Consider the following 72,089-nt stretch of genomic DNA (forward strand, 5'->3'; position numbering starts at 1 on the left):
AGCGAGCCCTAGCCATCCTCATGCTGGTGGATCTTCCTATAGATTCCTTGGAGTGATGTGTTCCTCACTACTGCAAAAAGAGCAGCAAGTCTACACCTACAAAAGAGATTAAGTCTCCAACCTCTTAAATAGCTCAAGTGTCTAATAATCTTTTTATTGAAAAAGACCCATTTAAGAGTGATATATAAGCCTCATGAGGATTGGCTCCTGCAGTGAATAGTGCATTAAAATTAATGTGACTGTGGCTACCTCAGTCTTAATTTATATCTTTCCTGGTGGATGGGGGTTCTCACAACATTTTGCATGCAAATATAAGGGATTTGAGACTTACAGGTAGCTCAGGATTCACCTTTTCCTCAATACTTTTGTGATTAGGTCTTAGATTTTTCCTGAAGAATAGTAAAATTATATACCTCCTGTTGCAACTTTCTGCTCCACTTACTGAACTCCCACTCAGATCAAAGGGCCATATGTATTGACTCACTAAATTCTTGGAGGACTCCTGTCCTCTCCTAGGTTACCTGATGCTTTTGCCATGTGGTTTCTTTACCACATGCTCCTACCCTCAGTCAGATACTACACTCACTGGTATTTCCTTGTGCACTTTTGATTTACTTCTTTCTCTTGCAAGAGAACCAGACGTCATGGTTATACTCAAATAGATGTTACATTTATTCTAAGTATCATAGCTTGAGTTATTGTGGGTATTCTGCTCACAGTACACAAGGCATGCCAAAAAGCAGAGACAGTGAAGTGAGGTCCCCTTTTCACTTTTGATTTGATCTTCTTTGAGCATTTTTCTCCCTACATAGTTAGTTTTTGATTGATTCATGCTTCAGCTTCATATGCCCAAATAGATTATCTCATTGTCATTCAATGTATTTGTATGAAGCAGGCCTATATAAGGAGCTCTCTGTGCTTTAAACATACTAACCTAGATTTAGTTTCTTGAATAGTATGAGCATGTCATAGGCCTTTGGACACATGGTTACCTTTGCCTGGAACATCCCCAATAAATCCTTTCCCCACTCTGACTCCCATTCCAATCCACCTCAAATCTTTATCAAAGTAACTGATCCTCTATTTTTATATGTAAAAAAAAAAAAAAAGTAAAGAGAGGAAACCAAAATGGTGGCATAGGGTAGACACCTGAATGCAGCCTACCACAACAAATTTGAATTTAGAACTGGAAAACAGGAGAGGTGTTGCCCTGAAGCACCAGACGGCTAGCTGAGAGGAGGCTCTGCCATCTGGGAAGGAGAGAGAAGGCACGCTGAACCTCAAGACCTCTGAAGGTATGGAGAACTGTGTGAGCGAAAAGGTGCTGGCTTACTCCCAGCACTCGGAGAGGGAGGGCCGGACCAAGATTGCTGCTGGCTTACTCCAGGTGCACAGACAGGGTGGAAAGCTAACGCGCTGTTGGCTTTCTTGTTCAAGAGGAAAACAGAATCACCCTATTGCTCTGATAGATGGCCCCAGTCAGGGAGAGGCCAGACTATCAGGCAGTGGGCAGAGATCTCTCGGAGGTGTGTGAAGCCAGCGGCCATTACTGCGGGACTTGGGGAGGAGCCACTTGGGGAGGAGCAGACAGGAAAACAAAGCTTGTCTGCACCAACCCAAGACTCTGCCCCATCCAAGCTGAGCACAGAAGCTCTCCCAGAGGCTGGCTTCCTCTAAGGAGGGACTGGCCAGAATCCAAAGCTTGTCTGCACCTTTACCAAAGAGGTGCGCATACCTGCAAGCAATTTTCCGAAACTCACTGTGCACAGGACTTTTCTAAGATTAGACTGACAGGGAACCAAAGATTGTCTGAGCCATCCCGAGATCCCGCCCCATCCAAGCAGGGTATAGAAGCCCTCCTAGCTGAGACACTGCTGATCCTCACGGCCAATTGGCTTGGAGATCAACGCTTCCCAGTGATATCAACAATAAGCAAGGCTTAACAACAAGACTGCACACACAGCCCACAAAGGGCTACACCAAGACTGTCCACTGCAGGTAATTGGGAAGGCCGTGCTACTGGGCTCTACCAGAACACCTAACACACAAAACTATTCCATCAAATCAGGGAAACAACTAAAATGCAGACAAGAGGCAGGACACAAAGGAAGGAGTTGGAGGAAAAGAAAAGATTGGACATTGAGTTCAAAACTACAGTTATAAGGTTATTCAAGAATATCCTAAAAAAAGGCCGATAAAATAAATGAGACATATGAGGATATGAAAAGGGAGCAACTAGAAATAATAAAGGGTCAACTAGAGATGAAGAAAACATTCTCTAAAATAAAAAATATTACACAGAGTCCTAAAAACAGACTGGAAGATCGCAAAAATCAAGAAAAAGATTTGGAACACAAAGAGCCAGATGACACTCCTCCACAGAAGCAAGAAGATAAGAGAATCCAGAAAGTTGAAGACAGTGTAAGAAACCTCTGGGACAATTTCAAGAGAACCAACATCAGAATTATGGGGATCCCAGAAGAAGAGAGAGAGCAAGATACCGAAAATCTATTGGAAGAAATAGTGACAGAAAATTTCCCCCACCTGGGGAAAGAAATAGACTTACAAGTCCAGGAAGCCCGCAGAACCCCAAACAAAAGAAATCCAAGGAGGACCACACCAAGACACATCATAATTAAAATCCCAAGAGCAAAAGACAAAGAGAGAATATTAAAAGCAACAAGAGAAAAGCAGGTAGTTACCTATAAAGGAGCACCCATACGATTGTCAGCTGATTTCTCAACAGAAACCATGCAGGCCAGATGGAAATGGCAAGAAATATTCAAGGTGATGAATAGCAAGAACCTACAGCCAAAAATACTCTACCCAGCAAAGCTATCACTCAGAATCGAAGGCCAGATAAAAAGCTTTACAAAAAAAAAAAAAAAAAAAAAAAAAAAAAAAAAGCTAAAAGAGTTCATCACCGCCAAACCAGAATTACATGAATTGCTGAAGGGGGTCATTTAGGAAGAGGAAGAAGATAAAGATAAAAATTATGAACAACAAATACATCACTATCAACAAGTGAATCTAAAAACCAAGGGAATTAAAAAATCTGATGAACAATATTAAACTGGTGAATATAATAGAATCAGATGTATGGAAGGGGAGTGGACTGACAATTCTTGGGGAAAAGGGGGGTGGGGTGCAGGGAAGGGACTGAAAAAAAAACTGTGCACCTATGGATGAGGACAATGGGGGATGGGGAAAGGACAGAGGGTGGGGTAGGAACCTGGTGGAAGGGAGCAATTGAGAGGTGGGGGGAGAAGAACACATTTGTAATAATCTGAACAATAAAGATTTATTTAAAAAAATAAAAAAAATAAAATAAAATTTAAAATTCTTTATTGGTGAAAGTATTACATGTATACCCCATTTTCTCCTCCCATCAATACCCTCCAGCCCATTCCCAACCCCCAGTCCAGGCCCTCACCACCCCTCTGTCTGTGTCCATAGGTTATGCATATATGCATACAAGGTCTTTGGTTGATCACCTCCCACCTACCCACCCTTTCCCACCTTCCTTCCAAGATTCTGCACTCTGTTCCATGCTTCCATGTCTCTGGATCCACTAGTTTCATCAGTTTATTTTGTTAATTAGATTCCACACATGAGTGAGAACATGTGATACTTGTGTTACTCTGACTAACTTTTTTTTTTTCTTAACACGATTCTCTCCAGGTCCCTCCATGCTGTCTCAAAGGGTAAGAGATTCTTCCTGATCCTCATATGTTATGTCTCAGCTTAGACATTGCTTTCTCTAAGAAATCATCTGTGATATTCCAAGTCTGAGAGCAATCTCCTCATTACCTACCACATTCTGTCTTTATTGCCAACTTACTTGTATGCCTTCCTGGCTAGACTGCAAGCTCTGTGTCTGTCATTATTCAGGTTGCACCTCCAAAGCCTGACACAGAGTCTGGTACACTGTAAAAAATCTTAAAATGAGCCAGTGTTTTAAGCTGAGGAAGCTCTTATTTGATTCTGTCCAACAACCTCGTAAAAACATTGAGCATTTCCCCACCTCCCCATTTTCTTTTCTGAGACAGTTTTCTTTAGCAAATTACAGAGGAAGGAAAGTTGTTTTGCTCTTAACCTGTTTGAAAGTTAATGAATTGCACATCTGCCCACTTTGATCAAGGGAGGAAGCATTTTTACATATTGCTAGCTGCTTGGGGTTGCCTGGCTAAAACCTTGAATTTAATGAGTATAAAACTTAGCCAGCTAAAATTCTCATCTTAAGGAATATGAAGCCCCTTAAACCAAATTCATATTTCAGTTTAAGAAAAGTCAAATAATGCTTCTAGTAAAACATTTACCAACATCTCATATGCATAATATGTAGCTTTCTTATCTTGGGATTTTTATATGACTTTACCAATATTAATTAACCAGTGGAAATAATGTCCCACATGTAGAGGTAAAGAGATGGCATCAATAGCTCCTTTTGTCATTGTGAACTAAGAAACCCATAGATTGTTATCCACTAATGAGAAAGTATACATTAAAAGTTATATTGGTCCAAAGAATTCCTTCTTCTAGGGTACCATTTGCCAGTTAGTCATTCCTATGTAGACTATCCATGTAATAATTATTTGAAATCTTTTGAAACATTGACCCTTGAGTGTGCAGCTGAGCTTAACAACTTTTAGAATGAGTTAAATAATTATTTTATTTAACCACCTCCTTCTTGTATGGTCCTTTGTATGTGAGAGGGAAAAAAAATCTGGTAAGTCATGTCAAAAGATTGAAGAAAAATGGCTTTGAAATAAACAAATGGTAGTACACTGACTCATACATTTACCCTTGCATTTTAGCTTATTTTAATATAAATTCAAGCTCCTGAAAACTGCTCCTATAGGCAGCTGTGTAAAGTCACCTTTCCCCTTCACATATTTCCTTGTAATAAAAGAAACCTTAGAGTAATTCCTTTAAATAGTTGTAGAGGAGAAAATGAAGATTTTATATAAGAGGGAGCATGGCTCTATCAACACCATGATTTCAGACTACCAGTTTCCAAAACCATAAGAGAATAAATTTCTCATATTTTAAGCCACTCAGATGGGACAATTTGTGACAGGAGCCCTAGGAAAACTAACAAATTTCCTCAAGTCACCTGCTCTGGAAGAGGAATGAGAGGCTCTTTGGGGCTCACAAAGTGAAATGTGTATGCTCTATGTAATCTAAGGCTTAAGTCCCAAATGTATACTTCAAATGAGATGAAAATATGCTCCCAGTTTTGGCTACCTAAGGAAGTCTCCCAGATTGAATCTTGCATTTGGCATAGAGTCTATGTTTTGTCATTTCTTTCCAAGCATACCTGTCAAATTTAGTGAAAATCTTGTGCAGTATGGCAATCACAGGTAAACTGGAAAATTTTCAGAGATTCTTTAAAAATATTTATATAGATAGATGACTCTGGATATAGATTTAATGATTATAACTTTTTAATCATGGTGCCTATTCAGTTTTTAGTTTTTGAAATTTTATGTCTATATCTATGTAGATTAGCTATAGATATGAATATCTATCTATTCTATCTTTATATATCTCTTTATTATGTCTATATATGGCATTTTTCAAACAGTTTTAAATGTTAAATATATATGCTATAAACACACACACACACACACACACACACACACACGTGTACAATTTACATATGTGGAAAATACTATGAATAAAAACCCAATTTCAGAATATTTCACAAGGGACCTTGCTTATTTACATACTCTGAAGATGTTGTACCATTTCAGAAGCTGTATTCCTTCTAGTGCTGACTCTATTCTATGAGAATAATATCTGCTTGCTTAACTAAGCTGCTGTTAGGGTTTAGGGAAACATTCCAGGCTTGATGGCACTAATGGCAGAGAGACCAGGAAGGGGTGGATGCTGCTGAAACCCTGCTGGGGAATAAGGAATGAGCCATCTGGACCTCCAACTGAGGCCAATTGGATCCAGACAAGAGCTGCCAGCAGGAGTGGTCTGTGTCTGGATGAGGGCCATCCCTGCTTAAGGAAGTGGGCTGGCCTGGAGCAGAAGGGAAGGGATGCTCTTCTCAGGAGAAAAGACTGGAAAGACAAGTTCTCTGGGAGGTCACAGTAGGGACAGACATATTATAATTATTAACATTGACTGAGGGCCAGCAAGATGATGAGTACTGTTGAGAATATAGAAACATTTTTGATCAGTGTCCAGGGAATCATTTATTCTGGTAAGGAAGTCTACAATTTGGTGTTCTGGTCCCTTAAATTTAACTCTGCAGAGAAGTCCTTTATAGTTGAACTAAAGGATGAGCCTTTTTCTTTATCAATCCCAGCCTAGATATATTGTTTCCATAGAACATTTCTTTCTGCTAGTACTGCTTCTCTAATCTCATTACTCTCAATGACTTAATTATCAAATCTAGAAGAAAAAAATCATACCTTTTTTTCATCCACCTTATTTTTTCTACTAATATCTCACAGAATTAAAATGATATGATTTAGTAGCATTATAACTTCACTTTCATACATTATCTGGTTACTAGATTTGTATTAAGTACCTCTTCAGTTCTAGAGCAGGTGAAGAGAATTACTGATTGACCTCTCATTGTCCACTAGAGTTTATTCATTGGGCTTAAAAATAAGCTCTTGGTGCCCTAACTGGTTTGGCTAAGTGGATAGAGAGTTGGTCTGCAGACTGAAGGACCCCAGGTTTGATTCCGGCCAAGGACATGTACCTTGGTTGCAGGCACATCCCCAGTGAGGGGTGTGCAGGAGGCAGCCGATCAATGTTTCTAGCTCTCTATCCTTCTCCCTTCCTCTCTGTAAAACTATCAATAAAATATATTTTTAAAAAATAAAATAAAAATAAGCCCTTGGTGAAACTTTGTGTAAATGTGTGTGTGTGTGTTTGTATTTTTAAGTCAGTTTAGATAATAGTGATTCAAAGTGATTACTATATTTATTGACTTAACCTGCTTTTTTGCAGAATGCAGTCTATGGTGATAGACATTCTCTGTGCATCAGTATCATGGAAAGCTTAGTAGCCATTGTTACCATGAGCTCCCTGACAGAGGAAGCAAAGGAAATGTCCTGCCAATGAAATTTTGTTCTGTAACTACCCTAAACTATGGTATTAATTTTCTCCATGAAATGAATTGGTTTTGGTACTATCTGGACAAAAACTAAGCAATGGTGTGTTATTATTAGAAATGTGTAATAGACCCATTTGGAGAGAGTGTTTGATTGTGTTTAAAAATACTTGTTTCCAAGCCACCTCTGAAGCATTTGATTCATTTGTCCTAGTATAGACATCAGCTACGTGTAATTTTGCAAAATCATCTCAAACTAATGCATAACCCTGAATAATAACCATTATTTTGAAGACTGTCCTGCTGTATATCATGCGCTCGGCAACCCAAAGGTTTCAATACTACCCTGGTTTTGTGAATTCCTTTCTCCCTGTGAATGCTAATATTGTACTCTGTACATAGTGATGATTTGCTTAGTTGTCTCTGTACTTGTAGGCCTAGAAATTCAAGCCCATTGAATTCAAGGTTGTCTAACTTTTCCATAGCTATAAACATCAAAGACTTTTATTAATTTGAAAGTCTTAACCCTATTCCCAACTTGATATACTGACAATAAGCAGGGTAAACTAATCTAGATTTTGTCTTCTTTGTCTTCTTTTTTGACCAATGTGGAACAGTAAAAGGGCTAAAAGGGAGGTTGACAGTAGTAAGCTGAAGCAAGGGTCCTCCTCACCTAGATAATTAGTCATTGGACATTCATGTCCTGGAAGAAAGAGACTGAAAGAGCCTGAGAGCGATGCAGCAAAGTGAAAAGTGAGGCAGTTTACACAGCCCGCTGTAACTACAAACACAAAACCAAATAAAACAGCAACAAAGGATTAATAAAATAAGAGGGGTTTAAATAGTATTGTTACTATATTTCATTTAAGACTGTTTTTATACGCACATATCACAAGCCTAAATTGGAAATAAAGGCTATTAAGTTTCAGTCAACCCATGAAATTATTACTGCAAACATTCATTATTTTTCGAAGCTGCCTATTGACAGTCTCTTGCCTGAAGAAAGAATTATATACCCAAGTCACAGTGGAACACAGTCACTGAATTTCAGATTATTATTCATCATTGTGTTCATAAACCCATGCCAGTACTTGTTTCAAATAATACTTTGGTAAAATATATGTATATTTGGTAATTTTTAAATCCTGGGTGAGGTGTCCTGCCTGATGAAATCCAATTCTGAAAGTCAAAATGTGTATGATTGTACCCAGAATTAGAATATCTTTGTGTATAAAATACAAGGAATAAATAGAAAGGTCAGTAGATGAAATTTTGGACATATATACAAATTTATTTTTTTAGTATATGAGTAAATATTGTTCATTTGTTACTTATCGGGCAGCTATTTTGTCCCAGATACTGAGCTAGGCAGTGGGAAAACAAAGCTGAGTAAGTCACGCTCCTTGTTCTTACCAACAAATAGACAAGTAAATCAAAGACTAAAACTTCAGGGTAATGTAAATAATTGCAGCTTCATAGTAATGCATAAAGGGCTATAAAGTTGCTATCCTGGGAGTTTGAATACCCACAGTGCCTTTGGATTCTTAGTCTCTGTACTATAAGATGGTACAAAATCCATTTTGAAAGTTGCTTGTTGTTTTTGTTTCTGAGAAAGAAATTTTTGAGAGCAACATCTTCAACAAATTATTTTTTGTTATGATCTGTCTTCAGAGAGATTGATCAATTTTGTAGGATTAAAAATTTTGATTTTCTTAATTCATTAAGAGTTTGGTGGAGTACCATATGCTGCAATGCAGACAGGCTGGGGAACGGGTGATTTTCCTGTATAACAGGGACATCATCAAGTGATCTGATACATCAGTTCTGATTAGAACAAAGTAAACTTCAGTTCAAGCTGAGATATCCATTTACACAGGGCTTCTATTTACCAGAGCAAGACAAATACATTTGACAGGTCAGTGTCCTTTCAGAATAGAATTTGATACATTTTCAGCATAAATAATGTTAAGAGCTTTTAGATTTCTGTCTTACATTTCTGGGTCAATAGAAACCCAGTACATTTCTGAATGTCTCTTGACTTGGCAGGAAAACATTGCAAGTACTTTTGTTTGATATTTTATAAGGACAGTAAAGCATACGGACATGAGCATCCATTTTATGGAAGTTGTACTAAGCATAGACATTCAGAGTTAATTCTTTAAATAAAAAGCATAGTCTTCAAAAGAAAAAAAATTGGACATTTGCTAAGTTAATTTGATTATAGTGTATAGAAGGATTTTGTTATGTACTGTGGATATGGTTGACTATAACAAATCACATTTACTAAGTGTACATCTTGTAGATCACATATTTTGTATAATAGTAGCCTGAGAATAAATTCAATCATGAGATAAAATATTTTGAGAAGTCTTGCAGTTAGGCTGAATTTGAAGGTTCTAGATAAAGTTCAATGTATGACAGCAGTCAAAATGCCATGCATTTTTTGTGTGTGTGAGTGTAAATTGTGTACACCAAATGTCTTTCTTCCTCCTACCACAAAACGTGGTAATAGGTTAACATGAGCCAGTGGTGGAATTTCTAGTGCTTTGAGAACTATTTAAATAAATGGTGGATTTGGGATAATGTGTAGATTTGACTTCTCTAGGCTATATTTTTTTCCATTCCTCCTCTCTTCTTTTCTTTTTCTTTTAGTTAATTAATATGCTATACATAAAATATTCCATTCATCTCTCATTTTATCAAGATAATCACAATGTCAGTCATCAAGGAAATGTTGAGCATCTAACATATATGGCCCTCATGTGGTAGTTTTCTTAAACTAAGATCAATCTGAGAGAGGGAGAATCATAGTTAAGCCATTGGAAGAGAGACTAATGGTTTCTATTTTTCGAAGATTTGCACTTTTTGTATCTTTGTGTGTCACTTAAAAATACTTCCAATCTCATCATGTGCTTGATGCTCCAACCTCATTAGATTTCTTGAAGTTCACCAAGTTTGCAGTGCACTTTCACTTCCCTGTGTCTACCCAGGTTGACCCCTCAGTCTCTGTCTTTAAGTCATTTCCCATCTGGATGGATTAGTTCAAGGGTCACTACCTGGGTGTGGTGGAAGGATGTGGCAGACATAAAGAGGCCTGAGTGCAAGTTCTGTCTCTTACAGCTTAACTATTTTGGGAAAGTTATTTAATCCCTTTAAGCTTTAATTTTCTCATCTGCAAATTGGGGATAACATAAGATTATTAAATGAGGAAAATTTATTTTCCTCTTCCTTGATCTCCTCAGTTTGGAAAGCTTTCTCTGATTACCCTAACCAGTATTTCACAATCCATCCTTCCTATATGTAACCATGCTTGTTTTGACTCAGTAATAGAATTACTCCCTTTTATTGTAATTGGGTGCTTACATGTTTATTTTTTGAAGTAAGCTGAAAACCCTTGGAAGATAGGGGCAATATTGTTTTGACTAGTGCATTCAATGAAAGTATGATGGCATTTAACAAGATGGGAGCTACTTGATTTCTCCTCCCCTGCATCTTGCCTTCCAATTTTTTATACCCAGAATTATCATCAGGCATTCTTCTAAAATCTGATGTTATGAAGTATATATGACATGAAAGTTGTAACAGACAGTGGCATAATCTCAGTTCACTTTTGGTTTTGTTTGTATTGAAAATCAGAGAATTAAGCAATTCCTGAGGCAGCCTGTTTGTATTTTGTTGTTACATTTCAGGATGCTTTGGTTTCTGGTTTAGATTCCTGTCCACCATCGCCTACAGGTAGATCTAATTGGGTACATTGTCATGGCAATAACGAGATTAAAAAGCATAACCGGCCTCTTGCTTGGGCCCTGCTTTATGGGGAGCTCTCACACTGCACAGCAGTAAAGCCTTCTTCCTCACCTGCCTATGTAGGCTCCTCCAGAAGTTTAGGGCAAAAGGGCAGGAGAAAAGGTGTGGGTGATGTGTGTGTGTGTGTGTGTGTGTGTGTGTGTGTGTCTGAGATGAGAGAGAGAGAGAGAGATAACTAAAGGGAGATGGAGATAGAGCAAGCATGGTGTTAACACAAAAAACTATTGAAATCTATAAATAATTTTTGTGGCTTATTTGAGCCAAACTGTTGACATATGCTGGAAAGCAGAACCTCAACAAATTGAGATAATGCTCCAGAGAATGGCAGTTACATCTGTATTTATACATTGCAATAAAAGAAAAGGGACTTGGGTGGGTTACATGAAATTCATTGGTGATAGACTAAAGAGGAGGGAGAAAGCAAAGTGGGGAAACCCCTGGGATTGGATAAAAAGTAAAATGATAGACACATACTTAGGTGGGTACAGGAACAATTAACATGATAATGAAGGAATTTGTGGTACATGTCCTGGCACCCAGCACATTAGGATGTGCCCAAAGGGGTCCAAAAAATGGGAAGTTACAAGTTACCCAGACATTTCAAAGGGTATGTTATTATAAATGCAAAAAGACAGATAGGCTCAGTTAATATAAAGGTTGACCTTGTCAGTGAAGATACAGGCCTAGAATATAACTACCCACCATAACTGCTTTTTTAAAAATTTCTTTATTTATTAAGGTATTACATTTGTGTCCTTATTCCCCCATTTTCCCCCACCTCCCATTCATGCCCCCACCCACTTGTTGTCTGTGTCCATTAATTAGGCTTATATGAATACATATAAGTCCTTTGATTGATCTCTTCCCCTTACCCTCCCCCTCCCCTACCTTCCCTGAGGTTTGACATTCTTATTGATGTTTTTCTGTCTCTGGATCTATTTTTGTTCATCAGTTTATGTTGTTTATTATATTCCACAGTGAGTGAGATCATGTGATATTTATCTTTCTCTGCCTGGCTTATTTCACTTAGCATAATGTCTCTGTCTCCATCCATGTTGTTGCAAATGGCAAGAACTTCTTTTTTACAGCAGTGTAGTATTCCATTGTGTAGATAGACCACAGTTTTCTAATCCGCTTATCTGCTGATGGGCACTAAGGCTGTTTCCAAATCTAGCTATGGTGAATTGTGCTGCTATGAACATAGGGGTGCATATATCCTATCTGATTCGTGTTTCTAGTTTCTTGGGATATATTCCTAGAAGTGGAATCATTGAGTCAAATGAGAGTTCCATTTTTAGGTTTTTCTTTTTTTAGGAAACTCCATACTGTTCTCCACAGTGGCTGCACCAGTCTGCATTCCCACCAGCAGTGCACGGAGTTCCTTTTTCTCCACATCCTCGCCAGCACTTGTCATGCAGCTTAAACAAAAAGAAGATAAACAACCCAATGAAAAATTGGGCAACTGATCTAAATAGACACTTTTTGAAAGAAGACAGAAGGAAGGCAAATAGACATATGAAAACCTACTCAAAGTGACCAATCATCAGAGAGATGCAAATCAAAACAACAATGCAGTACCATCTCCCACCTATCAAAATGACTATTATCAACAAGTAACCATAACTGTTTTTAGTTAAAGTTTAATTTCAGACCATCCTCTGTGGTTACTTTAGGTCTCTAAGTTTGCAAGACTGCCATGCAGGCCTTCCCTGAGCTTGTCAGGTTAGCATGTGGCCCCTTTAGTCTACAACGTGGTGATGTTGGTGAGAGAACAATTGGCATGCTTCTTCTACATCTGTTGGAAAAAGCCAGCTAAACCACCTGTTGTATTTCAACTCTCCATTCCTCAGGGACCTGGCTCCGTGCAGCAAAGGATTTAAGATAGCTGAAATCCACAAGAATAGGGAAGTTATAGGTCACCCAGTTCTTACCCCAGGGATCTCCCTCAGACCATTGTCTACTGTGTGCTCTTTAATACAACACAGAGGGTTTCTAAAACAGTGCACTCTTTGTCTATCTGGGTTTAAAATATTCTAAGGTACAAAGGTTCTTCTTTTTTTCTAAAGTAGATGAAACCAAAAATACTATTGTTTACAGGGTCAAGAAATGTGTCCCCGATTGTCAGCCGACAGAGTCACTTTCAGAACTTCCTAGTATTCTCCACCTCATTCCTTTTGTAGCTCCGGTCTTGAATGAAGAAGGCTCTGACTTATCTTTGCCCATAAAATACCCTGCAGGATGTTTTAACACACTAAAGAAAGGTTTGATCTATTTCTGTTAAAACCTGGAGGAAACCTTTCGCCCCTCTCCAGGAGCTACTAAACCTGGGATGCCTGCTTTCTCTCTCTTATTTTCTGCTACTGTTCTACCTGTCTGATAGTCACTACAGTCCCCAAGCCCTACCTCCATTGGTTTATTTTTGAAATGTTTCTTTCTTTTCTTTTTATTTTTAGTATAATAAAGTTTTACAATAAAAAATACAAAAGCTTCTTTCCTAGTGTTCTAATTCTGTCTTCCTGAGTCAAATGGAGAAGTTCAGATGTGAGTTGTTCTAACTCCCTCTTAAGATTAATTTATACATTTATTAATTATTTTTAAAATTGAGGTATAATTGACATATCTGACTATATTAGTTTCAGGTGTACAACATATTTGTATGCACAGCAAAGTGATCACCATAGTAAGTCTAGTTGCCATCTGCGACATTGTTTTTTATTGTGAGGACTTTGAAGACTTACATGCTTAACAACATTAAAATATGTGATGCAATATTATTGTCTGAAGTCACCATGTTACTCACTCCATCCCCGTAACTTGTTTATTTTATAATTGGAATTTTGTACTATTTGTGTCCCTTCACCCATTTTGCCCACCCATTTTTCTCCCTGACAGACTGGGGGTGTGTTTCAGTTTCCTATCTGTGCAGGGCCCCGAACTCCTTCATTTTATACCACAGGAACTGACACCCAGAGGGAGGAAGTGCTTTTCCAAGAAAAATTAGGAAGAATTCCAGTCTTCCAAATCCTAGCCCAGGAATGTAGCAATAATGAGGCTTTCCAACATGCAGAGGGTACAACACCAGTCTTGCTCCTTCTATGGCCACATCAAAGGGAGCTCCCCAAATGTGCTAACCTCTGAGCCCTTGCCATGAAGTCTCAAAGACAGTGTGGCAACAGCTGCAGGAGCTGCCAAGAATCCTGCACCTGCTTCCATTGGTCTGGCTGGGTGTCAGCTTGTCTGCTCTGGGATGTCCCCTTACCAGGCTACAGTGATTCCATGGTCTATTTTAGAGGGTGGGGTCCTGACCCTCACCTAAAGGATTCTCAACAAAGTTAAACGGCTCCAGTAGTTCTGACCCTGGTTGGAAAAAAAGAATTTCCAGTTAGCTTTCTATAGTTCAAGCATGTAGCTTGTATGCCTTTGTGGTTACCTATTAGGCCTGAAACTTCACAGCTTGGGTTTGAATCCCCAAGCTATACTGATCAGTTCCTAGCCTTGAAACCAATTACTTATTCTCTTTAGGGTTCAAGTCTCTTGTTTATAAAATGAAAAGGAAAAAAAAAATAATACCTGCTTCAGAGAACTGAGTTGCATATCAAACAAACTGGAAGTCAGAAACATTGGTGTATTCAAGCAGTTAGTAAACATTAACTTATGTTTATTTTTCTGCCTTTAGTGAAAATGGGGCCTTTGAGAGTTCTAACATATTTCACTGGCTGTCACCAGACCTTACTGAACTCCAGTCTTCTAAACAGCTCACTGCCCTTGCTCAGGTATTCATGAGAAGGCAACGAGGATGTTTCTCATTTGCTTATGGACAGGAGTGATCATGTACCACAGGGTGTCTTGCAGGCTCCACAGGAGCATCTGTTCAGCAGCATTTCCGGGGTGCCGGCTGCTGCCCGTGGGTCCTGCTTGGCTGCCTCTCCTGCTGCCACCACTGACACAGGGCATTATTCGGTAGTGCACCAGGGTGAGGAGGAATGTGTCTCTTCTATTTTTTTTTTGTTATCCTTTATTAGAAATTCTTCCAAAGTAGTAGTAACTTGCACTTCAATGTCTTTTAGTTTTTACTCACAGCTTCTGATGCCTTAGGATCCAGATACAAATTCCAGAGGGATGGAATGGTAGAAATTAAGTTGATTTTATTAGTTGTGTCTGTGGGCCTAACTCCCTCTTTTCTTAATAACAATTACCTCCCAAAAGCTTCCAGTGCCTCTTGGACAAAAAGATCTTAGTAAGAGCTCTCCAAGCATGCTTGCATCTCAGTGGTGGGACCCCTGATAATACTCATTTCATCCAAATGGCAGAATTCATATCACAATACTCACCTAAGAAAATTTAAGTAAGATGTTACCTCACATAAGAAAGGCACAGTGTCTGTGACTAGCCACCAGGTGAGTCATAGTTAAAACTTCTCTCAGACATTAAACCTGCCACATAAGAAAGTCATGGGATTCACCTTTTTTTTTTTTTTTTTTTTTTTTTTTTTTTTTTTTATTGTATTGATAACAACAAAACCCTGTAGCTGTCACAGAATGGCTAATTTAAAAATCTGGTCTGCCTAAGGCCTGGCAATGCTTAAATGATTGGCATTGGTTCTCAGTTTTTGCTTTCGCTTTCAGCATCTCTTAGAGCTGCCACTTGCTAATGGGCTAGGTTGGGAGATGCCACGGAGAACAGGGAAGTGATTTGTCAGCTTAAGGGATGTCACTGGTCATCAAAGAATCTTTTTCCTTTGGTTGGGGCTGTACAATCTCTCCGAGTCACTGTGTCAGACAGGTGATACTTGATACAGCTCCAGGAACTGAAACTTTATGCCAATTACTGACTGTATATGAGGAAACACAGAACTGAGTTAGCTACTAGGCAGGTAACTCACATTAGGGATCTGAAAAAAAAAGAGCTTAATGTTGAGTGGCAACCAAAACAGAAGCTAAATTTGACCTGACTAGTCCCAGTCTACTGCCATAATTACATTTTATTTCTTTTAGGGTCATGGAAACAAAGCTTCACTCCGGTGTAGATTTCCCAAAATAAGTTCATTGAAATTTCATAATGCAGAAATATGAATATTTGTATACAATATAAAATATATAATACTATGAGCATAAATATACATGTAACAATAAGTGCCATAAGAGACTAACAACATATATGAAGTAGCTCCTACTTGTAAGTTTCTACAATTTAGTTCAATTTAATATATACACATGGAAAAAGAAGTGGTAATCCCATGAAATAATTCTGTGCCAAATATGTGGAACAGACACTTGACACATAGGATAGGCTATTCCTTTTATTTGGGCTATCCAGAAGTTTCCTATGGAAAATACGTTGAAAGATAGGAAAAGTAAATATAGGTTATGATAAGAGAGAAGAAACTCTTTTGTTAGAAAAATTAACTAAAAAAGCCAGAGACAGGAATATACAAGATGTTTTGGGGGGATTGTACATAGATTAGTTAGGCTGGAGCAAAGGAATGAGTTTAGGAGAACAGCTGTGGAAGGAAAGCTGGAAAAGGAGGTTGAGGGTCTATTTTTGAATTCTCTTGAGTACTAAGCTAAGAGTTTATTATATTCTTGCTTAGTCAAAAAGAGCACAATTGAAAAAAATATACTTAGTAATGTTTTGGGTAGTCAGTTTTGAAATTGTATGGGATGTATCAGGGATGTGAGAGTAAAAATAGGTAGACTAATTAAGAGGCTGGGAATATTGTGTGAGGTGATCTGTAGTAGAATTTATAATGGCTGATAGTTTATCTAGAAGGAAAATCCTCAAGGATGTGGGAATCAATCCTATGTAATAAACATTGAATATGCTAATTGACCTTCACACCCTCACAAAGATGGCACACCCACAACCAATAAGGAGAGAATAGGCTAATTGACTGTCACACCCTCAAAGATGGCAGTGCCCAGTCCCCTCAGCCCTGTTGGGGTAACAGGCGCAATATGGCCGGGCCCACCCCTGGCGGGTCTGACCACTCCACACACTTGCCTCTGGAGTCCTCCAGTTCCCTTAGCCCCCTAGCCACCCAGAGCCAGCCTGAGGTGCAGGTAAGCCTTGGATGGCAGCTGCCCAGCCGCCCAGGGCCATCCGAGGCTCAGGTAACCAGGGCTGGCTGAGGCTTGCTCTGCAGGCAGTGGCAGCAGCAGAGGTGTGATGGGGGCATCACCTTCCTGTGATTGCTGAGAGGCCTCCCACCCCTGAGGGCTCCCAGACTGTGAGAGGGAACAGCCGGGCTGAGAGACCACCTCCTCCAGGGCATAAATTTTGATGCACCTGGCCTTTAGTCATTAAATAAGAAATATGTAAATGAAGAATCACAGGTCTTGGTGACTTACTGACTCTAGATGACGGAAGAGGGAAAATGAGAACTGACCTCAGAGTTTTAAGCTTTGATGACTTGGGAATCACATTGGGACCAATAATAAGAATGGGAAATCAAGAGAGGAAGTAGATTTTGCTTGGATTATTGTTAAAAGTTACTAAATGTTCTTTTTTAAAAGAAATAAACCTCTTCAAATTGACAATTAACCTTTAATTCCCTTCAAATATTAAGGTGCAGGTCATCTATTGAGGGCAATAAAGATTATGTGTGTGAAATGAGGCGCACAGTGTAAAACACGTAGATAGTACCGTATTAAGTGTATTGATAGCATCATCGACTATCCTCCCCTTCGCATTTGATAGAAGTCATTTTCTGAAAATAAAACTTTTATATAGGACTGAATTCATTTTTATCTAATAAACCAGTATCTCTAGGGGATTTTTTTTTTAAAGATTAAGTAGCTAACCCCTTAAATGAGCAGGACTTCAGCTAATTATTATTTTCTTTACTAAGAGATTTTCATAATAGCATCTGAAATTTGAGATTGGTAATGTTAGCTGAATTCTTCTTTATTGCTACACTGTTTTGGAGTCCGATGGGACTGAGTGTGAAGCCTTGCTCTCCACTTAATAATTTTGTCATCTTTTGTCAAAACAGGTCCCTTTGTAGAATGAAACATGCTGAAGATGAAGTGAGTTAGTACAGGTGAAGTGCCTTCCGCAGTGTCTGCCATATAGTAAGCTTTGAAAAAATGTTAGGTGATGTAGTTTTGCACAGACTCACCAGCAACTGTAAAATTATAAACCCCAGAACAAAATAGGGTCATATTTCTTTAAATGTTCTCTTCAACATGACCTGCAGCAAGCGTCTTGGCATTGTAAGAACATCTCTGTCCTGGCAGAGTACAGCAACCCAGAGGCTATCTTAGATTCTGGGGTTAGTTGGAATTATAATCAAATCTCATCAGAGGAAATCAGCTGGTCAGTTGTTTGCAGTCTCTGGCCATGCTGGGTAAGTGTTGGCTGTTGAAATGATATTGCCTTCCCACTGTGCCCTGCGAGGTTCTTCAGGGTACAGATCTATGTAGGGAGAGGAAGCATTCCTAGCCAGGGTCACTCCAGCCAGGGCCACAGTGCCAGCAGACAGCTTGAACTCCTATATTATGCAGCTCTTAGGTTTGTTACAGACACATGCGCATGTGCTCATTGCTCACACAGAGTTCACTCCCCTGGCCCCCTGCCCTGCCAAACCAACTGTGGCAGGATGGCAGGTTCAGGCAACTTCTCCATAGAAGTTATTTGCATCGAAGACAACCTAGACTTAATCTGGAGTCTAGCTCTCTAGTTCAAACTTTATGCTCATGGTGAGTTTCTCTGAGCAGCTCACAAAAGCCTAAACCACCAGCTAACCTCAGCCATGTCAGCCTTAACCAGCTAGAGATGTTTAAATAACCTGCAACCTCACAGGAAACAAGGGTGAAGTTTTCCATCCTTTTCCTTCCAGAAATTACTTTAGAAATTTGCCCATACCCATGCCAACATACTTAAAGCATCCTGTTCCGTGGGACTTAGGGTAAAACAACATCAGTAATGAGGGAAAGGTTAAAAGGAAGCTGGTTATACCTTTACCCAATAGCAATGAGTACCTATTTGTCTTACACTACTAGTACTTAATTAAAAAAGATTCTTTCTGTAGCAAAAGGGATTGGAAGTTTTAAAATGCATAGTCTCTCATTAGAAAAGTTAAAGTTCTGCCTCACCAGTTTTTGTTAATGACCATTCTAGCTCTGGCATATCTTATACATCTTGCAAATAATCATGTATCAGAGTGTTTCAATCAGTGATGAACTTCATATATGATGGTGGTATACCATATCGCTTGAGGGTACAATAGACTACTATCTAGGTTTATGTAAGTGCACACTCTGATGTCCACAGAACAATGAAATCCCCTAATGATGCATTTCTCAGAATGTATTGCCTTCGTTAAAAATAATGCGTAAGTGTACAAAAAGATACCCAGCCTTCTAATTAGTTTTTTTCTCATGTGATATATTGAATTTTAGGTTCATTTCAGATGACCACAATGATCAGTTTTTTATTAAGTATTTTTCAGTAGATTGTCCCTTTTAAAATACCTTAGGAAACCTCATTTCTCACAGTTGGAGTGAAAACCAGATAACCACCTTGTACCTGCAGCTTTAATAAAGGGAGAAAGAGCCTCTTTGTTACCATGTGCTCATTGTTAGCTTGACATCCCCATCAAAGAAAACAGCTCTCCAAACAAGGCTGTCCTTAGAGCCAGAGATAGACCTGTCAGTAACTCAGAGCCAGAAAAACTTGATTTCCAGAGCTGTGATCAAACTGTCAGAGCAATGCTGCTTCCATGGGAAGCAAGACAAACCCACCTGTCTGAGTTTTTCCCAGATATAAGGACCCTAAAGGTGAGCCAACCACCTGAGTGAAAGACATTAAACAATTGCAACACTGTTGCCCTTGAGGGATCCTGAAGACTAAGAAAACTCTCTTAAATGAGCTCTAATTAAATTCAGAAAATGGTTTAGCCTCATTGTGGTGGTGTTGTTTTCATGTTACTAACAAAGTAAGAGAAATGAAATTCTCTAAAAGAAGATTAAAAGCATGAAAGGGACAAAGAAAAAAAGTAAGAAAAAAAGTAAGGACAAGGCTATTCTAGATCCCCTGTGTATGGATAGATGGTGGCCCTCGCTCATTTTTCAGTGTGTTGTTGACAGAATTGGTTTACGTGTTCACTCAGGTGGTATGCTAATCATATTTATTGATCACGGTGTGATATCTATTGATTATTAAGATGATTAACAGTGCCTGTCACACAACACTGGCTGACTGCATATACAGACAAGATCAAGTGACTTTGTGTAGACGATTCTTTAGGGTGTAGGTGGGGTAGATGGCACTAGGGAATTCACCAGCCATTCTGCTCTCAGTTACTCTGACAAAATAGAGCTATTTTAAGATTTACCATAAACTGTTTCTGCACAAAGGAAATGTTTTGTGAAAGGAATTCATGACACCATACAAGCATGTTTCTTTAATTGGAAACCGGATATACTCTACTAAACATTTTATTGGAATATTTATTTCACACTTTAGAAAGGATTTTGAGAGAAATGCTTTGATTAACTGTGATTGTCCGCATATGAAAAATGAGGAAAGAAACAAGAATAAATATGCAATTAGTATGGCAGCCTTCCAAATCTTTATTTGCTTTCTAGCATTTCAGCAGTACCATTTCTCCCACAGATAATATTAAGCAGGACATCTAACACCACAACTAGTCAATTTGGTACCCTGTTATTTTTTATTATTATTTAAATCTTTAATACAACGTGGCTATAACCAGAAAGCTAAAGATACCATTATAATCCTGCAAGTAGTTTCATTTGAACAGAGGGAAAAATGAAACCAAGACCTGTGCTGTTTAAAGTTCTTAGCTAATACTCCCAAGTCACTTGCAAACTAGTGGGTTTTTGTTTGGCTTTCATCTTGAAATGGATGGACCTTGTACATTGTGCCAGTGTGATTCTTGGATGAGCAGCAACACCATCACCTGCAAATTCTCAGGATGATCCCAGACCCACTGAATCAGAAACTCGTGCGGGGGAGTCTAGCAAGATGATTCTGGGGCCTGCTAAAGTCTGAGCACTACTGATAATACCATCCTACTCCCCCCTCTCTTCCCTTTGCATCCCAAGCACACCATGCACAGACAGAGTACTGCCATGACTCAGCCCGAAGGGCAGTTCACTGCCTTTAGCCAGACTGCTGTCCTTGTAGTTTCATCAGTACGGTGCTTCAAACAATTTAGCCAAACAGACTTAAATAAAGGAAAGAGGTGAGTTTCCCCCCATTTTCCCATATTGGGGAGGAAGCATGATATTTAAAGGTGTCATTTCAAGTTCTGATGTAACTTAGCCCTTGTGGGGCTTGAAATAAGTTACCTAACTCCTCTAATTCTTTTTTTATTTTATTTTATTGATTTTTTTTTAAAGAGATGAAGAGAGAGAGGGATAGAGAGTTATAAACATCGATGAGAAACATCTATCAGCTGCCTCCTGCACACCTCCTACTGGGGATGTGTCCATAACCAAGGTACATGTCCTTGACCGGAATCGAATCTGGGACCTTTCAGTCTGGAGGCTGATGCTCTATCCACTGAGCCAAATCGATTTTGGCAACTCCTCTAATTCTTGTGTTTTTCACCTATAAGCATACATTAGTTGTTGTGAGTATGAAATTAGATTTGGCTAACACTAGCACATATAGTGCCTTTATGTAAATTAGAAAAAGGTGCCCCTTTTGGGAGAGGACCAATTCATTTGTTAGTACTGACAATGTCCAGGTATCTTCCTAAATTTGGCAAGGAAAACCTGGGCTGGATTTCAGCCCTGGCTTCCACCTGCTCATCTGGACACTTTTGTCCCAGGCACTAGTATTTGCAGAGTTATTGAATGAGATAATGCATCTAAAGCTACTGACATATAACAGTTGCTTTTCACTCAGTATATTACATATAACACATAATTTTTCTAAATGTATCTATTACAGTTAAAGGAGAGGAGCATGCTTAGTAATCAGTTGGTTATCAGTAAAGATGCAGTTAAAGGAGTGGAACATACTTGGTAATCAGTTGGTTATCAGTAAAGATGCTTAAACTGTCTTGTAAAAATTTTAAAAGAATCATGTGTGTCTCAGTGGTGTGACTAACACGTGGACCACATTAAGAGGTCAATTGAAAGCATTTCGTTTCACCCTTAAAGCAGTGTAGATGTATCCTCTCTGGACCATTAACAAAGGAGGTCTGAAGAGAAAAGTGGTTTTCCATTTGCTACTCAAATACCATCCATGGATTACCTACTGACTGATGAAACAAATTAAATAGGTGCCCGAATTCTAAAGTACTAAATTAAACTTAGCTACAGATGAAATGTGGAGAGGATATTCCCTGACTTGATAGAGTATAGGAGCTGACAACTATCCTCAAATCCTTTTTTTAAAGGGCAAAGGTTAATAGGGAGAAGAGTCTTGGCTTCTGTAAAAAGAGGTTGAAGAGGGAGAGTAAAGAAGGGGAAGAGTGACATTTTCAATTCCTTTACAAGTTTACCTAGGGCTAACTCTTCCTGAGTTTTATATAAGAACTTGAGTGTTCTCTACCCAGGGAAAGACATATAACCAATTGTCACACTTGCCTCTTAGATTTTGGTATTCACTGCTAGATCATTATTACTTATCATCAGTTCTCTGGTGTGAGGAGACAGGGATCTTGCCTAACACTCATCATTACACATTAAATTAGCACAATGAAAATGATGAACAAAGCCCTGGCTTTAAAAGCAGCACATTCTTTAAAGGCTACACTAAATTCTTGCCTGTCTGTACATTAGAAGGTTACAGTATTGCTACCATAATTAAATGCTAGACGAGAAAATGTAACAAGATATTACGTGGCCAAAGTTAAATGCTAACCTAAATAGCATCCTTAAAACAGAACACAGGAAATACAATTGAAAATCGCTATTAGAACACCGCGCCTGTTACAAGATGTCAGAGTCATGCATTATGCAAGAGTGGGACTGCTTACCGAGACTTTACACAAGAGAATTTAAACTGGCTTCTGTGGACATGAGCAACTGCTCTTTGAAGCACAGGCTCTGATGAGATGCTGCCTGGCTCTAACGACATTCCAAGGGAATGTTCTCGTTTCATCTGATGCATATTTATTTATAGGGTGCTGAAGGAAGGAGCCTTTATACTACATGGCAGATTGCACTGCCACCATATTTTTTCATTAATCACTGTTTCTTTGGCATCGTCACCATGGCTTTATTATTGATCTGTTTTTTTGAATCCTCCATGTGAATAAAACTACAGTCACAAAATGACCCATTGATCAATGTCAACAAACACATTCTTGCAAACACAACCTTTAACTCCTTTTCTCCCTGATTTCTCCCTCCATTTCATCTCTCAGGCAAAGGCCTGAAAAAACATGATCCTTGTATTATTCCCTGAAAGTCAACAAATCCAGATTTTGCTAGGTTTACAAGACCGAACACAAAAGCCCATCCCAAAGAGAACACTTTCCCTCCGCTGCTCGGATTTTTAAGTGAAAAGGTCTTTATTGTTCATTCCTACATCCCTCTCTACTCCTTGTTAAAGACCTGCGGGCCGCATATTGGTCTTTGTCGACACATACAGAGAAATCACCATCTCTGAATACATGTGCCAAACATAAATATATTTATCCACATACTAACCTCTCTAATTTGGTCATAATTAGAGACAGGGCTATTTAATTAGTGAAAAGTCTTAAATTATAGCTGGTTGATTACTTTTGAGTACATAAAGTAATAGCAGGAAATGACTGACACAGAGTTGCCAAGTGTAGGACCTGCCAGGCCTGTTTTAATGAATAGCTGAAGATCACTGAAATTAGCACATTAATTGTATGCACATAAATTGTTTCTACTGAGCACATAAAAATGCTGTTCTTTTTGTAATCATATTGAAATTATTTATTTGGTTAGGACAGCCCCTTTCACAATTATTCATGGAAATCAAAAAAGGTGAACTTGAAGTGGGTACTTATCTGAATCAAAACACTACCAATTGTGTGCCTCCACATTTTACCATCCAGGCCAAGGACTTCCTGACTTATTTATAAAAAATCCCACATGCGCATCTAATAAAACGCACCTTCAAGTTACCCATTGCCTTGCTTCATGTTTTTCTTTCGGAATCTCAAGGAGGGTTAAGAAAGTCTCAGACTCCAGATCAAACTCCCTGAGTAGGAATTCTTGTTCTGCCACTTCACAGCTGTGTATCTTTGCTAAATAACTCAACTTCAGTTCTCATCGGCCCTCCAGAATTGTTGTGAGAATTAAGTGTATAAAATTATGTCTGAAAAGTGTTTCTCAAACACCCATGATGACAAAAATCACCTGAGGGCACTTGTAAAACCAACAGTTTCCCAGGCTCCTCCTCTGAGGCTGCTGATGGCGGGGAGGGGCACCCACCACCCAGGAGAGTCTTATCATTTGGGAAACACAGTTTGGAAGCACCTGGCTCTTTTTCTCACAGGCTCTGCGCTGTATGCTGCATTAGTGAGCCAAGAAAAACAGAGAAGAAAGCTGAAGATATAGGAATGCAGTCATGATGGCATCCCTGACAGCTTTTCCTTCAGGACCGTCAGTGGAGAGTGCTCCCTCTTAGAGAGAGTAGTCTTCTCCTTAGATGAATAGTTCCATTGGCGCAAAAGACAAATCTCTTGTTGTGTAAGAATCTGTTTCTTTTGAAGTTCTGCTCACTGTTCTTGCTTTGGTATTTGGAGCAACATGGAATAAGTTTGCTCACCCGTCCATTTGACAGTCTTTTTAAATATTAAAGGAGCTCTTTTATTTCCTTTTGATATTCTCTGTCCAAGCCAGCAATTTTCACCCATGTGGCACTAGAATTTTTAAAACATTCAATATCTGACTATTTAGTCAGGGGCACTGATCTCTTTTCCCTTAGATTGTCAAATAACAAATGATAACATCCAACACAATAGCTGTATAATAGGAATGAATCAAAATTATGCCCATTTTTTTCGTCAGATCAGCAAAAAATATGTATTTGTGTGTGTGTGTGTGTGTGTGTGTGTGTGTGTGCGCACCACAACATTTTACTAATTAGTTTATGTGTGGCACGAGATGAAAAAGGTTGAAAATCTCTGTTCCAAGCTAAATATACCAAGTTTCTTCACCCATCATTGGTTATAGAAAGTTTCTATAGTTCTCACAAACTTGATCACCCTCATCTGGAGCTAATTTGAGATTACAATTTTTCTCTAAAATGAGTTTCATGACAGAATTTGATAGAACAGCATGAATTACTGAAGTGGACAGAATATTGACAAACCATAGTTATACAAAAGATGCTCAAAGTGAATTATTTAAAAAGAATGGTGTACTTAGGTTAAAAGTAAAGTTTCTAGCTCTATTTCTTTGACGTCTTATGTGACCTTGGATAAGTCATTTAACTTTTCTAGACTCTGAGTGACCTTGGTCTTTGAAACTGACACAGCAATATTCCTCTGCCCACTTTTCACCTCATAGGACTGTTCAGAGAATAAAATATAAAAGAAATGGTTTCAATGATTCTGTGCTCTTTTTATGACTCAATCAGCATAGCTAAGAAGCTATGATCAAAATAATAGCTACTTAAAATTTAGAATATATTTTAAAGTTAAAATAAACAACAACAAAAAAGAAAAAGAAAATGATTTTTCACCTGAAAATGCCATATAAAATAAGGTATTCATATTTTAAAGTTTTTATATCTTGCTTTTATAGAAAACATATCACATATTGGCTCATATCAAGCTCATGTAAATTTAATAAAAATCTCTGAATGCCTTAAAAAAAAAAAAAAAAGATTGTTACCAAACCAGATTGCCTTCAGTTTGCAAACTGGAATTCTGAACTTTAATTTTTTAATGCCTTTTATGCTTGCAGGATGAGAGTATTAGCCAGGATACTGATTGCTACTGTAAATTCTTACAAAACCACTTATAAGTCTGAAGTGAGAATTAGACACTATCCTCACTTTTCTTGAGTTGACTAGAATTCTCTTCAGGAAGAAAATACCTGTTTGTAGAAATGTTCTATTTCTCAATTAATTTCAGAGATTTTATTTTCAGTATTTTTTTTTCCTTTTTCCTTTGATGTGATTCCAAGTTGAAGTTTAAAATTTGGAGTAAATGAAAAATAGGGCTTTCTCTCTCTTTCTCTCTCTCTCTCTCAACAAAAATTTGGGGCTTAGATTAAACCTGTTAACCGGGGAGTTCCCTTTTTAATTATGCAATGTACAACAGGCACATACTCTTTCACTAGGACGTGTCAGTATGTCACGCCTAGTGGACGTAATTTTATATTATTATTTTTTATTTATACTTAATTAAAATAAATGAAATATATATATATTGTTTATTTATATATAAAGCACAAAGGAAAATACAAAATTACAAATAGAAAAGAATATTTACAAAAAAATGGAAATATCGAATTAAAAAATTATAAATTTTATAAATAATTATAAAGATTACAAAAAATATTTTTTATTTTTATACACAATAAAAAATATAAAAAAGTTAACAATTACAGAACAATAAACAAAAGCACATAAATAAAATAGACATATTGAGTTTAAAAAATTGAACTATAGATGTAAAAATTGAAAACTCCGTGTGATATATTTTAAAACAATTGTTGATACATAGTGCTACCTTACAATCCGGACACCAGTATGTAGATTCTTTCCTAACACCTTTTTTGTAGCAAACTCGGCATTTCCTGGTTTTAGTTTTTCCTATATCGCTTTTCATTTGTTCTGGACAATGCCTTTCAACTAAGCATGATGGTTTAGATGTAGAGCTGCTTGTTGATGTCTTTGGGTGGGTTTTCACTATGTTGTTATCTACCAATTTCTCTACACCCTCTATCAAAAAGTGTAATCGATCCAAATGACCTTTATCTTTTTTGTATATAATATATGCATTGAAGCAGCACATATCAATTAATCGTAGAAAAATTTTTTTATAAAATTTTTTTACCCATTAGGGGCAGCCGTGTAGGCCACCCTAACTCCATCTCCCAAATCTACACCGCCCATATTCTTGTTATAATCCAGGAGAACATCTGATTTTTCTTGCCTTCTTCCTCTCTTTTCAATCATTGTCCTTTCGTCATTATGAACAGAACTGAGCATCAATACTTCTTTTTTATCCTTCCATTTTAAAACAGTAAGTTTGTCTTTGATTCTTACATATGTTCATTTTTCTGTAATTTTTTTTTGTTTTTATTTCACTGGGGATTCTGACTGTTTATCCTTATTGTTCCAACAATGTTTGTATTGTTTTGACACAAGAGTTCAGCCAAATGAATTGACGTATAGAAATTATCTAAGTAAATCCTATACCCTTTATTCAGTAAGTCATGTGTTAACTCCGAAACAATTCTTGTTGATTGTTTTTCTTGTGGGTAGTTCGAACCATAATTTGTGTCCTTGCCTGTGTATAAAATTATATTTTGTATGTATCCAGATTGGCTTTCACTCAAAATAAACAACTTCATTCCAAATCTAGCTCTTTTTATAGATATATATTGTTTCCAAGATAAATTCCCTTTCCATAATAAAAGCGATTCATCTACGAATATTTCTAGTTCACATACATAAAAACTTTTAAACCTTTCTGACAAATTAATTGATGATTGGATCAATTTTATATGTTTTTTTATTATATAAAGGTTGGAGATATAAAAAATATAAGTAAATAACATATAATACGAAAATAGGTAGGTAAGTGTAAGTACTTACCCGTCACTGCTCACCCAGAACACATCCACCACTCTCAATAGCGAAATTATACTGATTCCCTCAGTGTCTTAAATTCATGTGGAGACATGTATGGATGTCTAATACCTTTGCTGTTCGGAAATATACGTCCCACCCGTTTCAGGGCGCAACATATATTTCCAGGACGTATTCATATGTCCTACCCGTACTCGATATTGTTTACGTTTGACGTATTTATACGTCCCGCTCGGTTAACAGGTTAATGGGAGAAATAACCTCATTATAGTATATTAGAGACCTGGTGCCTGAATCTGTGCACAGGTGGGGTCCAGCTGGTCCGCCCTGATCAGGGCTGATCGGGCCTGGCCAGCTCAGGAGAGGGGACACAGGAGGTTGGCCAGTGATCCCTATTTCTGATCTGTGTGTGGGAGGTCAATCGGGGTTGGGGCCGTCTGGGAGGAGAGGCCAAGGGCAGTTGGTGGACTGGCACTGCCCCCTGCTCAAACTCCAGTCATACTCCTGAGGACAATTCGCATATTACCCTTTTATTATTTAGGATAGACTTAGCCTTGAGTATGTTTTCAAATACAAGGATTTTTTCCAATGATGAGAATAAATAGAAAAAATAAAGAATAGTGGAAGGAAATTATCATGTTAAAAGTAATTATTGCTAGTCAGTGAAATTACAGGTGCTTGTCTCTTCATACTTTCCTATATTTTCTATATTTTCTATAATAAGCATGCATTATTATTATAATCAGAAACACATTAACAAGAAAGTGAAAGAAAGAACTTTGTTGCTAGGTGAAAAGCTGATGTTTGTATTAGAAACAAAATTTCATGAATATTTTTTTCACTGGTGTCAACTCTGGAAGGCAGGAAATGGGTATTCTTTCATTCTTCTCCCCACTTCATTTTATCTGACATGTAGAGGTCTCTTTTAAAGATGGATTTCATTGAAGGAAAGGCACCTGGGGCAACAATCAAGGGAGACTGCATTACACTGTGACAAAATCTTTAGACATGCTCTCTGTCTGGGTCATCAAACAGACTGAAACAGGTGTAAATCCTTTTTTTAAAAAGTAATTTCCAAGGAGACTTCTTACACATGGAGATACATACTGACTATTCAAACAAACAAACAAAACAAACAAATAGAACAAAATATACATCTTGCCTATTTTCAAATAGTATTAGGATTTTCACTTATACATTACTTTTCTGGCTTTTTATGTAAATTTACGAAGTCAGGGCAGTGGTACCTAACCACTAAACTGAAAGCTCTGGAAAGTGTGAATGATGCGTGTTTGTCTATATTTTTTATTTTGTTTATTTGTTTATTGTTGTTGTTAAATTCATCTCTGTATCTTCAGCATCTTGCCTAAGGTCTGACACTTATTAAGTACCAGCAGAACGTGATAGAAGAAAGCTCTTAAGCTGAGTAAGATACAGAATAGAGCTCTTTTCTCCCAGGGAAGGGTGACTAGATAAGGGACAGAGAAACCCAAACACCTGGGCAGAAGGGAGGAGCAGGTAGAGGATTATTGGGGAATTCAGCTGGAATCTCCTCCATTTCTTTGGGGAACTGTAGGAGCTTTGTATTTTGGACAACGAATGGCAAAGACCATTATTAAAGCTCTTTGGCTTGGAAAGAGATGGGACTGGATTACAGATAGCTGTAAATTCATTCTGAAATGTTTGCAAAAGGGTTTGGACAGAGCCTGGGCTGACAAGGTGACAAATATTAGAGTTAACAGGCCCCACATCTGCAAGAAATAGAGACAGGCACTCTGGCATACACTCTGAATTACCAGCACAGAGAGCAAAGCAAGGAGGGTCAGGGATTGGGAGCAAATAGCTCAGTGTGACTTCAGGTAGACTCCCCTATTATTGGGCTTAAAGCTGTGTACTCACAATGGAGGTTAGAAATGACCTTTGGGTTTGGAATGTAGGATAAAGCAGAAGGGAGTCGAGTAAAGTGGCTGGGACACCTAGCCTGGAGAAACTGAGAAAAGAGGTGGATGGTGTAGGGTGGATGATGTGGGCTGGATGGGAAGAGGCCTTGGCTGGCTGACATGAAACAGCAAAGCAGGGCTGATCCTTTGAAGACAAGCTAGAAAGACAAGTCAGTAACCACCACATGCCTGCAATTTGCTGACATGCATATAGCTTGTGTTCCAAAATTCCTCTCTATGTAGTAAGGCTGTGGAGATTCTAATGTCTTAAATTACTGGCTGGAATATGTAAAGATCCTAATGACTCACTATTGAGGCAGGATAGTAAGCTAGAAAAATTCCCTGGCAAGTGCAATGGGGGAACTGAGACAGATAGCTGAGTAAACTGGCTGAGCAATTTATAGCGAGATACTAAAGGTCACCAGGGTGGAAAGCCCCAGGTGCCTAGTAAAGGGCAAAAATGGAGCTGGACCTTATCCTCAGGGTGGTCTTTCCTCTCCTGGCATGGTGCTGGCCATGCAGATTAGACCTTTTGACCTTTCTGCCCTAGGAATAACATCTAGACCTCAGTTGTATTTTATCTCCAGGCCCAAAAAAGCAGCAAAACTAGGTGGGCAACTCCAGGATCTGCTTGATTGACTAATGACACCCTCCCCTCCCCCAACCATCGCTGCCCCACTCACCCCGGTGCTGACAAATCAGTGGTGACCACAACCCTGAAAGGGCACACCCAGAAAAGCTGATGAATATTTTGAGGTCTCACCTAAGACTTCCCCTAAACTTCCAGTCTTTAAATACCCTTAAAACAAAGGACCCAGTATGCACTCTCCCGTCTGGGAGCAAGCCCATGCCTTTCCTCTCACCCTCTTTCCCACCCTTCAGATATGCACACTATGATTCTATCCCCACCACACTTGCAACCTGAGGAGCAACAGCTCATCCTGGGCATATCCCCTGAACTTCTCTCCAAGGGTCCCTTTATTCTGACTTCTCAGTGAGCCAAAGCAGCCCCACCTAGGCCCTCTCTTTGTTACTTTTCCTATCCTAAGCCTTTCCTTGTTTCACTGCCCCCAGCTTTAGGAAATATACACTCAAAATCACCCAGACTGGTATGGTGAAATCTTTCCTGTATGAAGTGAAGAACCCACACACTACCTGCCAGCCTAAAGCAGACCCCCTCAGGGCCAGGTCCCCTTCCCCATAACATTACTATGCAAGACTGCACTAGGGTGAGCTGAGTTCCCAAAGCTGGAGTTCCAAGAGAAAACCACTTTTTGTCCTTTCATAGAGGAGCAAGAATGTCTAATTGAAGTGTGAGGTAATATATGCCAACCAGCCTTAATAGGCTTTAGGGAGTCAGCATCTTAACCTAAAGTAGTGACTCAACTGGTGGGAAGGTACAGTGAGAAACTCAACATAAATATGAATAGAGGTTTCTGTACCTCTCAGCTGTGGTCAATCTGGACAGCTCTAATATTAAGGCTAGATGTGGTTTCTAAAGGTTTTTCTCTGCAGAGATTTGAAAACAGCATTGCTAAACTGTCCTTATACAAGGTTCTGTTTGATGCATGGGGAATCCTTCTGAGCTACAGTCACCAAATATCCAATTTGCTAGTCAAGTCAATACTATGTTAATCAAGAGGACTTGAAATCCAGGTACTCTACCCTGGACTACTTCCCATCCTGGGGCCTGCTGTAAATCTGTCGACCTTTTTTTTAGTTGATTCTATCCACTATCTCTTTTCCATAAAATACCACTTTTACCATGGTTTCCTCCTGTGCAATAAACTTTGATGGCTTCCCATGGAGTAATTGGTCTCATGATGTGGTTCTTAAACCAGCAGCATCAGCACTATCTGGAAAGTGACGAGAAATGTAAATTTGGGGACTCTATCCCAGATCTACTGAATTAGAAACTCTGGTGGGGCCCATTGGTGTTTTCATAAAGCCTGATGCATGCTCGAGGTTGCCACGGCTCTTCAACCTTGTTTTCAAAACACTCTTCCTCTACAGTCTTACAACTGCCTGTTTATTCAGTGCAATAGTCCTGCCTTGTATTACAATTTCCCCTCCTGATTTTGTGTAATCTGACCTCACCTTCAGAATTGTAAATTTCTTGAGATCTTGGTCTGTGTGTTTTAGATTTACTAACTTGTAAAATCAGAAAGCTGGAAGATAGCTGGAAAAAAACACTATCTAATGTCTTTATTTTGCAAACCTTTGAACAGTACCATGTGCATAGTGGACATTCAATTAACGATTGCGGAATGAAGTAAATGCCCACAAGGGCCATGGAGGTGAATTAAGACTTCAGAGACCTCAGCGCCATTGACTTAATTTAGATGGTCCCTTCTGGCATCCTCTAATGGTTGGTGAATGCCTGGGAAAGCCTTGGATGCCTTTGCTCGCTCTTCCCCTGTGCTCCTTTGCATGAGCTCTGGAATTTGCTGAACACAAGGCAGCACAGTGTTTTGAGATCCAAATTGCCGAACAGTTGAATTAAGAAGAGAATAGAAACAAAAACAAATTTATGTTGTTTTCTCACTGCTGCTTTGGGACTCGGCGTGAAGTATGAATCTGTCATACACAAGAAATAATATCTTGCCTGAATATCTAAGGCATAAATAGCAATTAATTGCAGCACACAGCTGTTAATTATCAGACTTTGAAGCATTCCAGGAGCAGTTGCTCATGAGTACCTAATTAGCTTAAGATCCCTAACTCACTAGGACATGTTCACGTAGCCTATGAAGACACTTGCCAGTTGCTGATTGGATGCATCTGCAGAGCCTAGAGGTCCAGGCTGTCAGTGGTCACTGCACTGGTGAGGAACAGGCTGCCACAGCAGCATGGGGCAGGTTTGGCTCATGAAAATACTCTTTTTCCCCATCTTATGAGTGTTTATTCCCAACAATGGCTTTATGTGATGCTTCTTCTAAATGAATTGGGCCATCGGTATAAGTCATTTGTGTGTGTGTGTGCCATTCTGTGGCAGGTAGCAGATCAAAGTGGTGTGCTAAATATATAAACAACTTTTATATTACATTTTTTAAAATATATTTTATTGATTTTGTACAGAGAGGAAGGGAGAGAGATAGAAAGCTAGAAACATCGATGAGAGTCATCGATCAGTTGCCTCTTGCACACCCCCTACTGGGGATATGCCCACAACCTAGGTACATGCCCTTGACCGGAATCGAACCCGGGTCCCTTCAGTCCCCAAGCCGACGCTCTATCCATTGAGCCAAACCGGTCTCGGCTTATATTACATTTTTTATTATCAGAGTTCTATGCTCTAGGGCCCTGTTAGAGGTTGTTGATCTCAGAATGGCAAATGTTGAAAAATATATTTATTGTTCTTTAGAGGGACAAAGACCAAAAAAACAAAAACAAACAACAACAAAAAACCACCAAAAAACAAAACCCTTTGTATAATATCTCAGAGATTACAGTTAATTTTCAAAAGTTAAATTCACATAGTAATGAAAAGGAGGGACAAAAGGAAAAAGGCTGGTTTTCCCCGTGCATACGGAAGGGGGGGGAAAAGATAATCTCTATAAGGTAAAGTTCAGGAAAATAAAACTCAGGTGGACTTTCCTAGTTGTCTTTGTGGCTGATGTATGGGGATTGGGTTTTAATAAGAGTGCTGCTACTTGTTGGTTAGAAAGTTTCAAGGTGGTTATATTGATTGTAATTTCAGAACTTCGGGCCCGTTTTCCTGATCTTCACATTGTCAAGTCCTTCCTGTTCTTCAGTTGCTGCTGCCTTCCTCTCACTATGTCTACAACGTGCTCACTGAGCCTTCCCAGCTCTCTGTGGCCAGACGTCACCTGGGAGAGGAGGCATTTGAGGAACTGGAACCCAACACTTTCATTCCTCAGCATCAAGTTAGTTTGGCTTCTAGCCAGCCTTTGATTTATGCTGTAATTAAAATCATATATGTCTCTTGGATTTAGTATCTACCTTGCATTGTATCTGGATTTTTGTCTTATTATCCAGGATTGAGTTCCTGTTTTTAGGAATTTGCCAGGTTTGGCCAGGACCGCTAAGAACACATAAAACCACCCTTTAACTTGCTAAACCCCTCTTTTTCAGGGTCCAGCTTCTGCACCCCAGGCTGAGTAAGGCTCCCCGTTATAGATTAGGCTGTCTGATGCGGCCTGCCTGAATTTTGGGGCACCTTTGCTTTTGGACTCCTTGGCAGCAGCTGTGCTTTTATATTGAGTGAACTTTTGCTCTTTCATGTTTGACTCCTGATGCCAGTTTCCTGGTTGCATCATCAACTCTTATGTCCTGCCTTATTCCTCAGCTGCTTTGTTCTGCCTGCCAGACTAGACCAGCTCCCAGCACCTGCAGCTGGCCATCTACACGGTGGCAGGTCTAGCTTCAGGTCCCAACTTCTTCCACTATGATCTGCCCAGGTTTGGTTTAACAAATTCGACAAATGTAAAATATATCCTTCAGAATGTTAATGTTTTAAATATTGTAGTTTAATCACCTTTACTCCAATTAGGTTATGTTATAGTTGAAGAGTTATTCCAACATTTTTTATTACCCTATGTGGATTGTGAAAATGGTTGCCTTCCCCCATTTGTAGTTCTTTTAAATACTAATAAAATAGTAATTAACCTTGCTTTTAATAGAAATTTTGAGCAAAATTTGTCTGAGAACTTTATATTTAAAGGTGCTATAATCTAACAAAATAGTGCATTTTCTGTTCTGAGCTCCAAGGTAGGAACTCTGTGCCTAATTATTGTACTTATTACTCTCAGACCTAATCAAAATAAAAAGAGCTGAAGAACAGGTAAAACAAAGAAAATATATGTGAACATCTGTGTGTGCCTTTGTGTCTGTGTTGTGTGTGTGTGTGTGTGTGTGTGTGTGTGTGTGTGTGCTGTGCTGGAAGAACGCACAATGAGGAGTAAGGATAATGGGAAAACAACTTTGTCCATTTGACAAATATAAAAGGGATCCCTGTTGATATAGTAATTACCAGCGATGTGAACCTTTATGATGCACCAGGCAGTATGCTAAGCACTTGGATTAACTCAATGAAGCCCTCTTAAGTAGGTACTAATTTTGTTTCCACTTCACATGAGAGAAAACTGAGGTGCAGAGAGCTTAATTGACTTACCTAACTGCACACAAAATAATTGCTGAATTAGAAATTTGAACCCCTTCAGTGCAAGTCCAAATTTGTAACCTCCAGATTGTATTGGTTTCCTGTTCCTCATTATTTTGTTTCCAGATTATTCTTGTATGACTTGAGAAATAATAAAGATTATAGGAAGAAAATAGAATTTATTAGTTACAATTTTTCAAAGGATTTTTGCATACAGTGTCTGTGTAATACTCAGAAAAAGATAAGGTCAGTGTATTATTGTCTGCATTTCAGGGAGCAAAAAGGAGGCCCAGAAACAATGACTCCTTATTGTTGCAGGTAGCTGTAGCTTCTTTATGTGATTGTTTACTGTTCCATTGTGAAAGTCTGCCACATGAACCTGACAATGTGTATTTGGATTTGGATTTTTTCCAGATTTTTTGAATTGTAAACAGTGCTCTATGAACACTTATATGCCTATTTTAAATGTGCATTTTATATGAATTTTTCTCAGGTATATACTTTAGAGTATATATATAACACTTAAGCTAATAAATATAAAAACGTCCATGAATGGAGCAATGATGAGAATTTGTCATGAACCAGTAGTTTTGAGTAAACTAATTCTGTGAATATTAGGTGAAAAAGTTCTATAAACCTGAGGTCTCACCTTTCCCTCAAAAAACAATCATCTAATTTGGTGACTTATCTAGGACAAGAGAGTGGTGCAGCTTGGACTAAACCCAAGCCCTATAATTACAGACAGCTCTTAGGCCTATCCCACTTTAACACATGAACATTATGAACATTATTCTCACCCTGCTACTTGGGTGGCCTGAGAACTACAGACTTCACAGGTTCAAAGGAGAGATAATACACCACTGAGTTGCGTCTGTTTTTGCAGAAGAGATTTGGTTTTACTCAAGAGTATTTATATTGCTTCACCCATGGGTCTGTGTGCTGCTAAGCTTGAAATTGAAAAAATGGCTTCATGGTTTAGTTTTATGAGGGAACCAAAGCCATAGAGTTATGATCCAGTGCATATAATATTGCAGGATAACAATTTAAAGTCTAATAATTCTTTCCATTTGTCTTAACCAGAGGATCTCAAAGAGTTTTATGAGAAATTATAGACTGAAAATTGGAAGAGTTATGTGCACTTTATGGTTAAAAAGGAAGTGCTAAACTTTTCTGGAATGTTCTAAGGTTATCATTAGAGAAGGATGAAGAGAGCTTAGGATCATTGATTGACTCTTTGTCTAGGAACCTTGGCAGAAATAAATGTGACCAAATAATTCAGTGATTCTGGATGGCTTCAGCTTGCAATGAGTGGCAATAGTCCTTTTCCAGGAGCCAGTGTGAATTGGTTCCCCTTTAAGAAATGATATTGTGATGGTCATATTTAATCAGCTTTTTAAGTGTATTCTCTTTTTTAAAATATATATATATATATATATTCTTATTGATTTTAGAGCAGAAGGGAGAGGGAAAGAGAGAAATATCCAAGATGAGAGAGAATAATTGATCCACTACCTCTTGCACACCCACCCACACTGGGGAGTGAGCCCACAACCTGGGCATGCACACTGACTGGGAATCAAACCATAACCTTCTGGTTAAGAAGTCAGTGCTCAACCACTGAGCCATACTGGCTGGGCAAATGTATTTTCTTCTTGATTAGTGTTTCTCCATCTTTCACTGGAATTTTAAATACCATAATGATGTGAGCCAGCTGAAGTTTTTAAACAATAAAAAAGTAAATGGTTATACTAAATTTTATTTGGGTGAAACTCTACTTGAATATTAATAAATAAAGATACCAAATTAATATAGGCTATTTTAAGACCAAATATATAATATAATAAAACTTTGGTATTCTGAATACTTTCCAGTAGTTGGCCATGAGATTTTTAATTGAATTACTACAGAAAATTCAGCACGAATTATTATCAGATTAAGCCACCCACTGAGTGTGCTATTTATTACTGTTTTATTAGGCCAAATCAAAGGTTATAGCATCTCCTTTTCTGCACTGATTTCAGCCCAGAGGGGTAACATTTTAAAATGACATGATGGAATTTTAGAAAAAAGCGAGAACTTAATAAAGGGAACATACTCAAATATTTTCTTTTGAGAGATACAATTATTTTATGACTACATTTTATGTGCATTCCTAGCTCTTTAATGGTTACAGAGCTTCCTTGAGTTTCACATTATAGAGTTTGTAGCTAGTTCTAGGTGGAGACTGAAAGGAGAATTATGGGGACAGAGATGCCCACAGAGAAAAGTCCTCCTGGCAAGCCCAGTGTCCATACTATTCACAGTTCAAGCATATTACCTTTGGCCATATCCTCCTCCAGGCAGAAAATGTAGTGGGAATGGCAGCATGGTTGGAAGATTCAACCCAGCATATAATCATTTCTGAGTCAATTCAGCTTAGGTTTGGTCATAAGTGGTTAGGATTGCCCCTCCACCCCCATTTTTAACTTCTTTCTGAGTTCATGTTCCTCATCACTTGCCACCGAGATGATCTGATTTAGTGGTTCTCAAAGTGCAGTCTAAAGACCAGCAACTTCACTCAGGAACTTGTTAGAGATAGATAGCCTCATATGCTCATCTAGACCAACTGCCACCAGAAACTCAAGGGATAGGGCTCTGTAATTAATGTTTTGGAAGCCTTCCATGTGATTATGATGCCTGCTAAAGTTAGAAAGCAATTGATTTAAATTATATTGTTTACTGTGTGTTCTTTGGTAGCCATATCAAAGAGCAACTTTCTCGATGTCTGATTCATAGTAGGGTCTCAATAAATGTCACCCTGGACAATTAAAATATACTTAATTTGTAATGTGACTATCTATAATATCTACTATAGTATTTTAATCTCTTTGTTACTGAATACTCAGGAATGAGTAGTTGCCCTCACAGAATATTCATTTTCTTTCCCTCTGAGACTAACTCTTTATTTAATATGAAAGGTCATCTTCAAAGAAAATTGTTGCCTGATGCTTCATTTATTTAATCTCTAAAGAGTCACTGAGAAGCAAAATTGTTCATGCCAAACATTTCTTTTCCATTTTTAAAAAGGGATCCTCACTTTACTGTCAATAATGATTAGTGAATTTTTTTTGTAGTCTCTTCTGCAAGACTAGCCAGAAGTTCAGCGGCCAAAAGTTTATTGTTTTAGGACTTCTAAGTTTTCTTTGATTCTGTTTAGGCAGCAAATTTATCCAAAGGTTTTAACACTCTTAGCTTTGCTCCAACTAATATGTGAAAGACTGGGGAGGGGGAGATGGTGGTGGAGAGAATCCATCACAAAGAATGCTGAAGTGCAACAGGTTTATGGAGTCAAATGAACTCAGACTGTGACACGAGAATTCTTATGCACCCAATAATTTCTGATTCAGAGGCATCTTGGATTTCAGATTCAGTGAAATTAATGTGGTACAGATCTTTTTTACATCTTGTCAGGCAAATGACTCTGTGGTTTGAACAGCATCTCTGTATATTTGAACAGCATCTCTGTATACATCCAGTCTTCAGGAAGAGGTTCCTCAGGTGGGGGAACTAAAAAAGGGAGCCAGGACCTGGACTTGGGTGCGTGTCCTATGGGAATGAGATAGCTAATTCTGGATTAAAAAAAAAAAAACACAAAAAAACTGTTAATTCAGAGATTGCTGAGATTTTGAGGAGGCTTCACATTGAGGAGAGTGGGGAGGTAGAGATGGTCAGTGGTGCTGTGGGTCTACCAAGAAGACAGGGAAGTGTGATAGGGGCAGGGATGGGGGGTTTGGGCCTGCAGAGAACCAGAAATTTCAATAGCTGTAGGACCTCCTTAGGTAGCATTACTATGATTCTAGAGAAGTGGGTAGGAGGGTGGTTCTAGTATAAAATCAGCTGGATAGTGCTAACCATTGCTGAGCAGCTCTTTTTCTTCTGAGTGAAACCAAAGGCTCTGATGGGAAGCTGCATTTATAGCTCTGAGTGCTGGCCAGAGCTGCTCAGCTTTGTCCCCCAAACCTCAGTATGTTCTTTCTTTCAGAGAGAGGGGAGAGTCCTCTTCTAGAGCCCATGCATGGGAGGCCACCTGTAAAGACAGGTATTTTGAAATCCACAAATATTTAATACCTTCCAGGTGCCAACCACGAAGACACTAGAGATCAAGTGATGAGCAAGAGCTCCTGCCTTCAGGGAGTTCAGAGGCTAGTGAAAGAGATAAGATATCTAAACAGCTTATTATAATTCAGTGGGGTGATTTTTGTAGGTACAGAATTGAATCTTTTTTTTTCTTTTTTCTGCCTGAGGAAATCAGTTAAATCTTAGAAAAATGATAATATAGCTAGGACAGGTAGTGAAGAGAAAGGGGCATATCAGGCAAAAAGGAGATGGTTTAGAAAAGTCGGGTACTTTCAGGATTTGGCTAGTGTTCAGTTTTTTTTTTAGCAGCATAAGATATCTGGGAGTGAGGTGGACTTAAAGTTGGTCAGATGACAGTGAAGTGGATCACCAAGGACCTGTATCTTGCTGGGGGAATGGAGAGCAGAGATTTTAATAGGACAGTGAAATGATCACATTTGTTTGGTTCAGGAAGATCATACGGTCATTCTAGTTCCCTTGTGGAGGGGGCATTAGAGGGAGGAGAATCTTGTCAAAGTAGAGTTGAGGCATGATGAAGGCCTGATTCAGGGCCATTGCCAATGCAGTGGAGAAACCAGTTTGACTTTTAGAGGCTTTCGGCCCAGCTGGCTTTTCTTTTACAGCCATATATCCACGTTCTGGGGCTGTTGCTTCTATAATTGCTGCCTCCATAGTTGCTTCTCATAAAGGGGTCAGATACAGCTTGAGCTTACGTTCTTTTCTTTATTACATGGAACTTTTATCTCTCTTGAAGATTTTACCAAACTTTCCTAACATTGTGACATTAAAACTAATTACAAGGAATTCACATTAGTATATTAGTTATTAAATTCTGTCTTTAGATACCATCTTTTGTGACAAGCAATATCCTTTGGACTTAATATGTAATTTAAATGGCTTACATCAAATGCATGAATTCATTCATGAGACTTTTACTGACATTTGCTATGTGAAGGTACAGTTAGCTTCATGGAGAGGTAACTTAGAAAGTACTAGATGTCCTCTTGCAGAATGTAACACCTCTGCATTATTCTTTATAGACAAAAACCAAGGAACTGTCTAAAAGCATTTGGTTCACTCACTCGTTCATTCACTCATCAATCTATCAATCCATCAGTCAACAAATATTTATTAAGCATCTACTTTGTGAAGACAAAGTATTAACATGAGGAACACAATATGGGAGAAATAAAATAGAACAGAGTTCTGGATGGACCCTAGAGTTCTCAGAAAACCAAGAATATAAAAATAATCTTAAGACGCTGAGCAATTTAATCTTTACTAACAGGGTCACTTACAATATTAAAGAATATGTTGGGTTGGGAAGTGAGGTTTTAGCTTCTTAGATAACCTATCCTATCTTTGCTTTCATGTTCCTGTGATACTTATTTGAAATTTTGATCATTGGACTGTGCACTCTGGAACTGTATTCCACAGGCCATGATAATTTCAAGAAATAAATAGTGAAAGTATTTTCTATTATCTATCTACTAGAGGCCTGAAGCACGAAAATTCGTGCAAGAGTAGATCTTTCTTCCCCTGGCTGCTGGCTCCGGCTTCCCTCCAGTACCTGGGAACCTGGGACCCGGGCTGGCTTTCCTTCATCTCTACCTTTGTCAGGAAGGACATTGGAAATGAAGTTTGAAAAACGCCAGCCTAATTAGCATATTACCCTTTTATTATTATAGATGGGAGTTTTTCCCCTCACTCAGAACAGGATGAAATAGAGTGCTTTTCTGGAAAGTTGTGATAGAAAATGTTCAGTCTTTTCCCTTCCTTTCCAAACTTATAGATCTGTTTGAAAATTGACAAATTTCAGAATGACTAAAAGTTATCACAGATGATCTTAAAAAGTACTGCCCAAACATATTTTGATCTTTTTCTCTTTTGAAGCCCTTCTTTTTATTTTTAAATTTTTCTTTATTATTAAAAGTATTATAGATGTCCCCTTTTTACCCCCATGGTCTTCTCCATCCCAATCCCACGCCTACCTCAGGTCTTCATGGTGCTATTATCTGTCCATAGGCTATGCATATATGTATATAAATTATTTGATTAATCTCTTCAGCCTCCACTTCACCTCCCCTTCCCTATGAAATTCATCAGTCTGTGGCATGCTTCCATGTTCTGAATATATTTTGTTCATCAGTTCATTTTGAAGCCCTTGTTTTAATTGAAAAAGTTCTTTCTCACTATATAGACTTTTACTGCCTTGTGGAAGGGAGAACCTGCTGGGACTTAGGTGACTTGATCTCTAATCCCAGCTATGCTATTAACTAATAACATGATTTTAGGCCAGGGTTGGCAAGTGACAGCTTGCTGCCGAATCTGCCCTATCACCTGTTTTGTAAATAAAGTTTTATTGGGACACAACCTTATGTATGTATGTATTTATTTATTGTCTATGGATGCTTTTGTACTACAATGCAGAGATGAATATTTGGGACAGAACCTATCAGAGGCTATGGCTCACAGAATCTAGTTCTTAACAGAATTTTTTTTTCCAATTCCACCTTTAGGAAGATCATTATCTTCTTTGAGCCTCAGTTTCCCCATCTGTAAATTTTGGGAATTGCATTAGGTTGTTCCCAGGGCCCTTATTCTTCTTAGTATTACATCACTCTATAGCAATCCCTTAGAACAGCCTCATCTTATATTAATCATTGCACACTGATAGATAAGCCTATTCATATTTTCATTCACTTATTCAGTTTATTAAACACCTAATAAATCAAGACTTGTAAGAATAGGCGTTCCTTCCCCTGGCTGCCAACACCGGCTTTTCTCCAGCACCCGGGACCCAGGCCGGCTTCTCTCAGGTCACTGTGGACAAGTTTAAAAGAGTACCTGCCCTTGAGAAGCTTATAATCTGGTTAGAAGATCTAGTTATAAAATTTACAAGATAAATTACAATTGAAGGTAATAGTAATAAAATATAATGTACCAAATTGAATTATAATGATTAAAGACATTCAGAGGAGAAAAATAATATGGGTTGAGATTATTAAAGCATCTAATAGGGAAAAGTTTTTTTTTTTTCTTCAGAACCTCATGCTGCTGACTCAATATAATATTCGATCTAGTATCCCTTTAAAGCAAAAGTTCTCAAATTTAGAATGCATGAATATTACTTGTTACTAGGGAAAAAATGCGAATTCCTGGAAACCAGCTTTAGAAATTATGATTGTAGGTCTTGGGTACATCGCAGAAATCTGCTTTTTCAGAAAGCACCCCAGGCGATTCTGATATACATGGAGATTTTTTTTTTTCTCTTAGAAATACTGCTTTAATAGTTGTTAAATACTGTTTCTTCCCAGGAATTTGTCCCAGGGTTGGCAGAGTATTATCAAACTATGGATTTAGTATGACTAAAAGAAACTTCATTGTTCATGGAGCAATTGCTTTAATGGCTTTATTTATCCTTTTATGTAATATGAGATTTCCCAGGCCAAGAAAAACCTGAAGCCTCTATTTCTTAAGGCCATTGAACTTTTTTAGATAAGTCCAGAGGGGGAATCTGGGATCAGTACAGCTTTTGGGGTTTATAATGCTGAGGATAGATCATTGGAAGGAATTAGCTTACTAACTAGTCCAATAGTAAACCATTAGACTCTGGTGTGTTTGTGTGTGTGTGTGTGTGTGATCTCTTTGTTCCTACAAAGCTGGCTAGGATCATCATAGTGGGTAAAAGTAATGCCATCAATGAGTGAAGTTGGAAATTTCCTACCTTCATCCCCAAAACATGTCATGTATTACCAGATACTAAAGATACAGAGGGTAGATTCCACCTATGGGAAAATTACACTTTGAGTAGAAGCTTGAAATCATCATCAAAGCCATTGGAAGGGACATCTGAGATTTGTGTGGGTAATGTTTCACAAGATCCTGTCAGCCCCCAATCCAGAAGAGAAAGCTATATCCACTTCCCTCAAATCAAGACATCTTAAGAAGGTTATAAGGACAAAGAGAATGATAATTGGAAAGAAGAAAGATGAGAGGACAGGGCGGGGTGAGAGGGCAGAGCAGGGTGAGAGGGCAGCGCGGGGCAGGGCCAGCTCCCTGAAACTGGACTCTAGGCCTAACCCAACCAATCAGGTCAGCCAAGGTAGTGGCACCACCCTCCCTATAAAACCCATTGATATGTTAAGTTCTTTCTCTTTCTCACCATGCCCTCCCTGGTGTAAGTGGGACTGAGCTCGGACTAGTCCGAAATAAATACAGGCCTTCTGCAATTGCATTGGATTTGGCTCCCTGGTAGTCTTTGGGGTTTATGACACTTGGGAATTACATATGGGTTCTTGTCCATGATCTCCAAGACTGAGGGACTCTGAATCCGGAGAGCCTGTCTGGCAGCGGTAAAAGTGTGTGAAGGGATCCCTGCAGGAAGTGCCCAGAAGGTCTAGCGGACGCACTATTTAAGGCCACGGGCTGGAGAGATCAAAAGACGTTTTGATCCTCCTTTAGGAGGGACATAGAATTCCCTCTCAGGACGAGGTAGTCGACGTGAGGCCATCGTTTAGTTTTAGGCGCCGCTTCCACGGAGTTGGAAGGCTGTTCTTGGGGGCCCCCCATCTGTTTCTGTGTTCTTTCTTTGTTTGTTTGTATGTTTGTATAAGGGAAAGGTTTCAGTTTGCTCTTGTTTGTAAATTTGCTATAAAAACTTAAATCTGAATGTATTGAATTGTTATAATACTGAAAATGTTGATGTGGGGAGTTCTTCTCCTGGTGGCTGTTGTAATTTTATGTGTTATTTTATGGACTCACTGTATGGATGTTATGGGACAGACTCAGATTACTCCTTTGAGCATTGTGATTAATCATTTTCAGGAAGTAGAGGAAAGAGCTAACGATTTTAGTATGGAGGTCTGGAAGAACGAATGGCAGACTTGTTCAAGTGAGTGGCCAGCTTTCAATGTCGGATGGCCACCACAGGGAACATTCGATCTCCATACCATTCACCGGGTTCGGAGTGTCGTCTCTCAACCCAAGACAGGTTACCCCAATCAGCTCCCATACATTATAATGTGGCAGGACCTTGTGGAGAACCCACCCTTTTGGCTTAAACCCTTCGTGGCTCCACACCCCTCGGAGCCAGAACCTATTTTTGCCTCACAGGGAACGGAGAGGACAGAGAAGAAAATCACCCTGCCATCAGCTCCCCCCTACTCTGTCTTGCAGGGGGGAACTGAAGAAGAATTAATTTTTCCTCCACCATATCAGTTCCCTAGGGTGTCGGAGGAGGGACCTGACCCTCCCCCATTAAGGGGAGCAGACACCACGAGGAGAGCGGGAAGCCCGCCGTATACCAGACAAAGAGCCCAGAGGGAACAATCAGCCTTCGCCCCCGACTCCACTGTTAAGACTTTACCCTTGTGAGCCACTGGTCCCCCAGATGAGAGGGGCGATCAGCCCCATCACTACTGGCCTTTCACCACTAGTGACCTTTATAATTGGAAAGCTCAAAATCCTGAGTTTTCTGAGAAGCCAGCAGGACTTATTAATCTGTTGGATTCTATCATTTTTACCCATCAGCCAACCTGGGACGACTGCCAGCAGCTCTTGCAGGTCCTGTTCATCACCAAGGAGAGGGAGAGGATCCTTACTGAGGCCCGGAAGCTGGTTCCAAGCGTGGATGGGAATCCTACCACCAACCAGGCTCAGATAGATGACCTCTTTTCCTCTGACTAGGCCTGAATGGGACTTCAACACAGCAGAAGGTAAGGAGGGGCTCCAGGTCTACCGCCATGCTCTAATGGGGGGTCTCCGGGCGGCTGCCAGAAAGCCGACTAATCTGGCTAAGGTAGGGGGCGTACAGCAGGAGAAAGATGAATCTCCAGCAGCCATTTTAGAGCAGATCATGGAGGCATTCCGCACCTATACCCCCATGAATCCAGAGGCTCCTGAGAGTAAGGCAGCTGTTATTATAGCCTTTATAAACCAGTCTGCTGCAGATATTAGGAGAAAATTGTAAAAAATAGATAGACTGGGAGAGAAGAGTCTGCAGGACTTGTTGGTGGTGGCTGAAAAGGTGTACAATAACCGGGAGCCCCCTGAAGATAAACAGGCTCGCAGGCAGACCCGAGACCTGGCTAGGATCCTGTGGGCCGCCACTATGGACTCCCCTGAGAAACAGGACCTCCGCCTCCGACAGCTTGCAAACGATCAAAAGAAGGGTAAAGAGACCTCTGGGGAAGGGAAGTGGAAACTGCAGAAGGATCAATGTGCGTACTACAAGAAGATAGGGCATTGGGCTCAATAATGTCCTAAGAGAGGAAGTGGGAAGGGGAGCAAGACAGACCGAGTAAAGGTCTTGGGGCTTGATGAACTAAGTGATTAGGGGAGTCAGGGTTCGGACCCCCTCCCGGAGCCCAGGGTAACTCTTAGAGTGGAGGGGACCACTGTGGACTTCCTTGTTGACACTGGAGTGCAGCATTCGGTCCTCTGCACTCCACAAGGAAAACTAACTAGCAAAAAGTCCTGGGTGCAAGGGGCAACTGGTATGAATCAGTAATCATGGACTACCTGAAGAACAGTGGATTAAGGGATGGGCCGGGTAACGCACTCCTTCATGGTAATACCAGAATGCCCCTACCCACTGTTAGGACTGGACTTACTGACCAAGATTGGAGCTCAGATAACTTTCAGATGAGGGCTCCTCAGGTCACCGATGGTGAGGGCCACCCCATCCATGTTCTGACTCTGAGGCTAGAGGATGAGTACCGCCTCCACCAGAAGGCACTCCCAAGGGGGTAAAAACATGGATAGATGGCTATGAGAATTCCCCACAGCCTGGGCAGAGACAGGACTAGCTGCTCACAGGACCCCAGTCCTAGTGGAGCTAAAGCCAGGAGAAGGTCCGGTAAGGATCAAACAGTACCCCATGTCTCAGGAGGCCCGGGAGGGAATTCAGCTACTCATCCAGAGACTGTGGAGTCTAGGAGTGCTGGTTCCCTGCCAATCTGCCTGGAACACCCCCCTACTGCTGGTCAAGAAGCCTCACACAAATGACTACCTACCGGTGCAAGACCTCTGGGAAGTAAATAAAAGAGTCATGGACATACACGCAACTGTCCCCAATCCTTACACTCTCTTGAACTCCCTGGTGCCCACCAGAATCTGGTATACTGTATTAGATTTAAAGGACGCCTTCTTCAGTTTGCCGCTAGCACCCAGAAGCCAACCCTTGTTTGCCTTCGAGTGGCATGATCCAGAGGAGGGCTACAGCAGACAACTCACCTGGACATGACTGCCTCAGGGGTTCAAGAATTCGCCCACCATCTTTAATGAGGCACTACACAAAGACCTGGGTGAGTACAGAAGGGAGCACCCTGGCCTCACCCTCCTACAGTACATAGTTGACATCCTGATTGCTGCCGACACGGCCGAGGGCTGTGAACAAGGAACCCAGGATTTGCTGGTCACCCTGGGGGCCTTGGGGTATCAGGCATCCGCGAAGAAGGCACAGATATGCAGAGAGAGGATAAGTTATCTGGGGTACATCTTGGAGGGCGGACAGCGGCGATTATCAGATGCCAAAAAAGAAACTGTCCTAAAGTTCCCCACACCCCACCTCTCGAAGAGAAGTGAGAGAATTCTTAGGGTCGGCCGGCTACTGCCATCTCTGGATTCTGGGTTTTGCTGAGATTGCCAGGCCCCTGTATGAAGCTACCAGAGAGGGGAAGACATTTGAATGGACAGAGAAAGAGGAGGCTGCCTTTAGTCAGTTGAAAAAGGCCCTCCTACATGCCCCGGCTCTGGGGCTGCCAGACATTACAAAGCCCTTTCACCTCTTTGTAGATGAGCGCAAAGGGGTAACGAAGGGGGTTTTCAAGCCTTGGGCCCCTGGAGCCGTCCAGTAGCTTACTTGTCTAAGAAACTAGACCCAGTGGCTGCCAGCTGGCCACCGTGCTTGAGGATTATTGTGGCAACAGCACCCCTAGCTCTAGGGCAAGAAATCTGGATTACAACCCCCCATGCAGTTGAGGGAGTTCTAAAACAGCCACCTGATAGATGGATGAGTAATGCATGCATGACTCATTACCAGTGCTTCCTCCTAAATCCTCCCAGAGTGCGGTTCCACCCCAGTGCAGCCCTCAACCCCGCAACTCTCCTGCCTGACCCCGACCTAGATGGCTCGCTACATGACTGCACCGAGATCTTGGAACAGGTGCATGGCCTCCGGAAGGACCTGATGGACCAGCCCCTCTCAGATGCAAAGGCCACATGGTTCACCGATGGAAGCAGCTTCATGAGAAACGGGCACAGGTACGCGGGCGTGGCAGTAGTAACTGAGACTGACACCTTATGGGCAGAGGCTCTGCCATCTGGAACTTCAGCCCAGCGGGCAGAACTCATCGCTCTGACAAAGGCATTGACACTAGGAGCCGGGAAACGACCCAGTGTCTTCACAGATAGCCGATACATGTTTGCCACAGCTCACACCCATGGGGCAATCTATCAGGAGAGAGGGCTGTTGACTGCAGAAGGAAAGACTATAAAAAATAAACAAAAAATACTTGACTTGCTAGCTGCCTTATGGCTCCCAGCCAAGTTAGCCATCATCCACTGCCCAGGACACCAGAAAGCCAACAATCCTGTAGCCAGGGGCAACCAGAAGGCTGATCAGGTGGCCAAAGAAGTAGCCCTCACTGCAGTCCCTGCACTGGCCCTGCAATTGCCAGACCCAAGGAACTCAGTTCTGCCGGATCAGCCCGGATACTCCCAGGAAGAATTAGAGCGAATCAAAAGCCACCCCACGAACAAGGAAGTCAGAAGCTGATGGTATGCTCCAGACGGGAAGCTCCTGCTACCAGACCAGCTTGGGATCCCGATGTTGAAACACATACACCAATCGACTCACCTAGGGTCCTGGAAACTAAAGGATTTGGTCCGGCATGCTAAGATCAAAATTCACCAACTGGACGCCAGAATAGATCAAATTGTATCAGCCTGTAAAACTTGCCAGCTTACAAATGCAAGGGCCGAGTCAAGTGGAAAAGGAACCTGGCTCAGAGGAACAAAGCCCGGGGTGCATTGGGAGATTTACTTCACTGAGGTAAGGTCGGGAAAGTATGGCTATAAATATCTTCTAGTTTTTGTAGACACCTTTTCTGGATGGGTAGAAGCATACCCAACTAAGCATGAAACAGCCCAGACGGTTGCTAAGAAGCTACTGGAGGACATTCTACCCAGGTACGGTTTCCCAGCTATGATAGGATCAGACAACAGCCCTGCTTTCATCTCACAGGTAACACAGGCAGTAGCCAAGGCTATAGGGGCAAATTGGAAATTACATTGTGTGTATAGGCCCCAGAGCTCAGGACAAGTAGAAAGAATGAATAGAACACTAAAAGAGACCCTTTCTAAACTAACCATGGAGACTGGTGGGGACTTGGTGGCTCTCCTTTTCTATTCTCTTTACCAGGTGAGGAATTCACCCTATACACTAGGCTTCATTCCCTATGAAATTATGTTTGGTAGGCCCCCACCTATCATTCCCAATCTTAAGGCAGAACTGCTAACTGAATTTGACAACCAAGAAATATCTTTTTCTTTAAGAAGGCTCCAGAGGGCGCATGAGGACATTTGGCCATGCCTACAGGCCATCTAAGAGGCTGGCCTGATCCAGATGCCCCACCAGTTCCGGTCAGGAGACTGGGTCTTTGTCAAAAGACACCACCAAATGAGTGAGGTCATGTGGTGTTTCTCTTTCATTGATTTGCTTATTTCAAGAGACAGATATAGATACAGTAAAGCAACAGGCAGACTGTCAAATTACAGTGGGGAGGGGAGGAAGATCTGGGGAGATAATAGATCAACCGAAGGACTTGTGTACATGCATATAAGTACAATTAATGGACATAAAACTCTGGGGAGGGAGAGTATGTATGTGAGGGAGGGAGGGGGGCAAAAAAAATTAATAAAATATATTAAAAAAAAAAAAAAAAAAAGACACCGCCGCCGGGAGACGCTTGAACCATGTTGGAAAGGACGATACATCATGGTGCTGATGATGCCCACCGCCCTCAAAGTGGACAGCATTGCGACCTGGGTCCACCACACCCATGTTTGGCCAGCTGATTCCTCTGCGATCCGGGAAGACTTCGCCAACCGATGGAGCATCGAGACCGAGACAACCCCCTCAAGCTCAAGTTATGGCGTACTCAACCTGCCTGATACTGGAAATTTTGTCTGTGGCCGCTCCGGCTGCAGGAGTCCCCACATCCCACACACTGGTTCGGGGGAAAGACTCACTTCTGCCCTGGACACTCCCGACCCTGCTGTGTAGTCTTGTGTCTCCACTGGACACATCTCGTGGACTCCCCCAAAATGTCAGATCAGGGCACCGGGAAGGAGGAACTTTATGCACCCTTCAGAAGTGCAAACGGTCCCATGATTGGGCCTGTTAAGTCTCAAGACAAGGGGGGAATGAGAGGGCAGGGCGGGGTGAGAGGGCAGCGTGGGGTGAGAGGGCAGTGCGGGGCGAGGCCAGCTCCCACCAGCTGGACCCTAGGCCTAACCCAACCAATCAGGTCAGCTAAGGTAGTGGCACCACCCTCCCTATAAAACCCATTGATATGTTAAGTTCTTTCTCTTTCTCGCCATGCCCTCGCTGATGTAAGTGAAACTGAGCTTGGACTAGTCCGAAATAAATACAGGCCTTCTGCAATTGCATCGGATTTGGCTCCCTGGTAGTCTCTGGGGTTTATGACCCTTGGGCATTACAAAATAGAGTAGAGACCCACAACCCCACCATTCTTCCAACACCCTTGGTACCACCACAAAGTGAAGGAGTTGAGATGGTAGATACAATGCGGCCCTATTCAGTTCCCAGGAAGATGATTCCGACCTTCCCAATGAGATGGGGAGGAGGTATGGGGTGGTGAAATTCTGGGCTTGCCACATTTCCACAGAAAAAGAATATAACAACTCTTCACCTGGAGTGATGGAATTGAGGAGAATGAGCTTGAGAAACACACTGGGATCCTTGGGCCCAGACAGAGCATGAAAGAGCTGGCCCAGAGGGTCAGGTCCTTTCTGAATATGTGCATTATCATTTAGGGCTTTTAACTTCTTTCTTCCACCTGCAGGACAGATGAAAGAATCAGCAGGATGAGGATGCCTTCGTGATGCATCAGGAATGTCAAATCCCTGGGAGCAACCAGTGTCCCAGGAGCCAGTGCCCTCTTCTCTTGAAGTGACTTCCTTGGCATCACCACCAAATGGCTTTCGTTGTTTCTAAGCTCTGCTAGACATTGCAAGGTCTAGGAAAGGGAAGACTCCTAAAAGAGAGAATACCAACTGAAGCAGGAGGTGATGCTAAGGCTCCCAGACCTGGCAGGCTGTAGGGTCTGGGCAAAAACAAAGTACAGCCCCAATGCAAGCCTTTAGCAAGTGAAAGTTAATACAGGTTTCCCTTGTGATCCATTTTATAGTTTTCTCCATGTTGTTCTTGTTAATTGAGATCTTATCTGTCAAAGAGAAAGCTGACTTTATGCTGAGATCCTCAAGCCTAGAGAGGTAGAAAAGCAAAGCAACTTTGAGCTTCTAACCCAATAGTGGGATGGCTTCCTACTTTCTTCCCGTTAGACTAAAGTGGGACCCACTCTGAAGCATTGGTTTCCAAAATCCATGCATATTTCACTCATGTATTGTAGGTGGAATTAATTTTCTCTAACTTCTCTGGGAATGGAAGCCACACAATTTTATCATTTTGAGTAATGTCTCCCAATATTCACCACCAAGTAGAGATTTCTCATGTCCAGTGACTCTCATTTTCTTTTACCTTTGGCTGAAGATTCATTTTGCATTCCTCACCTTTGGTACTTGGTTGAAATTCTGCCACTTTCTAGTTGATTTGGATATCAACTAGGTGGTGTGGGGTGATTCCTGCTGTTCTTGGCAAGGATATCACTCTCCTCTGCCTTATCTCTAACTATCATTTGGATTTCTTGTCACTTACTAGGAAGATTCCTGGCTCTTCCTTCTGTCTCTCTTGCTCTGTAGTCATCTGACTTGAAAACATAGTCACAAAAGGTAATGTTGCTTCCTATCATACTTTAGCCTGATTTTTGAGAATCATAAAGAAAAGAAGCATATTTTTTAAAAGTTCAAGATATTTTTATTTACCCATTTTTTTGTCCCAGCATGTTGGTTAATCCTCTTCCTAGGAGTATAATCGAAGAGTTTAAATTAATCTTATACCTTCATTTGAGTGAGTAGGTTTAAAAAGAATTTGAGAGTTTTCCTGTAGCTTTAATTACATATTGTTATTTCCTACTTATCCCAGTTTCCCAATGCATATAGGAGCAATAAATAAAAGTACAAATATAGATAATTGTATGTATTATTCTCATAAGAAAGAAATTGTATATTTTCTTTTCTTCCTTCCTTCAGACTAACTCTGATGGTTGCAGCACTAGAACTGAAGAAGATGATGGATAGGTTTGCTCTTTTCTTGCCTGAGCCATGGTTTAGTATAGTTGGGAAGAAAATAGTGAGTTGCAAAAGCAGTGGCAAATTTCCTTAAGGCTGCTTTGGAAGTAATTGGTAAAAAAATGACCTTGAAAGTCTTGTGATGTGGTAGGGATTTTAAATTAGAGTTAGAAATTTAACAAAGTGTCATACTCAGTGCTTGGAGTAAAATGGGACAGCTTTCTAAAGTCAGTCATTCTTTGATACCTTTAGTTGTTTAAAAAGTGGTTGATTGTTTTTGTCTTAGGAATATAGATTTTTAATAGGGCAAATTTACCATTATAAATAGGCTCAAGATATTACATGAAATTCAAACTACCTAAACTATATTTATGTAATTTAAATATATTTTCAGAATTTAGTACAAGGCATATACTCCCAGAAGGGCATAATTTACAAAAAAAAAAAAAAAAAAAATCCTGAATCATAGAGCCTACGGTTAAAAACTCAAAGGAAGGTAGATATTAATGTTGCTACTAATACTTTATTATTGTTATCAGTTCTTATCATCAGATGTTTTAGGATGAGCTGTTCAAAGAAAAACTAGTTGGAGTTTTGTTAACCATATCCTCAACCCCCATCTATAATACTGATTTTCACATAGGGTTTATTTATTCCAAATTTAGAGTCCAAATTACAGATAAAGAAAGATCTAACAAGCACTTAGTTTGGAAGGGTCTATGCTCATGTATCTTGACCCCTTGTTTATACTCAGGAGAAAGGTTGTCCACTTTTCCTTGCTGCATCTGTACTTGAAAAAGTATATTCTCAGGTTTCATATTTTGTTTAACTATCTTTATGGTTTGAATTATTAAACATGGTTTATGGTTTAATAAAATTGTTTTCACAAAATATATTTAGAAAAAAACAGTACAACTGTAAAATCAGGGTTAAAGACAAATTAAAAACTAAAAACTAATCCTACTGATGAAAGATAAAACTCAGGAATTATTTTTAAAAATGGTTTCCTCTTCAAGGCAGATAAACAGATATTGTAAATGTGATATAAACAGAATTAATTAGCAAGTATAAAGATGATCATATTTATTGTGTTTAGTTAATTTTTTCCCCCATGAGAATTCAAAGGACTAAGTGGGTGGCAGGAGTACTCATTGCTACAGGTTGATTAAGCTAAGAGAAAGCAAGTCAATTAAAAATTTCCAGTGATTTTTCAATCATTCATTAAATCAGATATGACATTATAATACAAGTTCTTTATTTTTGTTATTATTGTTGACTCTATTGCCGACACCCTTACCTTCTCCCTTCTTTGTCTCCCTTTACCCTGCCCCATAATATAAATTCTTTAAACAGATCACTTAACCACTAATCTGTGGTTTATCTTCTAAATGCAATTGCTCTTGCTCTGGTTCTTATCCCATCATTCCATATAGAAACACTCCCTGCTGACCATTTTGTTTTTATCACCCTGTCTGCATTACTGCCCAAATTCCAGCTGTCATCTTTACTCTTCTAGAAAATTTTAACCTGAAAGAACTCTGGCTAATGTAAAATTATGCAAAGAATCAATTGAGAGGGTTTACTTGCTAATTGAGCTTTGATTAAAAAAAAAAAGAAGTGGAAATTTTCAAGACCTTTCCTCTATCAGGGGAACCTGAAACACAAATAAATTAAGCAGCTTTCTCAAGATGCATATCTGGTTAGTGGCAAAGATAAAAACAAGTAATAGCTAATGTTAGATTAAATTTTTTGCTTTTTACACATTAGGTATAATCTTCACTCAATCTACATGGTTTTATATTAATACTTTATTTTATAGATGTGATAATTTACGTTTAGAAAGGTCTCAGGATTGGTTAAGTCCTGAGGCAGAGTACAAACCCAGATCTATTTATTATTCTCTGAAGCCTATATGCATTACATTTTACCTTTCAGCATTATAACGTGATTAAATATATTTTTTCCAGTCTAACTCTGTAATATCAACAACAGGCAATTTCTCCTTTTTTGCCAAAATTTATATTTTAGCCTTAACATGCACACAATAAAAATAGCCCAATAAAAAGAAGTCTAATTAAAAAGACCATTTCTTCCAAGTATTGGGCAATAAGTAATAAAATAGTTAACTTAAGTGTCACTGATAAAAGAAAATTGCAGTGTAATATAAACAAAGTTTTAATTATTACAACCAATTAATTCCAGACACTTACTTAACTGAAAAGTGATCAAGAAAGAAAGGGATAGCATATAATCAAAGTCCTTGACTTGACAGGGTCACAAGACAAAGCACAGCAAAGATGAATTAGATCCCATAGAAAGCTAATAGACTTAGCATTTCTAAACCGTTTTCAGGTGAATGGTTTGGGACTTGGGTAGCAATGAGACAGGCTCTTCTGTGTAACCCAGTGACCCTTGAAATAATTGAGTGTACGAGGCTAATAAACTCCAGGCTTAAAATAGGAAATTTAAATTTTCTCACGCTTCAGAACATACTTTTCATTCTGATTTGACAAGGCCTCTTTCAAGACAAAAGATCAACAAAAGTAGAAGATTCGAACCACTGGACTTATATGGGTCAGAGTGTTGTTCTTCATTTTTTTCCCAAATTTAAGACATGAAGACAACTGTTATATATGGGATATAGGATTGGATCAGATTTTTAAAGCTCTATTCTGTCAACTATAAAGAATTGCAGCACTACTCCCACCATGGAACTCTGGAAAGAACCACCTCAGACCCATGGTTATCACCCTCCTGGTTCACAGTGTTACAGGAAGGAAGCCCTTGAATAAGATCCCTTTGCCATAGAGCTAATCCTGCAATTGGTAAGAGGCTCTAAAAACGCCATTTAATTGAAGTATAAATAATCTAAATGAAGAGGAAACCTCAAATCAGATTAAAAGGATCTTTACACAAGTTAAATCATTTTAAATAAATAGAGAATTCTGGAATTTCCATTGCAACTGATTTCTAAGGTGAACCTGACTTGTTTCCTAGCTATAAGCACCTTTCTACTTATATAGCACGCCTGTGAAAATACACAGTGCTGGATCATTACAATGGGAGCCCTCTGGTGAGCAGGACAATAGATTCATTCACAGAGAGTGATGAAACAGTAACCGGAATTTTTAGTAACTACTGAGGAAATAGTCCCTGCTATCTGTCCCTTTACTTGAAAGAAAGCAGAATTATAATGACTGTAAAAATGAGAAAAATAATACATTCCAATTAGTACTTAGTATCAAAACTCCTACTTGGCCTGAGATGATGAATAAGAATCTCTGGTTAGAATTTATATATAGAAGATAGTAGGTGGAAAATAAAACAGTAATCTCATAACTCCTTTACTGAAAGCTACCATTCATTTTCATCCTAATTTAAAATTTGGCTTTATTTTATTTATCTTTTAAATATATTTTCTTGATTTCAGAGAGGAAGGGAGAGGGAGAGAGAGATAGAAACATCAATGATGAGAGAGAATCATTGGTGGGCTGCCTCCTGCCTGCTCCCCACTGGGAATCGAGGTCACAACCCGGACATATGCCCTGGACCAGAATCAAACCTGGGACCTTTCAGTTTGCAGGCCAACATTCTATTCACTGAGCCAAACCAGCTAGGGCTTAGTTTTATTTTAAAGTTAAAGTTATGAAGCTAAGATTTTTGTCTAATTCTATAAGTTGTCTAATTATATGTGTTACATAATTGCATCATGTAGCCTGTAACTGTAATGATGTTTCAGTTAACAATGGACCAAATACATGATGATGGCCTTATGAGATTATTATGGAGCTGAAAAACGTTTATTGCCTAGTGGCTTTGTAGAGCAACACATTCCTCATGTGTTTGTGGAGATGCTAGTGTAAACAAACTTACTGGGCTGTCAGCAGATAAAAGTATAGCACACACAATCACAGTAGTAGGTTATACTATCTAGGTTTACCTAAGTACATGCTATCATGTCCACACATTGAAATTGCCTGACACATTTCTCAGAACATATCCATGAAGTTAAGCGGCACATGAATTTTGGACCCAGATCCAAAAGACAGCTGGCAGAAACAGTGAAGCCTTATAGTAATAAATATCAAAAGTCTGTTTGACCTTTATTTAAAGTTAACAAACGTAAATACTGAATCCTAGTTTTCCTATTTGCTATTGTGTAACTTTGGCTATTAGTTTAAACTCATTAATTTTTGGTCTCCTTATCTAAAAAAAGAGGACATTGATACCCCATATGTATTTTGAGAATTTCATGAAATAATGCATCTGAAAAAGCCCAGTGGCTGTTTGTAGTAGAAAACTTTTGAGATTATAATACATGTTGAATTCTTAGAAAACAAACCAAATATTAACTGTACTAGGTGCTATACAATGGTAAGCAACTCATGCCAATCTATGTTTAAGCGAGAATTAAATTTATTTTGGGGGATCACGTGAAGCAAATATTTTTACTATTTATTTAGTCCCAACTCAAGTGACTATTGAGAACATTACCCCCCAGAATTTGATAAGTTAAAGCCCCTTTATTGTTACAATCTGTGAAATCAATATCAGTTGGGTCTTTATTCTTGATTTATAGGGCTGAACAGACACTAATCTTGTCCTAAGCTACTGTAGTTTAATGCCACATCTTCTTTATGTCATTAAACTTTTTTAAGAAAACTTTATTGTACAGATAATGTATTCAATTGTAATAGTGTAGTGGTACTCAACTTTTACTGCTCAACCCTTCCTGAATATGAGATATCTTATCAATAATAATACTTCATTATGACAGTAATCTATACTAGTAAAAGGGTAATGTGCTAATTAGAGTGGACATCTTCCAGACATTCATCCAGATATTTTTCCGGACAAAGCCCTGGTGGTGGGAGGTAAGGCAGTGGTGGTTAGGGGCAATCAGGATGGCAGGGAAGGGCAGTTAGGGGTGACCATGTCAGCATGGGAGGACAGTTAGGGGCAACCTGGCCAGCAAGGGATGGCAGTTAGAGGTGACCACACTAGCAGGGGAGGGCAGTTAGGGGCAACCAGGCCAGGAGGCAGAGGTGGTTAGGGGCTATCAGGCAGGCAGGCAGAGGCAGTTAGGGCCAATCAGGCAGGCAGGCAGAGGCAGTTAGGGCCAATCAGGCAGTCAGGGGAGCAATTAGGGGCATCAGGCATTCAGGCAGAGTGGTTAGGAGCTACAAGGCAGGTGAGCAACTAGTGCAAGGATCGGGTATAAACCAGCAGTCAGACATCCCCTGAGGGGTCCCAGATTGGAGAAGGTGAAGGGTGGGCTGAGGGACCCCTCATGCATGCATTTCATGCACCTGGCCTCTAGTTAGTAATAAAATGATGATAGAGGCACCTACCAGATGTATTAGAATTTTAGAGAAATTGTTATTAGCAAAAGCCACTCTATATTCTAATATCACCTTCACTATTTCCCTTATCCAGCTGTTGAATATTAATATTATACCAAGACTAACTATGTAAAGGGCCATTAAATTCTGTTATATTATGATCTGAAATTTTATTTTGTTCTATTTAATAAGCACGTAGCCAACATCTATGACTAAACCGAAACTAGTTAATCTCAAAGTAAAAGAAAAGAAAGAAAACATATGTAAAAAGTAGAAGAACCTGTCTGTCCTGTCCAGTAATTTCCAGAATGTTCAAAGAAAGTAAGGCAAACACTCACACAGAGACTACTAAGCAGTATCAAAAGTATCCAAATGAGCTATGCAGAGTATTTGACAATATAAATAAGCACTGATAGAGTGCCTTATAAAGGAAGCATTATTTTGAGGTAGCATATAGGAAATGCCTTCTCTGAATAGGTGGATTTTGAGGTGGGCCTGGGAAGAATAATGTTTAAATTTATCCAATTTATCCCACAGCCAAACAAGCTGTGGGAGGGTATTGCCTAGATTTAGTAATAACCTCTAAAGATATTGTTTAGTTAGCTGCCTTCTACTCTATATCTGGGCTAATGATTTCCTCTTTTTTTCTTATACATACACTTGACCCCTAGACAACATAGGCTTGAACTACATGGGTCCATTTATATACAGATTTTTTTCAATATATACTGTAAATGTATTTTCTCTTCTTTATTATTTTCTTAATAACATTCTTTTTTCCCCCTACCTTACCTTATTGTAAGAATATGGTGTATAATACATCTAACATACAAAATATGTATTCATCAATTGTTCTTATTCTTGGTAAGGCTTCTGGTTAAAAGTAGACTATTAGTAGTTAAGTTTTGAGAGAGTTGAAAACTATACATGGATTTTTAACTGTACGTCAGTACCCCAACCTGTATGTTATTCAAGATTCAACTATAGTATATTTTTGTGAGAATAGTAGATAAAATTAAAGGAACAATAACAAGCGAATCATTAAGTGAAACAACATGGTATTTTGTATTATAAAATTAAAGAAAATCAAGATCTGACTTGTAGTTTTACATACTACATTAGACAAAAAGTAAACAATACATTTGTTGTAAAATTCTAAATGTTACTCATAAGATAATAGAGCAGTACAACATAGTATTTGAGAATACAGCTGAAAACAGTGTCTGAATTCAATTCCTGGCTTTACCACTTAATAACTATATACCTTAAAGAAAATACTTTTTTGTGCCCCAGTTTGCTCATATGAAAAATAAAAATAATTTATCATAGGGCTTTGGTGATAATTAAATGAGATGATACATTTTAAGCACTTAGAATAGAGCTTGGTACACAGCATGTAACCTCACCAAATATGCATCTGTTATTATCAGATAAGCAGGAAATTATTTTGAAATACTGATTTATATAAGAAGTTGTAAGATCTCAAAGGGTAGGATTGTATAAAGTATTTGGGGAGTCCGACCTTAAGCAGAGCATTTCCCATCATCACTAAATATTCTGATATGGCTTAGAGGTCTAATAAAATCACCATACCTAAAGAAATTCTGTGTGGCAAGACAGAAGTTACGTATGTAAGCAGAGCCCCAGTTATTACATAACCATATCTAGTTGTGAAGGAGTGTAATCTTTTAGTCTCTGTGCTTAGCTAATAAGCACATAACAACTTCTCAGTAAATGTCTATCCAGTAAATGAGGATACAATTCAGTGAAGAACAGAATTCCAGTGCATGTCAAATTAAACGCACCTTTCACAGAAACAACATTTTGCTTCATTTGTATGTAATGTTTCAGTGATTTGGCTGTCCAGTGTGAATGAATCAGAATTATTTTTTTTTGTTCACATTGGCAAAATATACTATATTTTGTTGGTGTGCTGCAGAATTTTAGTAATTCATTTATATGTGCCCATGAGATGCAAAAGGTTGAAAATTGCTGGCTTACAACAATAACAGTCATTTGTTTAGCTCAGAAATCTGCAATTTGGGAAGGCTCCTCTATGTTCCATGCAGCATAGGAGGGCAGCTCTATTTTTGACTGAAGGTTTCATTTCCAAGATGGCACACTCACATGACTGACAAATTAGTGCTGGCTGTCATCTGGTTGCTCAGCCATGCTGCTGGCCAGGGGCCTCTGTTCCTCTCCTCAGGGGGCCTCTTCATGGACTGTCAGCCACTCACAGTGTGGTGGCTGTGTTTCAAGAGGGATCTTCCCAAGAGAATCAGCTGGGGGCTGGGTTTTATGACCTACTCTCAGAAAACAGTCAGTTTTGCTGTAGTCACAAGCTACTGGGATTCCAGAGAGAAATATAGAATCCGCTTCCCCTTGGGAGGAGTGTCAATGGCACATTGCCAGCAGGGGGTATTCGGAATGGGAGATCTGTAGCCTGTTTTGAAAAACACAGAGTAGTTAGGGAAATGCTAATTCAGGCACCTCTGAAGTTCTCAAAAGAGACAAGACTATTCTGGTATGTGGGAAATATTATCTGGAAGAAGCATGTTCAAAGAAAAGAGATATTTTTCTGGAGAATTGGAAAAATGAGTCCCAATTACGTGTCTTGATGTTTAACTTTGAAGAAAGTTCCAAACAATGTGAATAGGACACAAGAATGGGGGCACTAGCTGACAGATAATTTAGCATGAAGAGCTGAGTGTCAGCAATTTAAAAATGAAGTTAGGAATCTTCATCTTGTCCCGTTGACGCCAGAGGATATTCTGACAATCAAGGAGCTTTAGCAGTGGCTCCTTTGCACAGAGTATGCATAGCTAAATCCAGTTTTTCTCTGTGACTGAACAAAATTTTCTGTCATGAGTACAGGCTCAGAAAAATGTTACCCACCTAATTGAAAGCAGGCAGGGAAATCTACATGTGAAGTATGTGTTAACATTCTTTGTTAGTAAATATTTATTTAGCTCTCACAGGTGAAATATAAATAATGACTGCAGTTTCCCTTCAAGGCAGATTAGAGTTCAGCTGAGAACAGTATTCAGCAAATCAAATGCTAGCAGCTCTGACCTCTCTGCCAGTGCAGAGGCATTTAAATCATTTTTTAAATGATCTATTTTAGGACTTTGCATGGAAAGCCAGCAAAATCAGTTTGCTAAAATCTATACCAGCTGGCCCAGGTGACTTTTCATAGTCTCTGCCTACATCTATTTTATTCACAACTGAACTGCTATTGATTTGTATAATGAAGCAATAACATACAAGTCATAGCTTCCCCTTTCTGTGTATAGGATTTGGGGTGGGAAAGAGAGATAATAAATAATACATTTTCTTCTTCAAAATATATTCATTACTTTTATTTTACTTATTTCCATCAAAAGAAGACTATCAAAACCTAATAGATATAATTAGATATGGCAATTCTTTTGTCCTCCTATGGAATGTTAATGGGGCAAACAGAATCTGCCCTGGCCAAAAAGAGGGTAGTCAAAATTGCTCCCCACTTTACTAGCCTCAGAATAATACTGTCATTTGTTTTCCACAATTATATTATTTTAAATGATCCTATATGATTCTGTAATTTTATTTTATTTAATAATTTAGCCTCCCAATAAAGAACCAGAGATAGGTGAATGATGATGCATTTGTGACAAGTATGTGTACATTATGTCTGACCACTGTTGTCAAGATAGGGAATCCCTGGTAGATTGATTAGGATGGAAAATGTTAGACTTAAAGACTTGGGAATACACACGAAGTAGAATTTTATATCCTCACTTGTGCTCTATACAAAAGGAGCTGCAGGCTCACTTATGTTGGAGAGGTGAAGCAGAGCCCTAGGGTAGGATCATGTAACTCAAATATCACCTAAGGCTTCTTGCCATTTACTTGTTAGTATCTAACAACTTACTGAGTCTATACCACTTCATGTGCAGGATTAAAGGCATTGCTTTGATCACAGCACCTAAATTTTAACACCATCTGATGTTGCCAAGGCCTAGGAACAGTGTGGCTGCTTTTGCAGCTAGGGTTATCCTCCCTGACACTGGGCAGAAATTGAGAACAAACTTGTAGCTTTTATTTCATCTCCTTGTCATGATGACAATCCACGGGGTTGAAAATTGTACATTTTTCTGTGAATTCCACGAATTCTGTAACATATGGCCTGGAACTGATTGAGTGCACTTACTATTGTGTATGGGGGCATGTTCCTAGAGGGGCTAATGCGGAGTGTGATGCTCTGTCTTCTCTTCTTCAAGCTTAATTTTCTTTATATGCTAAGTTCCATTTCTGTCTTGAGTGACTATCATTGCTTTCAGAAAATTAATCGTAACATGTCTTGAGATACTAATATGACAGATATCATATAAATGGTTTAGTTTTGCATTGCACATGCTCTTCTTTCTGAAGAAATGTTAAATGAACCTGTTACATTTTACTTGAAGGATTAAGCTTAGAAAAACCTTTCAAACAGCGTGACTTCTTTAGTTAGGTGGTAATTTATTGTTAGGCATTCTGAAATGGTTTGCTTTGCAGAAATAAACACACAATAAAGTTATCCAAAAAGCACTCAGGTGAGTATTTTGATATGGCAAATGACAGGAAAGTTTGGAATTTGAATATTTTGTGAGTTGTAGTAGCTGTGTTAGCAATTGAAGGGGAATGAACACAAATCAAATGGAAAGGAATTTTTATTTTAATATGGAAAATGTTCAATGATGTAGAAGATACTAATGGCACTAGATAAAGACTTCAACAAGAAACTGGAAATTGTGTTTAAATAACCAAGAAGATCGAGAACATGTGGTGACTGACAAGTATTAATAGAGCTATTAAAGATGTTTTTGAAGCACATGCTCATGACATATTTCAGTGTTTCTCCAATGATTTCAACACACTTTTTATTTTGTTAGTTTGTTTGCTGGTTGAGGTTTAGCAGATGATATATAAAAAGCCAAAAGGTTACATAATAGGAAACAATAACAACAAACTTTTAAATTATCTGACATTAAAAAAATAGATGTAGCTATATTTATAGGTATATAAATATAGACATATACTCTGTTTTTAGCATTGTAGTTTGCCAGATATATTTTATCATTTATTCTCTTTGCTGCACAAACTCCTATGAGATAGGTTTTCTTTTATTTTATTCACATTTTAGATTTTTTTAAATGAGACTTTTGATTCTAGACACATGGAGTAAACACACTACACCGTATAGCTGCCACTTAATAATTATAAATTCTTATAATGAACATAATTTTATTTTATTTTTCTAAATAATAAAATAAATTAAGCATCTAACCTAAAAAGAAGAAACAGATAAAGTAAGCAGACTGGGTCAGGATCTCAGGACTGGAGGAATGCTCTGGCAGTGAGTTTCCTGTTCATTTTTTGTTTTTCAGGACCTCTCTAACTCCTCCAGCACATGGTGGCAGATAGAGTCTCATAATTCAGAGGAGAGAAGTTCTGTGGATTTTTTTATCCTACGTCAAGTGAGTGGCAAACCTTCAGAGCCCTGGCAAATTGCCAGGTGTACTGATTACCTTTCAGAGTAGCAGAAGAAAGAAAGAGCCTCTCCTTCTCCTCACTGGGGTGGCACAGGCAGACCTCAATGATCAGGTACCCTGCCAGTGATGTAGTGAGGCTAACTTCCCATCTTTCTAACAAGAACACCCACAAAATGGAACCCTGGGAAACTGAGTAGAAGTACAGTAATGGTAATGAAGAGGAAGTGACAATGCAAGCTTATGTTTAAAGTCCTTGACTAACCACTGAATTACACATGCATGTGATGGAAAACAAATCAGTTTCACCAAAAGAGAGATGTTGACAGGTAGCCAGGAAGGCTGGTCAACAACCTTAATTGTTCTAACCACTCACCCTTTAGTTGAGACATTTTTAGCTGAAGCAGCCTCCACCTTGTAAGTTTCTGTTATTTCCTGCCTAAGGGCTACATGTAAATTTCTGTTTATGTTGCCTAAGATGTTTTCCCCAAAGCCTCAATAAAAGGGGATGGCAGGGCCAGAGCAGTGAATAGTTCTCCCACTAGAGTTTAGTTTTAAACGGTTTAGTTTTGCATTGCACATGCATGCTCTTCTTTCTGAAGAAATGTTAAATGAACCTGTGACATTTTACTTGAAGGATTAAGCTTAGAAAAACCTTTCAAACAGCGTGACTTCTTGAGAGTTGGACTACCGCCTGGCCCCCCATATAGCCAAATTGAATTTCTTCAAGTCTCAAGTCTTTTCATTTGTGTGTGGCCCTTCTCCAGAACCCGAACCCTGAATTGGGACTCTTTCCACGTGGGTTGTGAAAGAGATTCCTACATGCATGAAACTAAATGGAATCAACACAGCAAAGTCTTTAAACACTGACTTACAGTGAGGACCACTGCTCAGGTATCAGTCCAACTCTGGGTGACTCACAAGTTGGGCAAACCAGTGTCCTTTCAAATTCTTTGGAAACTAAATTGACATTGGGAAGGATATGTATTGACTATCTGTCAAACAAAACAAAACAAAATAAAATTAATATTCTACAGAAGATTTAAATTGGATTCAGAGTCTCATAATACTCAAAATGTCCAGGATACAACACAAAGCTACTCAATTTACCAAAAATTATGGAAATCTGAAGAATTAGCAAAGGTAAAGGAGACCAAAAGAAACCAACCACTAAATGACTCACATGTTGAAATTATTAATAAATAAATAAATAAATAAATAAATAAAATACTCTGGCCTTGGCCAATTTGGCTCACTGAATAGAATGTCAGCCTACGGACTGAAGAGACCCAGGTTCGGTTCCAGTGAAGGGCAAGTACCTTGGTTACAGGCACATCCCCAGTAGGGGGTATACAGGGGGCAGATGATCGATGTTTCTCTCTTATCGATGTTTCTAACTATCACTATCCCTTCCTCTTTGTAAAAAATCAATAAAATATATTTTAAAAAAACTCTTTGAAATAGCACTTATAACCATGCTTCAAATACTTAGAAAAAGCACTCTTGAAAATAATAGGAGAAGATAAAAGTTCTCTGGGTGGTGTGGAACATGGTAGGCATAGGGGATGAGGTGCTGGCAGGGGGAAGCAGCGGAGGTGCTGCTGGCCCTGATGGGCCCCGAGGAGAGTGGGACCACAGTGGGATGGTGGAGCAGGTGAGCAGGCAGTGCCAGGCCGAAGCAGGTGGGAGCTAGGCCAGATTGTCCACCAATCGCCCTGCAGATAGTGACCAGCGGCAGGGGGCAGGGCCACTGCTCTGCTCCCAGGTTCTGAGGGAGCTGGGCATGGGCCCAATGTCTCAAGCCGAGTGGGGCACACAGGGGTCTGGGGGCCCAGGTGCTGCTCAGGTCCCAGAGGTCAGCTGGACCTGCCCTTCCACTTCAGATGCTCACTCTTTGATCATTAGCCAGGCCTAGGGACTGCATCCATGCACAAATTTCATGCACTGGGCCTCTAGTCCAATATAAATAATTAGAGAGAGTATGAGATAGACACACACAGAGGAAGAGTGGCTCAGGGACCTGTGGGACAGTATCAACAGGTCTAATATTAATGTTACAGAAGAAGATAATGTGTGTGAAAACCAGCAAATAAAAACCAAAAAAGTATACAGAAGACTTGAACAACCTTATTAAACAAACTTTACCTAATACGTATTTTCAGGGCACTCCATCTCACAACAACAAAATACACATTGCTTTTTAAGCACAGATGGAGCATTCACCAAGGTAGTCCATATTATGAGTCACAAAGAAAACCTCATTACGTTTTTTAAAAAAAAGAAAATTATTTAATTTTTCACACACACACACAAATATATATATATATATATAAATATATATATATATATATATATATTTATATATTTATATATTTAAAATATATATATATATATATATATATATATATATATATATATGTTTTTATTTATTTCAGAGAGGAAGGGAAAAGAAGAGAGAGATAGTAGCATCTATGATAAGAGAGAATCATTGTTGCCTCCTGCATACCCCTTACTGGGGATTGAGCCCACAACTTGGCATGTGCCCTCACCAGGAATTGAACAGTGACCTCCTGTTTAATAGGTCAACTGAGCCATGGCCTGGCCAAAATATGTTCTTTGATGATAACAAAATTAAACTAGAAAGGAATAATAGAATCATATTAGTAAAACTCTATATATTAGGAAATTAAATAAAACATTACTAAAAAAATCAATGGGTCAAAGAGAAAAATTTCAAGGAAAATTAGAAATTATTTTGAACTGAATGAATATGGAATTATAACCACCCCAAATTTATGTGATATAGCCAAAAAGGAATAAAGAAAAGATCAATGTTTTCCAGGACTTATGTGTGAGGAGGGCCTGAATGCAGTTGCAACCTGAGGGAACTGTTTGAGTTGCTGGAACTTCTTTGCATATTCTCCGAAACCATGGTTTCTTTCTTTCTTTCTTTCTTTCTTTCTTTCTTTCTTTCTTTCTTTCTTTCTTTCTTCTTCCTCTTCCTTCTTCTTCCTTCCTTCTTCTTCTCTTCTTTCTTCTTTCTTTCTTTCTTTCTTTCTTTCTTCTTTCTTTCTTTTTTTATCTATACATATTAAATTCTCACAGAACTATTCATCAAAACCTTGTAAATAAAACTGAAATTCATCTGACTCCCCAGGACTGTTTCATGTAAAATTTGGGACTAACAATATATTCTCAGCTCTATAATCAAATAAGGGGGAATTAAATATTTTTTTATTAATATAGTTTAAGATTCATCCAGGATCTCAATAGATGGTCCAAAGGATAATATTAAAATGGCTTTAAATTCTGATGTTTCAAGGATTTTAATCCCTCAGTGTTCCCTCTTCCTATTTTAAGTCCTCCGGTCTGCATTTTAATTAAAGTGATAATCTCTATAAAATATTTAATCATTTATCTTCAGTGATGCTTTTAATAAAAAAAATAGAATAAGATAAAAATGCTTCTCTATTATCCTCAGTGACAAGTTCTGCATCTTTCTCAATTTATTCTGACACATAAACTTTTATTCCTACCATAGGAGACTTAAGTAGGGAGCTTCCATTAAATTTAGTGATGGTGTTAATGTTGCTTTGAGACAAAAAAAAAAAAAAAAAAAAAAAAAAAAAAAAAAAAAGAAATATTCCACCTAAAAAATCAAAGCTTTTTGAAACCAGAAATCAGTATGATGTATATTTTCACAAGCTTCTAAAAGGAAGATTCAAGAACAATTAGATATTATTAACGATGAAGTAAAAAAAGTAACATTTTTACTCTACTAAAAGCTAACAAGACAGCCTCCTAGTTTCATAGATACCCTTTGCAGAGGCTCCAATCAGCTAAATCATTAGTCACTGATAATTTTAGCTTAAAAAGGTAATTATTTGGGGTCTTGGGGACCCCAAAGTAGACAAATACCCCCACTTGGTATGTAGCCTCCAATTCAGCCTATTCAATAGAAACGTATTTGCAAATTAACAGATAAAATGGACCCAGGTAGGTACATACTATCTCTGATGTTCAGAGCATGGTAAAGTGCTATGTCTTCTCTTTTGGAGTGGAAAGGCAAAGGGACCACTATTTTTCCTTGACTGCCAAAGAAATTATAAATGTTGTGAATCTGTCCACATAGTCCTAAAAAATTTTACTTGGTCAATAAATTGAATTTCGCTGGGATTATCAGCTACCCTACTGGTGGAAGTACATTAACAATGCAGTTAGGGCCATTTAGATTGAGGCTTCTGCTTTGCTGGAACTTCTTTGCATATTCTCCAAAGCCATGAAGCCATGTTTTCTTTCTTTCTTTCTTTCTTTCTTTCTTTCTTTCTTTCTTTCTTTCTTTCTTTCTTTCTTTCTTCTTTCTTTCTTTCTTTCTTTCATCTATACATATTAAATAGATTCCAAGCTTTGGATACTACAGGATAGAGGAACTTGTGCTAAATCCTGACCCACTCCTTGATGACAAATAACAGTGGAGTTCAAGTAGCCCTGGCAACTACATATTGGAAGATTTGCCACAGGAATGGATATTGGTATTGGTAATGAGGTTCCATGGTAGGAAATAGGCACGGACAATGTCAAAGGCAGCATACCAAGTGCCATCAAAAGTTTAAAACAGCCAGGGCTCTGAGAGCAACTAGCGAACTCACTGGCAATGAAGGCAGGCCAAACCTTCAGTCCATGTTGCCCTTTTGCATTGGGCACCCAGGGCTGTAGTATCTTATTATCCCCATTGCAACTCCCTCTCCAATTTCTCGCCATTAACAGGCCATACGGTGCAGGTCCATTTAATATTTCTTGAAGGATCACTGTACAATGGTCAGATGTTTGATTCTGATCAGTTAGAATTTTTCCATTTCTACTACCTTCCCCCCCGGGTTAACATAAAGATAATTGATTCTGTTCTCCTGTAAAATCAGCCAAACATCTGTATAAACTGTCTGGTAGAAGAAAGAAAATCATGTTTCAATTTCCAGAAAAAGAAATCACTTTACCTAAAATAATTTTTTATTTATTTATTATTTATTATTTATTTATTTATTTATTTATTTATTTTTACATATTTTATTAATTTCTTTTGCCCCCTCCCTCCCTCCCACACATCCCCTCCCTCCCCAGAGTTTTGTGTCCATTGGTTGTACTTATATGCATGTATACAAGTCCTTCAGTTGATCTATTATCTCCTCCAGATACCTAAAATAATTTAATCAAAAAGAAAAATGAAATGTTAAACTTCTGTATTTCTAAGAAGAAGAAAAAGCATGAAGGGAGAAGAGTTATTGAAGCCTCAGAGAAACTTAATAGTCTCTAATTGATCCTGAAATATTTGGGTGAGTTCTGATTAACTTGCCAGAGGCATAAGCATCATGGGGGAGGGGCAAGCTATGAGACACTGAACAAGTTAAATAAAGGGCACTCTCATTTCTATGCTTTTCTTTTTTCTGTTCTCAGATTTAAAATACTTATGGAGTCAGTTTCAGCATACTAATGTGAAGTAAATCCTACAGTTTGAGAGCCCAGGCTTATGCATTTGATACACCTAGAGAGAAGATCCAACCACACCACTCACTCATGTAATTTTAAACAAATTCCTTAACCTTTTTACACCAATCTTTTTTATCTTTATTGTTTTAACAATAATATATCATTTATACAGTTGTGAGGGTAAAAAGATAAGATGATATATATACAATAAAGTGATTAGTGCAATGCTTAGCAAATAGAACTCTGAATAAATAAATGCCCATCTATTATAATATAGAAAGACCATAGCAGTTTTACTTTGGTATTACTAGAGTAGATAAATGTAGTACAAAACTAACTAGTAGAAAGAATTGGTGGCTTCCTCCATTTCAAAAATTCAGAGGCTAAGAATGCTCCTCCAAACAATTCTTCATTGATAAGCCTGATGTCTGCAATTCCATTAATAGGATTCCATCGTATTACTAGTAAATTAAGACATCACAAATGTATTGAAAATACAAGATGATTGGCAGGTTATAGATGTCACCTTTCTTAGTCATTTTAATTGTGGAAGACCTTATTTGGTTCAATCCATTCCTGAGAGTAAGAGACAAGAGAGTAGAGGTGGGACACAGTCGGAAGTTAGACATAAAAAGGGTTGTCTCAAGGATGAGAAAGTGGAGAATAGGTTGGTGAAGTTTATGTGAAGACAAATTTTACCACCTTCATTATTTAGACAAAGTTTAAGTCTATTTCAAAAGAATATTATGGTAGACAATTATGCCATTTAGCCAAATAACTCAAATGTTAATAAAATTCCATCATTGTTCAGTTAGTCCTTAAATCTTAATTTCATGTAAGCAAAGAGAGATTTTGAATGGAATTCTGATCTTTTGCACTTTTGAGGTAATGCCAGTTAATTACATCCTTGGTAACAATATATTGCTATGATTTTTCTTCATGCATGCAAATCAGGCATGGAATTGTATTATTTTCCATGGCCTGTCCTGAATGACCAGTTGTACACCGGAAAATCTTTAATTTTCCTTTCTTAACCTTTGTCTTAGTTTGCATGTGGACTATTTACAATTGTGTTGAAAACAATAAGGTATCTTTCATTTTGATAGTGGCCATTTGTAAATTGGGGTCATTAAAGGGTCTTAGGAACTATGTATACAATTTCTCATTCATTATAGAGAACAGCCCTTTGGACTCATAAAAGGTATCCACTCTTTCTCAGATCTCAGATTCCCCGAGCAGCGATTTTCAACCTGTATGCAGCGGCACACTGGTATGCCACAAGAATTTAAAACATGCAATACCTACTATTCAGTCAGGGGCACTGACCTCTTTTCCCTTAGATTGTCAAATTAAAAAATGCCAACAAAACAGTAGCTGCCCCAGTGCGAATGAATCAAAATTATACTTTTTTTTTTTTTGGTCAGATTGGCAATAAATATAGTACATTTCTTGGTGTGCCAAAGAATTTTAATGATTAATTTCTGTGTGCTATGAGCTGAAAAAGTTTGAAAATCACTGTCTTTGAGTATGAGGAGAGTATTCTAGCAAGACAACCTCTTCTGTTGTTGAGCAGCTCAGATGAGAAGCTTGCTCTTATATTGAGTCTGAATCTGCTTCTTCTTCTTTTTTTTTTTTTTTAAATACATTTTATTGATTTTTTACAGAGAGGAAGGGAGAGGGATAGAGAGCTAGAAACATCGATGGGAGAGAAACATCGACCAGCTGCCTTCTGCACACCTTTTACCAGGGATGTGGCTGTAACCAAGGTACAACACGCCCTTGACCAGATTGAACCTGGGACCTCTCAGTCCGCAGGCGGACCCTCTATCTACTGAGCCAAACCGGTTTCAGCTGAATTTGCTTCTTTATTATAATTCTGTTTTTTGGGTTTGTTTTTTTTTGTTTGTTTCAGGAGAGAATAAACTGTTTCAGTCTGCCATATGGTGGCCCTTTGGACAAGTTTATGTTGCCCTCCATTGGCCTCCAATGGGCACAAATACACAAACACAAGCCTCACATGATCAGATTTCTCTTCATGCTGAGTATCTTCAATGTGCTCCTATGACTGCCAGGACTCCAGGCCTTTTGCTGACTGATTTTGTCCTCTGAAAGATAATGTGTCTGGGGTGACCACATGTCCTGGATTAGCAGCGACAGTATTGTTATTCAGGTGTAAATAGTAACAGTGCTCTCTTTCATTCTTATAATGATCTTGTTTCAATGATAAGTTGTAATGTCTCCAGTGTGCAAATAAAGATGAATTGCAAAACAGCACTCACTGAGGCCTACCAGAAGAGCACTGTGGAAATTCATTGGGATAGGATGAGTGGCAGATATATGGACTGTGCCCTTCTCCACCCATTCGTTATAAGGTGGTACACAAAAATCTATCAAGGTTCTTCATCAGACCCCATGAGAGGGACCCTGGTCCTTTGGATGGTAGGATTTTAAGCTGCATGATTAGCAGAGTGCCAACTCCTCTTGCGTGATCAGAGGCTGAAATACAAAGGTTATATGACATGGCAGTGCATGGGCTGCAGCCTTGCCATGCCATTTCTGTGAGTTACAGGCTGTGTATAGCTTGGGGTCTAAGTATTGCAGTTGACCATGATTGATTGCCTTAATCTTTAGGCTATAGCCAATTTCCATGAAGCTTTGCAAGATATCAACTCTTTTCATCTGAGACTAGCTTTTGGAGGATCAGTGAAGTTAAACTTTTATTGAGTTCTTTCCTCTTTTCTCAAATAAAGAAGTGGAGTTTAGTCATCATAATCCATTATTTTAACCCATAAGTATTGTGTGGCTAGTCACAGCACCACTGGATACATTGGAGAACAGTTAGGAATGGCTGAGTAACTACTGTCAAGAGTAGTTCATGTTTACCTAAGGAAGAGTCACTGATTTGAAAAGCCCTGGAGCTATCTAATTGGAAAGTCTCACAAGGCCATTAATTCTGCTTCTGTTGAGGTTTGAGGACAGGCTAACTATGACCAGCAGCTTTGCTTCTGGTCTCTTCCAATGACCAGGGATCCTCTGTGATTATAGAGCTATTGCATCTGGCTCTCCCACCCCTGGGTGGGGCTGACACATCCATAAACACCCAATGTTCCATAGTTAAGGCACCCCCCTTTTCCAATGGGCAATTCCTGCTTTGTCAATTTTCCCAGTGAACATGGATATAGCAATCTTGTGCCAGATCTGCTTTGGCCATTTTCCCTTGAGTGCCAGTAACCCTCATTCCACAGGTGTGGGAAGAAAAAAAGGGTAGATAAAGGAGACCATTTGTTATTGATTATTTCTTTTAGAATACATCTTTTACCTATCTCTTCTTACCTATGCAATAGTTATGTGGAATAGTGAGGATTTCCCTAGACTTTAGCTCTGGTTTAGGCTTTTTCACCAACTTGCTATGAAAAAAAGAAGAAAGAAAAATAATGGGGATGGGAGAGAAGAAAAAAAACTAGACAGGAGAGAATACTAATCTTTCATTGAGCTACATTTGTCTCTAAATATACAAATGATATTGGAGTGTTACTGAATATTACACTAGAAAGAGCTAGACACCGGAAGTACTGATGAACACTACAGAGGTGAAATGATTAGATAATTTTAACAATTTACCTTGTCTAAAATATAAAAAATAAAATTAATTGGCCTAGAAATGATTTTAGTCCTGGCTAGAATGTCACATTAAAAAAGTAACAAATATCTTTTATTACCTAAGATTAAGCAAAAACTTGTACTACCAGAGAATAGGAGAGTTACATATACAGTGACATAAGTAAAGGGAAAATTTTCTGGTATATTTAATGCAGAATCAACAAATTTGGGGATTGAGAGAGGCCTTTACAGTCATCAGTTTAGGTGAGGATATCATAAGGATTCTGGTACTTCCAAATCATAGTTATATTTTTTTCTTTTTAAAGTTATTTAGCTTTTTGTGCTATTAGTCATATGATTGTAAAATAATTGGGTTTTGATAACATCTTAGGAAAGGTGCTCAAATCATCTCCTGGTTAGCTCATTATCTTGTGCAACTAAAAGATTGTTTAGAAATTAAGGAAAGCAGGGGCTTCAAACAAAGAATTGTTCTACTTCTCCCATTAAAAAGTGCAGAAATTATTGGACTTGGTGTTAGGATACTCGTTAGGTTAGCAACCCTGATCTTGTACATTACACTGTGTATTCTCTGGCAATGATTGAGCCTTTTAAATCTAATTTTCCACATTGAGGCTAAACATGGCTTGCAAAGAATCAAATAAGAATTAACAAAAAAATTATACTGATGCCACCGGTGACACTGATATTAGTACAATCATACAAGGTAGTTTTTATTTTCATGTATGTGAAATAATTTAAAAAATTCAAAGACATATAGTGATGTTAGCCATTATTATTATTATTATTATTAATAGTAGTAGTAGTAGTAGTAGTAGTAGTATAGTTTACAAGAATAAAAGGACTGTATTTTTTTATGTTAGGAAGCCTCTCCACTGCCATATATTTAGAGGCTACTAAACCAGAATTCATTGA

General features: G+C 38.9%; 1 pseudogene; it reads left to right on the forward strand.

The window, feature by feature from the left end:
* Nucleotides 1-20,955: 20,955 nt before the first annotated feature.
* On the forward strand, nucleotides 20,956-48,400 carry LOC118722938 (annotated as a pseudogene).
* Nucleotides 48,401-72,089: the final 23,689 nt, after the last annotated feature.

The sequence above is a fragment of the Pipistrellus kuhlii genome, unplaced genomic scaffold, assembly GCF_014108245.1.
Source record: "Pipistrellus kuhlii isolate mPipKuh1 unplaced genomic scaffold, mPipKuh1.p scaffold_m20_p_2, whole genome shotgun sequence".
In the NCBI taxonomy this organism is placed as follows: Eukaryota; Metazoa; Chordata; class Mammalia; order Chiroptera; family Vespertilionidae; genus Pipistrellus; species Pipistrellus kuhlii.